This window comes from Coffea arabica, chromosome 3e (assembly GCF_036785885.1).
Source record: "Coffea arabica cultivar ET-39 chromosome 3e, Coffea Arabica ET-39 HiFi, whole genome shotgun sequence".
NCBI classification, from domain to species: Eukaryota; Viridiplantae; Streptophyta; class Magnoliopsida; order Gentianales; family Rubiaceae; genus Coffea; species Coffea arabica.
The window spans coordinates 4193631-4254578 of NC_092315.1; the positions used below are offsets into that span (position 1 = coordinate 4193631).

General features: G+C 35.2%; 8 protein-coding genes and 2 long non-coding RNA genes across 18 annotated transcripts in view; 7 read left to right on the forward strand and 3 right to left on the reverse strand.

The window, feature by feature from the left end:
• LOC140003817 (protein WVD2-like 3) overlaps window positions 1–1868 on the reverse strand; it is a 4199-nt gene extending 2331 nt beyond the window's left edge. Inside the window, exons 1-2 of one of the 4 annotated variants that reach the window (XM_072084456.1) lie at window positions 1743–1868; window positions 1–516 (exon numbers count right to left, since the gene is read on the reverse strand). The exon at window positions 1–516 is cut by the window's left edge and continues 53 nt beyond it. In XM_072084456.1, the coding sequence (XP_071940557.1) occupies window positions 1–496 (496 nt within the window). In that variant the 5' untranslated portion in view covers window positions 497–516; window positions 1743–1868. The other 3 variants (XM_072084457.1, XM_072084454.1, XM_072084455.1) reach the window with 3 other exon arrangements.
• A 6043-nt stretch (window positions 1869–7911) lies between these two features.
• On the forward strand, window positions 7912–12314 carry LOC140003818 (calcium-transporting ATPase 12, plasma membrane-type-like). Of its 2 annotated transcripts, XM_072084459.1 has the most exons (3): window positions 7912–8012; window positions 8763–9989; window positions 10460–12314. In XM_072084459.1, exons 2-3 carry the CDS (start codon window positions 8778–8780, stop codon window positions 12179–12181), a joined length of 2934 nt encoding a protein of 977 aa, XP_071940560.1. In that variant the 5' UTR covers window positions 7912–8012; window positions 8763–8777; the 3' UTR covers window positions 12182–12314. The 2 variants fall into 2 exon arrangements, with proteins under 2 accessions (XP_071940560.1, XP_071940559.1); XM_072084458.1 differs by lacking the exon at window positions 7912–8012 and having other exon boundaries at window positions 8057–9989.
• Window positions 12315–13631: 1317 nt separating this feature from the next.
• On the forward strand, window positions 13632–14372 carry LOC113734889 (uncharacterized). The gene is made up of 3 exons (XR_011842183.1): window positions 13632–13873; window positions 14146–14208; window positions 14311–14372. It is a non-coding gene; the product is annotated as an uncharacterized lncRNA (long non-coding RNA).
• Window positions 14373–14981: 609 nt separating this feature from the next.
• LOC140038888 (ureidoglycolate hydrolase-like) lies at window positions 14982–21188 on the reverse strand. Of its 2 annotated transcripts, XM_072084460.1 has the most exons (12): window positions 20826–21188; window positions 19978–20063; window positions 19567–19641; window positions 18523–18651; window positions 17348–17434; window positions 17050–17249; window positions 16851–16953; window positions 16276–16367; window positions 15943–16005; window positions 15517–15757; window positions 15275–15315; window positions 14982–15184 (listed from the first exon to the last, which is right to left on the reverse strand). In XM_072084460.1, the coding sequence occupies exons 1-12, from the start codon at window positions 21036–21038 to the stop codon at window positions 15087–15089; spliced, it is 1428 nt and encodes a 475-aa protein (XP_071940561.1). In that variant the 5' UTR covers window positions 21039–21188; the 3' UTR covers window positions 14982–15086. The 2 variants fall into 2 exon arrangements, with proteins under 2 accessions (XP_071940561.1, XP_071940562.1); XM_072084461.1 differs by lacking the exon at window positions 19567–19641 and having other exon boundaries at window positions 20826–21178.
• A 2822-nt stretch (window positions 21189–24010) lies between these two features.
• On the forward strand, window positions 24011–26511 carry LOC113734229 (DNA repair protein XRCC4). The gene is made up of 5 exons (XM_027260640.2): window positions 24011–24274; window positions 24378–24520; window positions 24974–25102; window positions 25241–25363; window positions 26085–26511. The coding sequence occupies exons 1-5, from the start codon at window positions 24109–24111 to the stop codon at window positions 26322–26324; spliced, it is 801 nt and encodes a 266-aa protein (XP_027116441.2). The 5' UTR covers window positions 24011–24108; the 3' UTR covers window positions 26325–26511.
• Window positions 26512–27687: 1176 nt separating this feature from the next.
• Window positions 27688–34754, forward strand: LOC140038889 (uncharacterized). 2 transcript variants are annotated; one of them, XM_072084462.1, is made up of 11 exons: window positions 27688–27829; window positions 28018–28103; window positions 28218–28686; window positions 29108–29259; window positions 30009–30209; window positions 30281–30538; window positions 30642–30998; window positions 31890–31969; window positions 32066–32438; window positions 33215–33427; window positions 34175–34754. In XM_072084462.1, exons 2-11 carry the CDS (start codon window positions 28056–28058, stop codon window positions 34502–34504), a joined length of 2481 nt encoding a protein of 826 aa, XP_071940563.1. In that variant the 5' UTR covers window positions 27688–27829; window positions 28018–28055; the 3' UTR covers window positions 34505–34754. The 2 variants fall into 2 exon arrangements, with proteins under 2 accessions (XP_071940563.1, XP_071940564.1); XM_072084463.1 differs by having other exon boundaries at window positions 30281–30448.
• Window positions 34755–35187: 433 nt separating this feature from the next.
• LOC140038890 (uncharacterized) lies at window positions 35188–35710 on the reverse strand. Its single transcript, XR_011842396.1, has 2 exons — window positions 35576–35710; window positions 35188–35422 (listed from the first exon to the last, which is right to left on the reverse strand). It is a non-coding gene; the product is annotated as an uncharacterized lncRNA (long non-coding RNA).
• A 1111-nt stretch (window positions 35711–36821) lies between these two features.
• On the forward strand, window positions 36822–39680 carry LOC140038891 (pentatricopeptide repeat-containing protein At4g21190-like). 3 transcript variants are annotated; one of them, XM_072084465.1, is made up of 3 exons: window positions 36822–37127; window positions 37248–37288; window positions 38713–39680. In XM_072084465.1, the coding sequence occupies exon 3, from the start codon at window positions 38724–38726 to the stop codon at window positions 39582–39584; it is 861 nt and encodes a 286-aa protein (XP_071940566.1). In that variant the 5' UTR covers window positions 36822–37127; window positions 37248–37288; window positions 38713–38723; the 3' UTR covers window positions 39585–39680. The 3 variants fall into 3 exon arrangements, with proteins under 3 accessions (XP_071940566.1, XP_071940565.1, XP_071940567.1); XM_072084464.1 differs by lacking the exon at window positions 37248–37288; XM_072084466.1 differs by lacking the exons at window positions 36822–37127; window positions 37248–37288 and adding an exon at window positions 37295–37462.
• A 3643-nt stretch (window positions 39681–43323) lies between these two features.
• On the forward strand, window positions 43324–45589 carry LOC113734807 (uncharacterized). Its single transcript, XM_027261521.2, has one exon. It carries the CDS (start codon window positions 43508–43510, stop codon window positions 45350–45352), a length of 1845 nt encoding a protein of 614 aa, XP_027117322.1. The 5' UTR covers window positions 43324–43507; the 3' UTR covers window positions 45353–45589.
• A 4078-nt stretch (window positions 45590–49667) lies between these two features.
• On the forward strand, window positions 49668–51520 carry LOC140038892 (syntaxin-related protein KNOLLE-like). Its single transcript, XM_072084467.1, has 2 exons — window positions 49668–50422; window positions 50884–51520. Exons 1-2 carry the CDS (start codon window positions 49817–49819, stop codon window positions 51211–51213), a joined length of 936 nt encoding a protein of 311 aa, XP_071940568.1. The 5' UTR covers window positions 49668–49816; the 3' UTR covers window positions 51214–51520.
• Window positions 51521–60948: the final 9428 nt, after the last annotated feature.

Sequence of the window (60948 nt, forward strand, 5' to 3'; positions counted from 1 at the left end):
TAGTAGCAACACCATTGTCAGTTTCAGTTCCAACCGGACGAGCTCCAAATGAAGCACGCTTTGCAGTCGCCAATGCAAATGGCTGTGGAATAGTGCATTTGGTTTTACAGTTTCCAGAAGGAGACTTTGTCTTAGATTTCGCTGGAACTTTTGTCTTCTTACTATCATCTTTTACTTCAGGGCTTTCGGATTTCAGCTCCTCAGGTTCCCCAGTCTCACATTTTGGGACTAGTACAGCTTGCTCAACATTCTTAATGTGACAGACTGTAGATACAACTGACTTTTCACTGGTGCATTCCTTCACGTCATACTCATTCACTTCAGCTTTCTCTTCTATAACATTGGACTGAACATCCCCATTGACAAGTCCACATGCCTCCATAACATGATGAGGGTTGGTGGTCACATCATTTTCCTCGGTGGGAGTACCACTTGAGTATGTCACCACAGAATCTGGTTCCTTGTCCATACAGATCTCAGTAACTTCCATGCCCATTGGACTGCTTAAACAGACCACTTCCATTGGAAGATTAATCAAATGCTTCGTCAAATGCTATTTGTAAGACTAAGACAAACAAGTTGTTGACTGGCGAACCTATTAGACGTGTGTACCATTATTTTAAGGAGCTAATGCAGGTATAACATCAAACTTGAAGTTGACAATTGGATTTTTATTTTTTTAAATGATTCTAATCTACCCTTCACTTATATGATTAAGAAAGTAAAAAAATACCAGATTCAACTCATGTGGAGATTACCCATTATATTACAGGTGAGCCCCAAGAAAAAGCACAAAAGCTTTCTGAACAATTTTATAGTTTTTTATCATGCAAACACCATAATTTGAATTCCAAGATCAGTTTAAATAAGAGTAAGACAAGAAAATTGAAATTTTTACGACATTTTAAGTACATGAGAAAAATCTTAAATAAACGGAGGCAAACTAATTAACCAGATTACTCTAGTGGAACATAAATTACACAAGGATCCACAACAAAAGAGATACGTACTCAGACTTCATGTTTTTGATAGTTGCAAAGCTCAATTAACCTTTATGTTTATGGCCATTCTCACCATCTACCAATGTACTCAAACTAATGCGTACTCAGAATTAGAATGAGTGACTTAAAACAAAAGAAAATGGACTCAAGATGCATAATGAGGGCTGAAAATTGAGCTTATACTATACCAACTATTGCTGGCACCAAGGACTACATTGGACGGTAGAAATCAAACATCAAAGTATTTACATCAGTAAAAATTTAAAGTTTTTGCTCCAATGCCAAGAGACTATCAGAAAAAAGAAAAGAAAAATCAAAATCCAGTGCAATAACACAGATTCATAAACAATTACTACTAAATCCGTCAACTTAACTGAAATTCTCAATCAAAGTACCTACTAAAATGCTAATTCTTCCTGCATTATCTTCTGAAAATTACAAGCTTCATCTTTTTCTTCTTTTTTTTCCCATACATATTCAGATAAAAAAAGATGACACCTGTAAACTCTAAAAATCAAACCCACAATATTTTATCACCAAAAAAAAAAAAGATACCCGTCAAAGGTTAAGGTCAAGAATATGCCTTTCAAGCAAATTTTGATTTAAATCTTGAAATTAAAAGAAAGTAAACCTGGACTGGACTAAACAGACAAAGTACACCGATCCCATTTCAAGATTTTCTTAAAAAGATCAATGTAGAGATATTCATAAACAGAGACGACACTGAGGTTGCATTCTGACCTGGGAGAAGAAACTCTGTCTCAAATGGCTTCCCCTGTCTGTGTGTTTTTCTGTGTGATGAGTGTGTGTGTTTTTGTACTTTGTCTCTGTTTTCTGGAATTTATACTGGTAACTGTACAGAGCGTGAGTTAACGGCGTTAGTTGACGGCTGATCAGTAATTTGAAATGACAAGGGAGGCATAAGTTGGAGGGTAGTATGGACTTTGAGTGTAAAGGAGGTTAAATGACTTAAATGCCCTCATTAGGTTGAAGATTTTAAAATTGCTGCATCATAAGAAATTGAATGCAAGTACCATATATAATCCTTGCATTGGTGGTTGAGTGGACCTCAATCTTTTTGTTTCTGTTTCCTGTCCCATAATTGTGTATTGATTCATGATTTGTCTACACTTTTTTTGCACATAGGAATGAGATGAAATTGATGTATTATGCTACATGCACTTTTAAGGATATTTTAATTGATCCCATGGAAAGGAAGATGATCTTTCCTAGTTTAGGTAAGTTAGTGGATTTGAGAATATATAGAAAGTAGAGTTGTTTCTATCTATTTGCTGAAGTCCTAATTGTTCCAATGATTAAAGCTTGGCTGTGATAATTTAACAAGAGGCAAAAGGTTGTGGTTGGGTTCTTGAAATTCTAAACCACACCAACCAGTTTAAGAATGAATTTAAGGTTTTAATTGACTTAATACCAAGATAAAGTAGAAGTCAGCAATTTTTTTATAAAACTGCTTGATATGGTGCCTCATCTATGGTGGATTTTAGTTTTAGGGCCTTAAACTAAACCACCACAAACTTCTTGAAATGAAATATATGATAAAAATAATAATTTTTTTCTATCCCGAGAGGCAAAGGGCAAAATGGAAATATACATATGGCCACGAAATGGAAGACTTTTACTTCTCCTCTCAATTCAATAGGATATTATTGTGATCCAAAGCAATCTTTGCCTTGTTTGGTAGACATGATTCCTTTTCTAGGCAAATAGTGAAGAAGTCATGAAAATTTGAATGCCATGCATTTAATTCCAATTGAGTTAAATGCATGTCAAGACTTTATTGTACTGTATCTGAGCTCTGAAGAAAATGCAATCCAAACGGGGCCACCGGTGTTTACCCATTTCTAAGTTTGGATTGTAATTTTTTAAATAAAAATTGCTACGTTTTTCATGGACACATTTTTCAATCATCTTTTTATCTCACATATATCAAATCGCTATAATAATTTTTTTACAAAAAGTCCAGAAAAATACAATCCAAACAAAGCCTTAATTTGCAGATTTGAAGTCGTTCTGGGATTTTTAGTTAGGTATGAAATTTATTATGTAAACAAATCAAGAGTTAGGAAGGGTTGTTAATGCACCAAATGTTAATCATGGTTTTTCAAAATGGAAGTGCATAGGACGATAGGCAATGGAAGATGAGGAAAATGGTCATAGAGTAATGGTCGGTGGAGAAGATCATTCAACATATTTACTTGTAAATATATCACCGAAAGTATTTAACAGCAATGGCAACATGATTGCTATGGTGATACTAACTACTAACTACTACAACATATAATCAAACCTTTCATGTATAAAATTTTAGCTGTAAACTTATTTTCTTATTTTCTTGAATGATGGTTAGGAGAACTTTATCTTTTTTTTTTTTCTTTGTTTCTCTGTGAGTGCTGAGTAGTTTAGATGTATAACACAGGTCTTTAAGTTTCCAACATGCAATTTTTATTCTTTCGAAGAAAGAACTCCTATGTTTTCTTGCCGGTCGGTTGATCAACTGTTTATTCTCATGGATAATGCCAATAGCTTCCAATAAATACTTTTTTTTTCTTTTCTAAAAATGAAAGAGTCTTTTTACCAAACAAGCATAAAAATGAAAATAGTTTTGTCTTTCCCTAATTCGACTCTTACAAGCCCTCTCCATTGCATTTGTAAGACTTGGAGTCTCCCTTAAAAAAGTTAAAAAAAAAAAAAAAAAAAAAACTTGAGATATTTTTCCTTCGTAGCTCTTTCGTTTAGAACGTTGAAATTTTGTTAAAACTTGAGATATTTTTTGAATGATGGATGCTCAATATATATGATTACCCTCTCTAATTGGAGAGGCTTTAGGTTAGGAAGAACTATCACTCATTTATGGATCGATATCCCAAATCTTCTCTAAAATATGTATTTTTCGATGAGCAAATTCAAACAATTATTGCACCAAATATTAGAGCACAAGTAATGGATGTGGTACGTAATCAGTCTGGTACTAGCATCTCAACCTAACACAGGATCTTTAGGTCTACGAAGATTTTTCTTGGGTTCAAAATATTTGATGGAAACATAAAAAGAGAACGTGTATAATCTTTTTTGTTTCCTTATTTTTGCATGCAATATATGGTAGGAGTAGAAGCAGTTTACTTTAATGTTCTGCAATTACAGCAAAATGACGTTTAAGTCCCAACTGAAACATGATTAGAGACAAAGAAAGCTGCACCAATTATAGCTTAGGCCCCATCTTTGATTAATAGTGTTTAACCTTTTGATAATGTCTTAACACCCTCTAATACAATTTTACATTCAACCTATTTTTATTCCTATACCCTATTTGCCCTGTTAACTTAAGCCAACAACAAGTATGCAATCCATTTTATCAAAGAAGTTGTGACTAATTTGGACCCTCCAACCTCCTTGCTGGTCCCAATCTTGAATCATAAATTTCTGAGAACTTGACTGTCCATGTTTGCATGTTTAAGATATCCAGAATCTCACTTTCTCATGTAACTAAGTTATGGATAAACCTATTTTTTGCTATTTATCTTTGGGATGATCTTGAGAACAAACAAAGGTGTAGCATAGCAAGGTTTTATATGCAAACATAATTAGCTGGTTTTCTCGTTTGCAAGCTGGTTTTCTCGTTTGCAACTAGGACTGCAAATGAATAGAACAGTTCGAGTCCGAGTTCGATTTGAGCTCGGTCAACATCGAAGTCGAGGTAAACTCAAGCTGACTAAGTCGAATTCGAATTCAAAAATATTAAATTCATTAACTCGTGAGCTAGCTCGAACTCAATTATATATATATATATATATATTTATTTTAATAGTAAAATCACATATATATCTCTAATATTTTATTATTTGTTAAGAAAAATTATTATTTTATTCCTTTTTTAAAAATAAAATTATGTTGAGTCTCGACTCGATTAGATCGAAACTTGACTCGACTCGACTTGTTTGCACCCCTATTCGTAACATAGAACATCGCCCTAGGTTGCTGCATGATGGCCCAAATTATGGACTAACTGAATTTATGCAGCTTAGACAGAACTAACTGATACAATTCTTTATGGATTAATTTTTCTTACACTAACTAATACAATTTTTATGAATTAATTTTCTTACAATGACAATTATTATATACCGTTGGGCTTGGATTTTATCCCACGAGTCATTTATTGGGATAAAACCCAAGCCCAATATATACTAGATGGTTTGGACATAGAATAATTAACTTCAATTTGTATTTAAATTTAAAATCTAGCACAATGTATACATTGTCGGTATAAATTAGATTAATCTATTTTTTTTGAGGAATTAATCTATTATTTGTTCACCTAACAAAAGGAAACCAAGGCCATACAAATTAAGCCGCAACAAATACAAGAGCTGGGTGCAGTGAACAAGTAAATATGGCATGCAGTCATGTCATTATTAATTAACAAGGTTACTCTTGTAATTACGAATTAATTGAAGGGTAACTAACATTCTATGTCTCTTAATTAGTTTTTGAAGAATGATTTATGGGCAGACCAAAAAGGTTGCTTTGAGCCCATCAATGGATATGTGTGCTTTGATAAGGTGAGGAATGGTTAATGGAAGTGTTAAACAAGCAAGAATGCACCTTAAACAAAAACCAATTTCATTAATTATTGGGAGATATGCTTATACCAACCCTTCCACATTCTTTATATCACGCATCAGATAATCAACCTTATCTCCGAAGGATACATATAGATCCTTCTTCCCATGTCCCACTCTCAAGATTCTCCATGCGTGTTGCGTGTTGAACATGGAGGCAACTTTCGGACCTTGGCACAAGAATATATTAGGTGAATCCTCTAAAATAGAGTAAACTTACTTGAAGAAAATTAAGAAAAAAAATAAAGAAAGATATAATCAATATATATATATATATAGTAAGGAATTAATAGATTGAAATTTGTTACAAATAAAGAAGTATACAATGAAAAAAATATATAATTTTTGTCCATATTTCAGTAATGGTAATAAATAATCAATGTAACCCTATATAAAGTAGGGAATTAATGAATTGAAATTTACTATAAATAAGGAATTATAGGATAATAGGAAAAAATGAAAGATTCCAAATCTTAGTAATTAATGGTTGATTGGCAAAAAATAAAGAGGGTACAATTAATAGAAATTTGTATAAGATAGGTCATTAGTAGATTTATTGAAATTGACTATAAATAAGATACCATGCTGTAAATAAAGAAGTAAAAGAGGAAGGGAATTAATTGTTACAAAAATAGAAAAAAGAAAAAAAAAACAATAAAGACATTGACGTGGCGAAAAGATAAATAGTCCACTTGACAGAAAGTTAGAGTAGCCAACTCAACAATCTCCCAAAACTAGAACTGAACATTATTTTATTATATATATATATATATATGCGTGTGCGTGTGCGCGATTAGCATATCATTAAAATGTAAGTTGTCGATAATTTGAATTATGAATCACCGAACTTTGGTTCAGTGGCCACCAAAAAGGGATTAAGTCATTCTTTGACCTGTAGGTCGGGGGTTTGAACCTCTTTTGTCTAGTCGGATTCGTAAACCTGCTAGTCCATTATATAGGCTCTTTAGCCTCTCTTTTCATGTGGAATAAAATAGATTAGATTATACAAAAGTTATAGTCGCAGAAAAAAAAATTGAATTATGAAGTTTGCAGACATTAGGTTAATGAAAGAATAAAGACAAAAGTAGGGAAGGAAATACTCAACTAAAAGAAGAGCCCAAAAGTGGAGGCTTCAGATTCAAGGTCTTACAGTCTTACTGATGAGCCCGTAATATTATGCATGGCTCAAGCCTGGTGCATGTTTTTGGACCCCATGTTTAGGCCCAGGCAAACCAATTATGGGTCCAAGCGAGCACCATTCTAGAAATTGTAGAAAACTTTTAAAGAAATCTTATTTACATTTTTATTTTTTGTGAATCGCACTTCCATTATCATTATAAAAATCATATAATTATTATTTATTAGATTATATGATAAAATAAATAATAATAGTGTAAATAACAAAAGAATAGAGTGCAAATAACATTTTTCAAACTTTTTTTTTTAAATTGCTCATAATACACTTTTCATGGACATCATGAAGTTTGTGGTGTAGATCTTTAAGTCAAGAATCTTGTGGATTAATAGTTGATAAACCAATATAAAATGTTAAAACGACTGGGCAAAGGTTTCGTTCCCTATCTCACATACAAATGAGTTTTTTTTTTTCTTTTGAAATGATAGATCTCAAATCAGAACCACTTACCTACAATCCCCTTTCTCTTTACCCACCGTAATCCAACCTTCATCCATACAAAAATGCTAATAATATAAGGGTTTTGACTTCTAGTGGAGGAGTACATATTTTGAACATTTATTATTCACTAATGAGTAGCTGTAATCTATTTGGTCAGAGCCTTAGAGGTTAATCCACATATTATCCAATTCCAAATGATATGCCACTCGAAAAGAATGATACTACTTGTCACTCATCTGACACCACAAGCTTATGTTCTTTGCTTCATGCTCTGTGGCATTCAAATCCAGAATGTAAATTACGACTCTATGTTTCTGAATGATAAAAGTCAAATGTATGTCTCTTTCATGTCCTATGGCGTTTTAATCCAGGGTGTTAGATGATGTAAATTATGTATGATCTTTGAGATTTATTTTTTCCTCGTGTCTTGAGAGTCAAGTCACATAAAATATGCTATATAATCTAGATGACTAAGTTTACACATTCAAACCGCCCAAAGTCACAAAGTCTTCTTATGTTACTTAAGAAAAATATAAAATGCCAAAGAGGAGATTTAAAAAAGAAAAAAAAGACGACTTCAAACATTGACATGACAAAAAACTAAGTAGCATGACCACTACTCTTTTGGGCATCCAATCCCTATAAAAATCTATCCACTTTCCTTCTCATATTATTGATTAATTGCTAATTCTCATGTTCTCCTAGCTTGCTGGTTGCCAGCAATCTTTGATCAAGGTACACATCATATTCTTTTCCTTCCACTAATATTGGAATCGTTTTTTTCCCACTTAAATACTAATAGTTAAACTTCTTGTTTGGAAAAGTCGCTCAAATGATTTGCTTTGTTTTGAATCTTTTGATGCATGTGTAAGCAATATCCTGAGAAAGTTTCCCCCACCATTATATCAATCTCCTTCAAGATGTAACAAACCTTTTCTCTCAATCTCTCAAAACTGGGTGCATATCCATATTTTTACCCCCCTTAGAAATATGCAGAAAGCCTCTTTCCAAAAGATATAGTAAGTGTTTCGAAGGGTTGTATCGGATATTAAAACCATTTGTAAGGTGGTTTTAATTACCACTAATCACAACTCTTCAAAATGAAATTATCCATTTAACAACATTTGGAGATGTCCGAAGCATGTCTACGTAGCAATTATTTATTCTGCCCAAAGTGCGACATCTAGGACTTGACTCCTCTCTTCTTCAATGAATTCTCTCTCCATTTTTAGTAGTGCGAATCTAGATGTACTTCATTTATTAACAAGAATTCATGAGGGAGAGGAGCCAAATCCCACATCCAAAGTATGTTCTGGCTATGGTTCGGACAGTCAAACATCTAGTTGACTTCCTGGCAAAATATATTTGCAAGCTACTTTAAACAATATTTGATTGATGTCGAGAAGAATGAACGAAGAAAGAAGTGTAACAAATAAAAAGTGATAATAATTTGATTAGTTCCATACGATAAACCGTGTGATGCAGGTTTTGCTAGAAACAATGTCAGGAAATTCTGATGAGTCCACAATTTCCACGGTTATGGATATCGAACCGGCTCGTTTTGCTAATTTTGACCCATCAAGCATCACTACACTGGTTAGAACAAGAAACAGGAGGTTGCTACAAGATCTTGGAGGGTTAGATGCAATAATTAGAGCCCTGGAAACAGATACAGAAAATGGTATTCGTGGCGACAGCAGAGATATTGATGCCCGAAGAAATATCTTCAGCTCCAATTCGAATCAGCTTCAGGAAAGAAATCTTGTCAAGTGCTTCTGTGTTTGTGCAGTAAAAGCAATCAAAGACCCCTTGATCATCATCGTAGTAGTTTTTACGGTCCTTTCTCTTGGTTTTGGCATAAAAAAAGATGGTCTAGAATGGATATGGCCAGAAGGGGTGATCAAACTCCTGGCTATTTTCACAGTTGTGATTGTCTCAGCTGGAACTAATTTCTGGCCTATTACTCAATGCCACGATTCCTCAGGGACCAGCAGCTATACCCCTCAGGTAGATGTTGTGAGAGCCGGTGAATGGACCAAAATCCCAATATCAAGCGTTGTGGTGGGAGATATTGTTTTCCTGAAACCTGGGGATCAAGTTCCAGGTGATGCATTGTTCATAGATGGGAGCTCATTACACCTGGAGAACTTAATCAATGTTAATGGAAGATCAGAGTGCGTGGAAGTTGGACATGAGAACAAGAATCCCTTTTTGTTCTCGGGTAGTATGGTAGTTGATGGCTATGCTAGGATTGTTGTTACGGCAGATGGGAAAAACAAAAGAAACCATCAACAAGTGATATGGATGGAGGGAAAGCATGCAGACGAGTTATTGAACCTTACCACTGTAGTTGGTAAGTTAGGTCAAGCAGTTGCCTTCGCAACATTTTTCTTGTTTTTGTGTCGTTTCTTTGCTGGAAATGTTTACCATGATGACAAGAAGGGAAATAAGGCCTTATTAGGTGACGAAAAGGTGGAGATTTGGGATCATTTGCTTGCTTTTGTGGGAATCCTAGCAGCTCCTGCTTTGATTGCTCTGACATCAGGGCTGGAAGGTTTGGTTTTGGCTGTAAAAATCACTCTAGCATATTCCCTGAGGAAGTTGATGCATGCCAAAGTTCTAGTTAGAAAGCCTTCTCTGTGTCATTCAGTTGCTTCAGTTGACACCATCTGTTTAAATAAAACTGGAACATTGACGGCATACTTCGCAGAGGTAACGTGGTTTCTCATTCATTATCCATCATGACTTTGTACAATAATTGATGATAGGGCTAGTTTCGCTTTGCAGCTCTACTTTGTATCTAAAACTTCTATTTTTAGACACTTCTGCTACCTAGTCTCCCTGATTTGTCTTACTCTTACTTAAGTCCTATTGATAATAACTTGAGCAAGTTAGCAGAATAGAGAAGATCGTGCAGACAATTTCACTAATGCTATTGTTTTTTGGGTGGAAGTGGTTCCTTTCTGGGGGAGGGGTGCTCAATGTTTCTCATATATTAGTAGCTTGACTTAAAAAGTAGCCATAAATAGATTATGGAGATCGTTTTCTGGAATACTTCACAAATCTTATGTGTAACTTCACAAATCTTAAGAGTAAATATTTTGTCTGTTTTCGTTTGAATCCTTGCAATATTCCAGCAACAAGTCAAAGACTAATATAATTTTTTCGTTTTCCAAAACTAGGTGAAAAAGTTCTGGCTGGGTCTAAGTTCCATTGAAGAAGCACCTCACAATCTGATTGCACCAAACGTTCTTGAATTACTGCATCAAGCCATCGGTTTAAACACAATTCAGCCTCGTTCTGCAAATTCTACATTTGCACCTCCAATATGTTCAACTGAAGCGGCGATTTCTGACTGGGCTGTTCGGCATTTCGGTATGGACAAAGAAAATCTGAGGCAAAGCTGCACAATTCTTGTCATTGAACCCTTCAACTCAACCAACAAAAGGAGTGGAGTCTTGATCAGCAAAAACAATGACAACACGATTCATGTGCACAGAAAAGGGGCAGCTGATGTGATTTTGCCAATGTGTTCTCATTACTATGAGACCACTGGCATTGTGAATGTGATTAATAAAACTACAAGAGCATTATTGGAGCAAATACTCGAAGGAATGACAAAAAATGGCTTTAGATGCATTGCGTTTGCCCACCGGAAGACATCGATAGAAGAGTACTTCAACTTCTCTAAGCAACAATTAACGTTATTAGGCCTTGTTGGGCTTAAAAATCCATTAAGGAATGGGGTTAAAAGAGTTGTAAAAGATTGTCAGCGAGCCGGGATAAACTTAAAATTGCTCACAGGAGACAACATTCTGACAGCAACAGTCGTAGCTTCTCGAAGTGGCATACTTGAGCCTGATAACCAGCCTGGAGAAATAATTGAAGGAGAAGAGTTTCGAAACTACACTTCAGAAGAAAGAATCGAGAAACTGGATACTATTCGTGTTGTGGCAGGAGCTACTCCTTTTGATAAGTTCCTTATGGTTCAATCCTTGAAAAAGAAAGGCAATGTGGTTGCATATCTAGGCCGAGGATTGGGGGATGTTCAAGCATTAAGAGAAGCAGATGTTGGACTGTGTTTTGGAACTCAGGGTGGCACAGAAATCCTCAAGGCATGCTCAAATATTGTAATCCAGAAGAAAGATTTGTCCATTGTTTTTGACATTTTGAGATGGGGAAGGGGATTCTATGTTAGCATCCAAATATATACTCAATTCCTCATCACAGCAACTCTTGTTGATCTGGTGGTGGACTTTGTGATGTCCATTTTTCCTAGTGATCCCCCGGATTTTGATGCTATGGCAGTCATTTCTTCAGGTAAAATACCATATCCAGTTTTTCAACTTCTGTGGGTCAAGCTAATTCTGGGATTCTTTGCTGCTATTTCTCTGATAATTAAACAGCCCTCTGAAGAGCTCATGTCCAAGCCACCGAGGGATCGGGACGAACCATTGATGAATGATGTTATGCAAAGAAGCATAAGTGCACAGGCGATATATCAGATTGCAGTATTGCTGGCCATCCATTTTAAAGGCCAATCAATTCTGAAAGTTAATGTGAATGAGAAGAATACTCTGATCTTCACGACCTATGTTCTGTGCCAAGTTTCCACAGTGGTCAATGCCAGGCTTTTTGAAGAGAAGAAAATTTTTCAGGAGATGCACAACAAGAAATGCTTCTGGGGAATCATAGGCTTCATCGTTCTCCTCCATGGAATGTTGGTAGAAGTTTTGAAGAACCTTGCAGGTACTGCTCGGTTGGATTCTAGGCAATGGGGCATATGTTTCTTGATTGCCGCTGCATCTACTCCAATCAGCGGGCTGCTTAAGTATGCAACTGCCATGAGGATACCATTTCTGACCAATGTCAGAGGAACAAATCCGAAGGCCAAAATCGATTAGTCGTATGGCTGAAGTTTGATTGAAGCTGGTTAGTTGTACAAATGTAGGTTCTGTACATGTGTTTATAAGCTCTGATTGTCTTTTTGATAATTGATAAATCTGCGTCATTCAAAAAATGAGCATAATTCCTCTACTTTGCATCTTCTACTTTCCTTTCTTGGGCTGTACAAATTGTTGCATGTGATCTAGTATACCTCAATGCAAGGAGCTTAATGATGAACAAAATTTAGTTGTCATGTCAATTGCTTAGATGAACATAATACGTCAAATTCATAAGAAATTTAACAAAAGAAGCAAACTAAAACAAACAGCACGAAACAGCAGTTTCCTTCAATTATTCAATGGACAACACACAAATCATACTGAAAATTTCAATGGGCTCAAGTGTTGAAACAGAGATGGTTTTATACCCATATTTATGTAATTTAAGATTGGAATGTTGATAAATCCTGCTGCTGATCATATATTAGTCATCTAGCTAGCACAAAAGAAAGCTCAGGGATGAAATGTAGAATATTTCAAGTTGTACCTTTATTTATTTTTTTGGGGCAAATTTTCAAGTTGTGCTACTAATTACTTGAAATTTTGCAAAGGAAACAACTGCATGAAATGATGCCGTTTGGAAATTCAACTGCCAATTGAAATGACCCAATGATGATCATCCACGAGTCAAGTTTGTAGTCCAAGACAACCCCTTTGTTTCCGGGCTATTTATGTGCAGGCATGCTTTCCTTTTTGGGTCTGATAATCTTACATAAAAGATATACACAGAGAGTAAGCAAAGACAGAGGGATCCGGAGTGTGTAAGGAAGAGAGGAAAATTGTGGACAATTTCTTGCCATTTTTTCGCCAATGACTGACACCACCAAAAACATCTCCACAACAATGGAGAATAATACTGCTACCAAATCTAATGAGAATAACAGTACTAAGGATCAGAATCAGAAGAAGAACAGGATTCAAGTGTCCAATACCAAGAGGCCCCTCTTCTTCTACCTTAATCTCGCCAAGGTTTTTTTTTTGTTGCTTTCCCTTTCATTGAAATATTCTTTTCTATGTTGTTTTCACCATTGTGTTCTATTTGCATGCATGAACGCAACACCATGTACCATTTTTTTCGTATCTTGGTTCTCTCAGTTCTATTAATTGGGACAAAGATCTTTGTTTCGTGAATGTATAATGTGAGTTGTTTACCATCATTGATGTGATCTTGCTTTCTTGGTCCATTTTTTCGTTTACTATATATTTCTTGATATTATGAAATCCTTTTTCTGTGTCATGAGTAATCGTTTTCTATGTGATACTTGTATGCTTTTCTGAGTCTAAAATTGGTGATCTTCCTTTCGTTTTGAAGGGCTTTCGAGTAAAAGAAGAAACATAAGCCCATTCCCTTTCATTTCTCTTCCTCTTGTTACAGATATTAATTGCTCTGCAATCCCACTAAAGGTGTTTGATAAACTTTTTTAAGCAATCCCACAAAAGATTTTAATCCTTGATGCAGCCATTGTTTTCCGTTTAATCTTATTGGGCAAACGCTCATTTTCCCATTACACTGGATGTATTATTAATGAAGAACATTAGCATTGCTTTCGTTGAAAAGAAATTCTACAAATTCATACATTTGTTGATTCAAATTTTTGCAGAGATACCTGAAGCAGCATGATGAGGTTGAGCTTTCTGCCTTGGGAATGGGTATGTATTATCTATCTACTTCCCTTTTACTTAAATCTTCAGTTAATTTACATCATCAATCAGAAAAAACATGCTTTTATTAAGAACATAAACTCAAAAATAAGGAATCACTACACTACACGGTTTCATTTGGTTTTGGTGTCTCAGATGAAAATTTAATTATCAGGAAATAAATTTCCAGAGTTAGATTAATACTGTATCCTATGCACCATACTAATATTAGACAGGAATAATTGCGAAACCCTGTGTTTATCTGTACATGGCTACTGCAGCAATCCCCACTGTTGTCATAATTGCTGAGATTTTGAAGAGAAACGGATTAGCTACCAACCAAAGTACGTAAGAGGCTCTGTCCCAACTCTGTGCAGTAGATGATGATCTGATCTTTTTAGTCGTATGTAATCTTTGATCTTCTGTGTCTTATCATTGTAAAACAGAGGTTATGATATCTACGGTGGGCAGCAATGCTGAATCAAATGGTCGCTTTGTTAGAAAGGCCAGGGTTAGTATGTCTCTTCATAGCAGACAATAGAGTGAATTTTTTTTGGAAAAAATGTTTTTTTTTTGTTTGCCAATGATGACATATCTCTTTTCATGTGCTGACAGATTGAAATAGTATTGGAGAAGGCCAAGAATGCAGAAACCTAAGACTGCTGTTGACGACAAATTTCTAAAAGAAAAGGATGAAAAAAAACAAGTCCTTTGCTATTGTAGCGTAGGATATTTAATCTTAGGTTGTAGATTGGTAGGTAGCTTATTTAAGTCCAACTGCTGTTTAATTGCTCAATCTGTATGGAAGGGGAAGTTATTTGTTGGAAGCATATCCCAATTGGATGGATAGACTTAGAATTATATCCCCAACCCCTCAACCCATTGTTCACATCAAACTTAATCCAGTGGCTTACTTGTCCTATAATTTTACTTTCTCTACATCAAGTTTCCATTCTGAGATCTCTAGCTATTGATTTAGAAGCTTGAAGCTCAAAAGCCTGGAAATGGAAGTAGAAAAAGAAAATGCTTTGCTGCTACTGCCTTGATGTCTTAAATCATCATGTGCCAGTTTTGACTGATTAATGTGTCTTGATGGAAGTTGAAAAAGGAAATGATATGCACAAGAAATATTACATTATTCCAAGATTTCAAGTATTAGATGCCATATATACTTCAGATACACTTTAATTGATGCCAGAAGACGAAACTACAGCTGAAGACATCAAGAGAGGGACAATTTGGCTAGCGTTAGTGCTAAAACTTTGACCCCATCAGCAATGTGGTCGATGGTTGCAAATTCTTCAGGCTTGTGACTATAGCCTGCAAAGAAATAAAGAGGAGAGAGATGATATTGGACAGGATGCAAAGGAATACTGCGGTATCAGCTACTGACAGGAAGAAAAGGCCTACCTTTATAACATGGTATAAATATCATTCCCATTGGACTTACTCTGCAAGAGTAACATTTATGTTAACTAATGCTTGCAGCAATCAACAAAAGTGAAATTTTCAACTTCAGTTTTGGCACGACAGCAAGATATTGAAGTAAAGATGACTAAATCAGTCTATAATCCAGTCAATCTTTTGCATTTGTAACTACGAATCAAATCTAATTTTTGTAACTTTGATGCTTGCTAAGGTTTTGCGGTTACCTCCCCATGAACAGTGAATCATGATATGCTCTACTAATCATCTTCTTGTATGTCAACTTCAGCTCTTGGCTTGCTGATTCTGCTGCCTTAATTATTAACTCATCAGAAAGGGCAGGGGGATCTTGATTCACAATTTTGTATTCTGACAGCTTCACACCGCGCCTTTTAGATATATTTAAAGCAGATTCATAAATTTTATCAATGACAGAATTTCTCCGTTCTTCATCAATGTCACGTGTATCTGCAAAACCAGTTATTTAAGTAAATAGAGCTATTCATCTTTCATTTTCTTTTCCATTATTTCCTATACATTTAGGAGGAATCGTGCTAGTCAGCAACAGCATCCAGAAATACTAATATCCAGAAAAAGCAAATAATAGTTTATGGCCTGAAACTGGCTCCCATTACTTTCATCAAGGAGCTTACCTATTTCCAGGTGTGATTTGCTTGGAATGCTGTTAATTGCTCCAGGATGAAGCTCCAGAATACCTTTTGAAACATAAGCAATGTAGTAAGAATTTAAATTGACACGTAGAACCAAAGACCTTTTTGGTTTTCTAAGAGGAAGATTTAGTATACATGGGATTTCTATGCGTTGATTGCAGTAAGAAACGGAAGGAGCCAACTGCTCTATTTCAATTAGGCTAAATTTACAAAAAGTTTCTCATGCTTGCTGATGAAAATTCTTGGCTGTCAAAACAAGAAATAGCACAGAGGACCTTCCCTCTTGCTGACCAAAAAAATAAAATACAGGCTTACCAACTGTCCCAACAGTATCAATAGAGCCAGACTCCAAGACATGTTTCTCCACAGCAAGTGCCAGCTCTGCAGCAGCCAGTCCTGCATCATTCCTGCTCCAAATAGTTCGTAGAAGGAACCATGAGGAAAATAAAGGAACAAGAGAATGTAATAGCAAACATGCGAAAGAAAAGGGAAAGCATGAATTGCACTAAAACCTTCGACCAGAAAAAGCTTCTCTTGTCGATGCTACATGTAAAATCTCAAAGACAGACAACAATCTTACCATTCACTTCAAGAAATGGCAGTTGGAAATTACTAAGACCAGTAAAGCAAAGTGACACTAACTTAAATTCTTTCTGAGATTGAAAGAGGACAATAAAATGACTACCCTCACAGGTCAAGTCGATGCAATCTAATTCGTAAATCTCATCTCCAGGATGAGCCAAGTTTCACTTCCCATTCACTTCTTGTCCACAATGTTATCCAATAATTTTTGTACAGCTATACTACATAGCACAAGGATGTTTATTTAAGAGAAACATGCCAGGTACCAGAATGGAAAACCCAGGCCACTTTGGGTCAAGTCTATATACCTTTTTGGCATCAGAACAGCTCCTGCATGCCCCCCAGTGCCCTCAAAGTCCACTTTGATACTTGCAGGAGCAGCAATAGCAGTCACAATACCAATAGATGTTGCTAAAATCATCATGAAACAGACAAAGAGATCAGGAAGATATTTCTCCTTCATTCAAGTTAATAGTATGAGAAAGAAGAATATGTGAACCAGGTTACCTTCTTCTTCAAGAATAGGACCTTGCTCTATATGCAATTCTACAAAAGCAGAATAGCTTCCCTTCACCAGAAAGACAGTGGATAACTTCTCCACATTCATGTAACCTGCAGATTTTGCTGCATCAAAGAAGGAAACATTTTGACCATCAACTGTCTTTTCAAGCTGTTGTGCAAGTTCCTTGCTTCGTGCCAATAAACGGCTGCAAATTTTAGATATATTAGAAACCCTAAGCTAGGAGCTTCATAACACTTCAAGGTTTGCAAAATCTGTAGCGTTGGAACTGAATTCTGTTCTAACCTTCCTAAACAGCCGATTCCAAATCTTGTAGGCTCTTCTGAAGTAAACATAATCACGTCCAACGACCTTTTAGGTTTAAAGCTAGAGCTGTAAAAGCCAACCAATAAACAGCAAAACTTAGACAAAAGCAGCCAATGGACATTGGATCAGCAGAAAACACAAATAGATTTCCAACAGCCAAAAGCAGTAAAGGTAAAGATGTGACATCTTTTCACAAGAATGCCAGCAAGATACGTGTTCTTAGCATAATATATGTGGCCATATGGTCTTACTACAAACCAACACCCAAATTTTGGCACTCCAAAGCAGTTACATGATCTAAAACTTCCATATACCATGACCTCGTTCTGTTATCACAACATCTATTGCAAACTTCGTAAGGTACTCCCCTGCAACCAACTCAGGTATACTACTTTGCAATCAGCTAACAGTTTTGACCTTATTAAACTCGGTCCTATTCAATAATACATGATCAGCTGAACCAATCCTGGGAAAATCTTGGAACTCATGCAACAAGAATTCTGCATTCAAGCATGAACATTCCATTTAGATAAGTTTCTAGTAAAGCCATTGCTGTTTTTCTGGTTCCTCTGTTCTTTTGTCATTAACAGAGACAATGAAAGTTCCCCAAAGCAGACATACATACAACAAATCTTTATTATGATATGGCCAATGCTTATAATTCATGTTCCTCAAAAAATTCGCATAAAAGCTAAGACCACGTCAGAAAACTTAAAAATCCAGCATTCTGGGAGATTTCATGATTTAAGCTTTACTTAGGAGATACTATTTTGTGCATTTGCACCGTTTTCTAAATTTTCATAATAGAGGTTGGATCCATTTTTGATTTTTTTGAAATTATTTTCAGCAGCGGATGGGTGGGACTTAAGAAGAGGGGGGGGGGGCAGAGGGGATTTGAACCCAGGACCTCCAATGCCTAGGACCTCAACCTATAAAGGATGGATCCTTGGCAATGCTTTAATTGAAGAAAAGAATACAAAGGACTTGACATTTCCTTACACATAACTTTTAGCCAACACCTGCCAATAAATCAAAAGCAAGCCAAAGATGTACTGATACAGCCAAGTATAGAGATCTTGAAATTTGGGCCATGTTACAGTTTAAGAACACAAGAGAGCTAACAAGAGTCAGTCAAGCCAATTTAGTCTGCATACCGCTTTAGAACATTGATGGCTTCTATTGCACCCAACACGCCAACCACCCCATCATATTTCCCAGAATATGGTATTGCATCAGTATGAGAACCTGTTGAAACTGGAGCAAGCTCAGGTTCGGAACCAGTCCTAAAAAAATCAAATGCCAATTTGGGTAAAGTACATACATAACAAGCAGAAGAGAATGAACAAGGGATTATTACAAAAGCAATTTTCAATCAGGTTAAAATTTTTTTACATTAACAACCAACGTCATTCTGCAAAATTGAGAATTCTTCTTCTTAAATCATCACTTCACCCTATAAATATGAAGTTTGGAGTTGATGATGCTTAAAGTTCAAATTTTGGAACTTAACATCACCAATATAATTTCAATTATACAATTTTTGAAGTGATTTCATCTTTTATTGTTTTAAATATTGTCAGTGCCAACTATTCTTTCTTATGGACCATAATTCACCAAATACTCACAGATAATCTTTTTAAATAGTTCAAAAGTTATTCAATCACTTTTTGAATTTTCAGTACCTTCTCTTAAAAAAAAAAGTTACAAAAAGAGATCAATTGGAAACAAATGTCTCTTTCAACATTACAAATGGTAAAAGGGATTCCAGAAGTTTGCTTTTCGCATCGATAATACCATTTTATCCTACAGCTCAGAATGAGGAAAAAGTGGAAGAAATGTATGGCTGTAGTTGTACAAGGATTTACTTCAACTTTGGATTTGCCTAAAAGGCGTACAAAAGTAAACATCAATGCACAGGAAAGACAATGATGAAAGATGATGACAAAAGAATTGAGACCTGTAATGTCTAATATCTAAAAGCATTTCCCACAAAGTGAGATATGTATTGTCTGACTTTTCTATAAACTAATGAAACTAACCCATGCGTTGGCTATGCAATAAAGCAAGATTTTGAAAAGACAAGGTATTAGCTCTACACTTCACAATCATCCAATTGAGTCCTCATGCATAACATTGGTCTATTGACTGAGATGTTCTCCTGTAAATGGGATTACCAGGAGAACAAAGTTGTAACTCACCACCGACCAAAGATGTTCCCAATAGCATCCTCCCTGACAGAAAGACCTGAGGCTTCCATAAGGTTTTTAATATACCTGCATGGCCAAATAACTATGTTATATTCTGGCAGTCAACCACCTTTTCTATGAATGGCAAGAGGCAGACAAGAGAGGTAGACAAGACAATTCTAGAGACTCGTTCCGCTATACTCTACAATCTCAGTTTTACCTTACATGAAAGGAGGTCACAGAAAAATATACGTCGACAGACAAACAGGTTCGTGAGAGAGTAAGACAAGGCATTGGAAAATACACTTATCAAACAATCAATCATTTAAGAAGCAATAGATGTTCAATTAAGGAGATCACCTCAAGCTGTAGTGTTTAACTGTTAATTGCAATCAAAATGGCCAGATAAGCTTCTGATTTTACCTTCTTGATAATACATCCTTCTCACTGTACAGGATCCTAGTAACCGATGGTGCAGGTGAATCCGAGAAACTTGAAAGCTCATCAATCTAAAAAAAAAAAAAACAGAAGTGTATTGTAAATTCTATTTCTCTCAGAAACAACCAAGCACATGTGCACGGCTATGCTTGCATTACGAATCTAACATAGGGAAGTCAGGATACTGATGACAATAGGCAATTACCAATTCCTTGGTTTTTGCAAGAAATAGCAGAAAGAATCAAAATTCAAACATTTACAGATGATCCACATAACTCAAGCTAAGAAAAACTCCATCTTTCACTTTTCATATAACATCCATCAGAACCGCTTGATTCCAAATTGAGTGCCACCACTAAAACATCTACTGCACATAGTCAGACATACACGTGAATGCACTAGCACCTAAGATTACAGATACATCGCTTTTGGTTTGCAAAAATGAAGCAAAGCATCTTACATCCTTCAAAATTCAATCTTTATCCTACATAAGCAGTCAAACAAGTATCGCCTTTATCATACATAAAACAGCAGTTCAAAAGAAAAAAAAAATTTCTAGCGTATTACTTACTGTACACTTTCAGAAACAGATTTTGCATAAAAGCTAAATAAGAAAATAAGAATATAACTTTACCCGGATTGAGAATCCTTTGTGGATATCAAAGGGACTCCAGTTTTAGCATTAAAAAAAAAAAACAGAATCCAGTCGGATATCATTGATGAACTAAAGTTTACAAAAAACCCACAAGTCAAATACAATCTTTGCAAAACTTAGAACAACTCAGAAGACAAAAAATGATTGAAATTTCGTATCTGGGATTTCTTGTACATACCTGCTTCTGCAGAGTTTCAGCGTCCACTGAGAGTGAAGATAGGGAGTTTAAGAAGTGGGATTCGTGAATTGGGTAGCCAGAGAACTCCTCCATGGTCTTGATTGTAGGGTCATCTTCATTTCTGTGAGCTAAATTTACAGGGCAATTTGAGATGAAATATACTGAAAGAACAAGAAGAGTGTAGATAGAGAATCTCATAGCCATGATTTTCATGGTATGTTTGTTATCCGTGGATTCCTAGACTGCTGTGTATAGTGTCATCTGGCTTGGACGTATTTATCATGCTTGATACATAGTGGAGTGCTTTTAGGATTTGTATTTTAGCGTGCAGTTTGAGCTGCTCTGCAACGAAAAAAGGAAACACAAATGTTCAGATTGTGGAGTAACACGTCAGAAGCCACATGAACGGCATAGTGTCTTTTCCCCGCAAACGGATCTTCTATCTCACACCCTGTGCCACTCTGTGCCACTTTTTATTATATTGTTATTTCTCTTTCATAAACATTATGTTTTAATTCTTTTTTGTTTCTTTAAGATCCAATAACTATTAATTAAGTAAAAAATAAATACAACAGCTTCAAAAAAGTAATATATAATAGAAAAATAAAAAATACGGCAGAAAATGCATAAAAAATGAGATTTTTTATGCATTTTGATTTTTTTGAGTTTGTTAAATTTTGTGTATTACTCAATTAATAGTTATTAGATCTTAAGAAAACAAAAAAGTATTAAAACATGATGTTTATGAAGGAGAAATAGCAATATAATAAAAAATGGGACAGAGAATGACACAAGATGTGGGACAGAAGATCCGTTGCTGCGCTTTTCCCCCTTACAAAAAAGAAAAGATAAAATGAGTAGGTGCTTGCTGGGAGAGTGGACACGGGGCCGACCGAGTGTCAGAAAATCGGGTGGATTTTGTGTAAAATACATAAGATGTAATTTTATATGTATATGATATAATTTATTTTTAACAATATGTAATTATAAAATAAAATTTTATGAGTCACACGCATAATGCAAAAAGCAATGTATAAGATGCGCTCTCAATCTTATATATATATATTAGTAATCAAATCGTGACAATGAATCTTCAAGAACGATTGCTTTCTGCGATCGTTTCTGTCCTCCTTCCCGATAGAGGGACAAGTAAGGTTAGGTTCTAGTATTTGAACTTGTAGTTTCCTTGTGGATAGAGCTGTTAATCGAACCGGGCAGCTCGCGAGCCGAGCTCGACCCGGCTCGATAAGGGCTCGACTCGGCTCGTTTATTGAGAGAAACGAGCCGAGCTCGAGTTTAACTTGATGCTTGTTTAATAGACGAGCCGAGCTATGCTCGGCTCGTTTAAGCTCGATAGGCTCGAATAGTAGGGGTATTAGTGTCATTTCATTATGTATTTGATACTCTACAAGCTCGATAGGCTCGAGTTCGAACTCGAAATTGCTTGAATAGTAAGGGTATTAGCGTCATTTTAATTGTGTATTTGATATTCTACAGGCTCGACAAGCTCGAGTTCGAGCTCGATAAGCTCGACTCGATTTTGAACTCGAGTTCGAGCTCGAGCTCGAGTTTTCTACCGAGCACATCGAGTCGATCTCGAATAGTTTGTGAAGCTCGAATTACTAATCGAGCGAGCTCGAGTTGGCTCGATTAGGGGTTCGAGTCGAGCTCGATTATCACATGCTCGAGCTCGACTCGGCTCGTTAACAGCACTACTTGTGGACCGATTAGAAAACAACACTAACTAGGTGGTAACAAGGCCTTGTTAGCATGTATGGTAAGACTACTGTACAGAGCCATCAATCAATCCCATAAATTAAAAGTCTAGGCCAAAAAATGTCGTTATCTATAAGAGTCATTATTATTATCAAGTTCATTATCCTATGCCCTTTGCAATTAACTATGAATTTTTTTTCTAATGAGTAGTATTCGTTGGACAATCATTACGACATTGAAATCACATCTAATAAACCGTGTGTAAGTGTACATATTGATAATTATTATTATCTTATCTTGTGTTTATATACTTTTTTCTATTTAACTTTATATTTTTTTTAAAAAATATCAACACGTGAATTCCATCTTAACAACGGTAAATCCACTAACTATTTATTACCAGTTTCATTATTATATTGGGGTTTAACATATACATGATGACTTTGTTGGATGAATTTTGTGACATAGAAGTCTCAAGCAACAACATTCATGATGCAAGTGTAAAGTGTAAATGTAGAAGTGATGAATTACTGTTGGGGAATCCTAAGCAAAATTTGAGATTTGAAAGCCGGCACCGGTCCTGGGTTCCGCGTTCTTAGCACCGGTATTTGGTTTCGATTCCGAAGCTGGACAGCCTGGGGTATCTTCCTGAAGATCGGTGGGGCCCGCTCTCCTCAGGGTTAGGGAACTAATCGGGTGTAAGCCCGAATACCCCTAACTGAAAAAAAAAAAAAAAAAGCCGGCACCACCTACCCCGCCTGCTGCTTTACTACTCTTTATATTCCTAGATAGATAAAGTAGGAGTGGCAATAATTCACTACTAATTTGTAAACAACTAACAAAAATGGGAATAGGAGTTGGCGGCTGAACGGGCGACGGTCGGCATCAGGGACAAGAACTCGCTTTCATCTGTCCAGCAAGGAACAAAAAATTTAAACATGTATAACGGCTGAATAAAATCTCATCAAATACAATTGTATGAAATTTTTGTCCTTGTGGACTTACTCAATTCAGAGCGATAGCGTTAAGGTAAACTCATATTGAATCTTTTTTCTAATAAACATTTCTTGTTGAAAAATCGTTAGAGAGGACCAATTTCTTGCCTTTCCTTCGTTTCAAGCTAGAGTGTACTTTTTTTTTTTTTTTTGTCAACACAAGGGTGTCCGGATCAATTCTTACGAGACCCGATTAATCTCCTGTGATCCGGAAGAGGAGGCCCCACTCCACACCGAACACGTTAACAGCGGGACTCGAAACCTGGACAAGTCAGGATGACCGCCATACCCTAAAGAGGGGGAGCGGACCGTTCGAGCTATCCCGTAGAGGTGATGACCACTGGACCAAATTTGTAGAGTCTACATCCTTTCAAAAATTGTAAAATTATAATTTGACTCCATTTCTATTCCTTGACTAGAGTACTAAAAAAATATAAATAGAAAAGTACTATATCTTAAAGTCAAAATTCCTTTTTTTTTTCTTTTACGCAAATTGCAAACGGTTTATAATAAGGCGGGAAGTCCTTCTTTGCTCCGAGAAAGCTTCACCGAGACACTTCCCTCAAGTTCCAATGGATGACTCCCCCAGACACACTTGCCTGAAGCTAGAAATCCCAACCCGAAGCAATGATTCGGAGCCCCGAGAGGCCTCCGAATCCATCTTCGTCAAAGGCACATGGTACTCCGCCCGCTTCTACCTCGCCATCACCGACGGCCGCGACGCCTGGATTTGCATCGGTAATTAGTATGAAAATGATCAATTAGTCCTGCAATATCAAGTTTAATTTATCATTAATTGCAGCGATTTTTTTTTGTTTTGGTTTTCGTTGAATGATTAAAGCATCGGAGGAGGAGGTGAAAGAGAGGGCGTCTCAGTGGGACCAACCGGTGTCGGAGTACATTGATTTAGCTGAGAAATACTTGGGGCTTCAACATCCCGGCTCCGTTTATGGCTTCTCGGACGCTGGTAGCGGGTTCAAAAGGGTCCGTTTTTATTCGTTTAGTTAAAATTACTATCTGAGATTACAAGTCTATTAACTTATATAAGGCCCTTTGCTCAATGATGTGAAATTGTTTGTGAAAATTGAGAGTTTTGTACTTGAAACTTAAACTTGGGGAGGACTTTAATTGGGGGTTTTTTTTAATGCATTTTAACTGAAAGTTGAAATTTTTATCATTGCAAAAAAAAAAAAAGTGAAATCCCTTGTTAGATGATAATTAGTTGAAAATTCAGGGAAATTGTATGTATGGGATTAAAAGCTGGAATTTTTGTCCTGTTAGAATAACTTGCATAATCTGAAAAATGATACTCTAATGGTTTTTAATGAGAAAGACTAAAAATCTTTTGCTACTGCTGTCCTTTCTATTGTGTAGTATATAAATTTCTGCTAGTATTGAATTTTCGATGTTTATTTGTGTTTGTGATGTACTATGTAGTTAACATGGACATTTGAGAAGGAAGGGACGAAGCTGGAGTGGCGATGGAAGTGTCAACCATCACCAAATAGTCAGAAAACCACAGCAGATATCTTGGATTTTCTGATGGATGCAAATATACGGCTGAGTGTAAGATTCTTGTTATAGCCTAGTTGTCTTAACCAAGCTTACGACTTCTTGCTTTGTGGATAAAGCTGTGCGAAGGGTACCCCTTTGTAATTTTTTTCTGTTCCACTAACTATATGGTTCATGATCTTTTTGTAATAGGAGGAAGTTGTCAGGAAAACTGACTTATTTGAAAGGATAAAATTGGAAGCTGAAAAATGTTTAGCTCAAAGTGAGAAACTCAGTCTTGAGAAGGCAGAATTTGAAAATGAAATCTACGCAAAGGTTTGTTTCTAATCTAACCACCTTCGCTTTGTCCTTCCAGTTTTAAATTGGTGCTTGGTGCATGGATACTTGTGTGGTTATTCTTTTGCCTGTCATATCTGATAAGTTGCACCACACACGTTCCCCTTCATTCATTCTTGCCTTGAGAGTAACAATTATGAACAGATGACCTTCCTGCTGCCTTGCGTTCAGTATGGTAATAAATTTTTTTTCCCTTAGGAAGTTTATGCAAAGCAAATACTTGAGAAATAGTCAGAGAATGCTTATTTTAAGAAGGTAAAATCTGAAATGGTTTAAGAATAAACAAACAACGGTATTAATCGAAACTCTTTCTACATGTCCATTAACCAAAAGAGAATACTTATTCTAGATGCCATGTTCCCAGATGGCATTTGAATAGATACAGTTCACTTGTTTCCGTTGTCTATAGCAAACACAATCTGTGGGAGTCTGTATATTCTTCCACAAAAGCCATCCTTTTCATGTGACTGAGCAAAAATGAGGCCTGAAGCGATCCTGACCTCCTATAAATAGCTCATCCCAATTGTGTTAGGCTTTATTGGCAGTTACAAAGGAATGCAACATAGTTTGATTTCTTTCATTTTGCTGATTATGATTTGTGTATGATTACAAAAAGAAAAAAGCGCATGCATTTCTGTGTGATATGATCAGATGTTCCTAAAAAATGTTGGTGATGCTATAGCCTCTTTCTGTGTCACAGTTTCTGGGAGTTCTGAACTCAAAGAAAGGGAAACTCAGAGAGCTTCGTGATCGGCTCTCAAAACAGAAGATGGCTGAACCAGAAGAAGAGGAGGAACAATCGACTGACAAAACTGAGAGTTTTGATGAAAGAAGTGATGAAGACAAATCAGAGGAAGAGGCTGGGACTTCTAAGGATGCTCCCGCCAGTAAATCAGTCGCTGCTCCAGCCAGCAGGTCTCTTGGTAGAAAGAGGAAGTAGATGTGTATGTGACAAAATTCAGCATCCACCGCAAGTCTCCCTTTTCCCCCCTTCTCTTTTACGTGAGATATGTTTATCAGGAGACTGAAGCTCCTGTTGTAAATATTGCTCGAGGCATTTTCCAAGATTCAGTTGGTAAACCTCACAGTGATGACTTCATAACCAATTTTTCTACGTTAGTCTCTCATTGAATTGCGTTTGATCTTTACTATGCTATCAGCTGGAAAAAATCATTGCAAATTAGAGGATTTCCCGTCAAATATTGGATGTTGTAATCTTTCTTGCCGAGTAAATTACTGAGAACATGTTTTTGAACAGTCTAATGGGCCTCAATTCATGGAAACTGAAAATTTTACGGACTACGCTTATTTGGAAATTAGGTAAATTTGATCAATAGAATCATTATTGATTTTTCAAGATTCACTAGTTATGATCCATGAGGATTATAAAATCAATTGCACATAAGAATGACTTCATCTAGAGTCTGATCATTGAACATTTTAGAGCTTTCTAAAATATCTTCTTATATTAGTCTAACAACTCGTGCATGATTAAAATAAACATTTTTTGAACATTAAGAAATAAAAACAGTATCTGTGAGAATATAAATTTATAACAAATGTTTGGTATAATTCGCCACAATTTAATATATTAAACACCAAGTAATTTCCAATAGCAGTCAAAAAGTATTACTTAATAAATTTTTTTCGAGATATATTAAACTACGTGTTTTACAATTTATTCATATTTACACGGTAGACCAGTTGATGCACGTGGTTGCTCGGGTTTGGTAATAAGATGTGTTTTCCGAACTATAAATTATGAATGTAATGAGTTTAGGAAAAATCGTTCAAAATATTTATCACGTTTCATCGAAATTAATTTTTTCATCTTTTACTCTTAAAATAGTAATTTTATGTTTTAACAAAATTTTGTCCAAATTAAATTTTGTCCTTCACTTTTTGAAATATCCGATCGCTATCCCTAACTCCGCTGCACTTTTGGATTGCTTCATATTTCCTCAATTTTATTTGCTTACATCATCTTTACAATTTCCAATACACCTTTTTATCTTCCCAATATCTTTTTATCTCACATACATCACATCACAAAAAGTGCTACAGTAAAAATATCCCAAATAACTTACAATCCAAACAGACCCGACTCATTTTATTAGGAATTTAGGATTAGGATTAGTATTTAGCCCGTTTAAAAGATAGGATAGCCTTTTCCGCAAGAGCGCGTCTCCGAAAAGAAGGCAAAAACGCAGTCGTTTTACGTAGGGTCGGATCTAAGTTCGACCCAAACAACTCAGCTCAGCCGCCCAAATGACGTTTTCTGTATCCTCCCAATTCTATACATCTCCATAATCCCTCTATAGTCTCACAATCAAGCTGTAAGATTTTGTGCTCCATCTTCCCAGTCCTTCCACCAACTGTTTGAAGTCCTGAAATTTTGTTGTAGCGATAAAAGGAAAACGAAGCTGGTACTTTCTTCATTTACAGGTAACGTGATTATGTTGGAGTTGCGGATTAATGGATTTACTGAAAAGCCCGCAATCATTGTTTTAGTTCAGCTGATTGTTGTTCTTGTTTGAGAAATTACAATCTAACTACAAAGTTTTCTATTCGTTTCTGAATGTTATTGATGGTATATTGATGTTCGTGAATGTTATTGGTGGTATATTTTGCAGTTTATTGGAGAGTCTTGGGACATTTATAGGATAAAATTATGCTTTCGGGATTAAAATTCATCCCTCGAGACAAGATAGAAGTAAAGGTAAAGTTTTGTGATAGACATGTGATTGGGTTAGCTTGTATAAATGTTTATTCTTTTAGTTGAAAATGATAATAATGTATATTTTTGCAATTTTTCTGCAATATTGTTATTCAGGGATTGGACGAGGATACGGATGGTTGTAGGAAAGAGAGAAAGAAGTCTAGAACTAGGAAAGAGATAGATAGGCGTAAAAAGAAGAAGGGTTCCCATTATAGTAGTAGTTCAGACGATGAAGATTTTGGAAGGATAAAGTCAGGGTTTGAAAAGAAAAAGAAATGGTACGCCTCAGATGACGGCTTGTCTTCTTACTCAGACAGGAGTGGCAGTGAAAGTGAGTCTGATCACAATGAAAAGAAAGGTAGGAGTGGGAAAAGGAAAGAGAAGAGAAGACGGAAGGATAGATTAGAAGATGAAGGAGTAGGCAGTACAATAAAGAAGAAGAAAAGTCGGAGAAAAGATTCTGATGATGATGATGATTACTCTTCGAATGATTATGGAAATGAAGATTCTGATAATGAGAGCCACCGTAAGAAAGGAAAGAGAAGATGGAAAAAGGATAAAAGAGGAGAGCTTGAGGATGATGGTATGCTTTTCTCTGCTATTCAAAATTTAATTTAATGACATATTAAACCCTACAGATTTTGCATGTTATTACTCTCAAATAAGCAATAAATAATCCGACTTAGGGTCAAACTTAACTTCTGCGCTGCCCTATCAACTAGCGTAACACCTAGCTGGGTACTGATTGTATCTCTTGATTAGATGTTGACTTTCTTTTCTGTTGCTGTTTATTGTATCCATAATTAAGTTGTGAACTTCAGTTAAAGTTTTCATTTTATACTATATCTTAGGTTTGTTACTATAACAGGCTGTAGTTTTTCAGATTTAAGGTTATCTCCTGGTAAAATAGACAATTTTCAGGTGGTCTAGATATTATTAGCCCATAAATTTGATGAAATTATTTGACTCCTCCAAACTGTCTATTCTTTTGCTTGATTGGTCAGATGATGGTGGAGGATCTGAATCCCAGAATTTGAGAGACATTTCAAGGAAAGAAATGGGTTTAGACTGGATGCTGCGACCGAAGGATACCATGGAAAAGACTCCAGGTACAGCTTTGGACAATCAACAGGAGGTTCAGGTTGAAGCTGAAGAGGTAAGCTTTCAATGTATTTAATACTTTTTTATGTAAAACCTGCAAAGACACAAATTTAATGTTTGTTCATTACCATTGAACATTCTGTAGTGGCAACTTTTTAGTTTAAGTAGGTAAAAGTTCTGGTGATGGAGAAACCTTGGGATCAACAGTTGTGAAAGCAACTTTTATGTTCTTTGGTTCCAAAAAATAGCTGCCACAGACTTTTTGGCTTTGATTGTTTGCCCCAGTTCCCTTTTTGACTGTCAAGCAAAGAGGAAAATGATTGGGGACTGCTTTTTGGTAATTGGAGTTTGAGGAACTTTGTGGTTAATGGAAAATAGATAGAACTAACATTTAGGATCTATAAAACATGAAATGGAGAGGAGAGTAGAGACACTTGGAGAGGCTTTAATGGCTTTCTTGGAGTAATTGGATTAAGGACATGGTTCTTTTTCTAGTACATTCTCTGGACTATTAGCTTAGTAGCAATGATAACATTTTAATCCTGGGTACCTTGAAGGAGAAAATCTGAAGCATTGCCATATGGCTTTTGTTGAGTTGAGTTGTACTGTCAGTTAATTTGTAATATGATTGGTTTGACTGATATGCGATTACATGTGTTTTTCTTATGAACGTTGAGATTCTTTTTCTTGCCTGTTGTAGATTGTTCTTTGGGCTGATTTTCTCTGTAGATGCACATGCCCTCATCATGCATTTTCAGATACAGTTTGGTTATTCTAGATTGCATGCTATCTTTGTTGGTTCAGATTAAGAAGGAGAATCCCAGGGAGCTGAATCCATACTTGAAGGATAATGGTAGTGGGTATCCAGAAGATTCAGATGCTAATGCTCGTCGGAACCAACTTTTTTCCTCTTCACTTGTGGGTGATGGAGGTGCAAGCTGGAGGTTGAAAGCATTGAAACGAGCACAGGAGCAAGCAGCCCGTGAAGGACGGAAGCTTCAGGAGGTATGTGGAGGTTTCTTATGAGAAGATTCTTCTTTCAAGTTAGTAGTGCATAATGAACTAACTTTGCACAGGTAGTTGAAGATCGGTGGGGCTCTCTTGGAGAGGTGGCAGTTTCTGCGGCATCTCATAGAGTAGCACCAAATCATGCTCATCTTCATGCGATAAAAAGTAGGAGGAGAGGGCTAAAGGATGAAGGACAGACAGACACAGATGGAGACAAGGGAATATTTACTGAGAAAGTATGCTTTCTCCAGATTGTATTGTTCCTGAAGGGTGTTGGCTTAATGAAGCAATATTTTCCAATATTAAAAGAAATAAGTATATTTTTGGTAATTTTTCAAAATTTTCCATTATTTTCCTGGTTAAATTCTTTTTAATGGTTTTCTTCCTTTTCTTGATAAGTTTTAGAATCCTAACAGTAACTTTTTGCAGGATGGATCTTCCCGACATACAAAAATGAGAGTACCGAAAGTTCAGGATTCTTTATCCTGGGGAAAGCGTAAGATGCCTGCTCAGGATATCAACCTCTCTGCTGCAGTGAATAGCTTAAATAAGTTTTCCAATGATGGAAGCTTTATGTGTGACTTTATGCAAAAGAACAATGATAGTTTAAATGATCCTGTCAGTTCATCAAATACAAAAAATGACAGACTAGTGGAATCCAATTTGGTTGAAAGACATGGTGAAGATGGTCCAACTGTGAAGCCAGCATTGACGGCAAATCAGTTGGCTGCTAAAGTCATGCAGCTTCGCATGAAAGGGAAGCACGAAGAGGCTCAAAAGCTCTTGGTAGGGAACCATTTCAGTTTTAGTTTTTATCTGGTTTTATATACAAAATTACATATATTATGGCATGTGTATAAGCTTATCTTTCTCTCATTTTAATCTCCATAAAGTGATCTTCCACCGCATATGAGGAATCCAATTTTAGATTTTCCCTGCACCAAATGAGTTTGATCATTTTCAGTTTGTAGAAATGTATGTGCAATCACATTAAGAGCATGGAGCTTAGCATGTATAATATTATGATCCATGTTTAGAATTTTCAGTTGACACTGGCCTAGTAGATGCCAACAGGAAGGAATGATTATTCTTTCTTTCTTTTTACAATCAAAATTTGTTAGGGTAGAAAAATCAGTACAACTAGAGCAATTTAATTAGTTAGCCTTAGCTATTTTTGGGTAGGAATTCTTTCTTTCCTTTGACATTTTTGGTTGACGGAAATCTTCTGGTACTGCTTTCCGTGGTTATTTCATCACATAGATGCCACATTTCAGTTGGAGCGTTGACCAGCCCCCCCCCCCCTCCCCCCCCCACACACACACACACCAACCACACAAAAAAAAAAAAAAAATCCAACTTCTTTAGTCCTGGCTCTCTACTGTTTTTTTTCCCTGTTAGTTACTCCATATATGTTTTTAGTCTTTTTAACATCAGTATTACTTACCAAAAGGTTCCATTGGAATATTAGAGAGGAAGACATGAATGTTGTGTTGCATCTTGTTTTAGAAACTCAAGGGGATTGTGTAGTGTTCCCACTGATCATAAGTGGAAGATCTGAATGTCGGGTTGCCTTTGTTTGTAGAAATTCAAGGAAACTATCACATTAGCTTAGAATTTAAATTACATTTTAGAACCTAAGTTGCCCATGATTAACAAATTTTTCTCTTACCTGTTCAGGAGGAGGCAGAAAGCACAAAGGTGAAGCCAGATGCTGAGGAGGAGTCTCACAGACCACGGATTGATGGGAGCACAAGCAGGTAGACTTGAACCACCATCTGATATCACTTTATTTTAGTTGTAGTTCATTGCAGAATTCTCAAACTCTTTGAGTTTTATCAACAATCTTTTATCAGATATATCATGCATGACGTATCTGCTCGACAAAAGATGAAAGAGGAGGATGCTGACTTGCATCTGGCTCAAAAGATAATGCGAAACCAACAGTATAAGGTATCTGGTCAGGCAGATGATGAGTATGATTATGAAGATGGTCCAAGGAAAAAGACTCGGCATAAAGGAAGGGGTACAGACCAAAAATCAAATGAGATAAGTCAGGCAACTAGGATTGCAAATCGCCTCTTGACACAGAAAGAGAGGTGTCAATTTTGTTTCGAGAATCCAGCAAGACCAAAGCATCTTGTTGTTGCCATTGCAAATTTCACGTACCTATCATTACCCCACCGGCAGCCTGTTGTACCTGGTCATTGCTGCATTGTAACTATGCAGGTGAAATTACACAAACGCTCTCTCTCTCTCTCTTCATATTCACATTTGATACCTAGATGGGAGCAGGGTTTCCCCCTTACATACAAAATGTTAATAATCTCTCTCTCTCTCTCTCTCTCTCTCCATATTCACATTTTATACCTAGACCTGAGCAGGGTTTCTCCACTGTAATTCTAGAGCTTGAGTGTCTATGACGAAGTGGCCTTCCTCCTTTCTAGTCTGTTTGTAGGATAAGCTGCATGTCCCTCATTCTTTAGATATATCTCAGCATTCTGATTCACAAACTTAGACTGGTAGGAATTGCTTTCTCCTTTCTTTTAGTGATATTCTGTATACAAGTTTGACTCTTACCTAAAGTGGTTGGGTTTGCATTTTTGGTTAAAAACGAACTAAGAGAACCTGGATGGATACGCATTACTGATGTATCATGATGTGTTTTAGCTACTTGTAGTGTCCTAGTGAAGGTTGAGCATTTGCATCCTTAAAAACAGAGTGGGGCTGAGTGTATTTTCTTATCTGTGTTGTGGTTAATCCATAGGGCGGCAAAAGGTAATATACATCAGATTAACATTTCATTAGATGTTGAAGATGTAAAATCTTGGAAAACTAGATTACCGTTTCTGCTTACTATGGTGAACTTTTATGAAGGACATTTAAGTTTTACGCACTAACATTGTTGATAAAGAAATGAAAAAAAGTTTACTTACCTGCTGAATTGTTCTTGGAATTATTTTCATCATCTCACTAGTGGTAACAATGGTTTTTGACCTGTGCAGCATGAGTCTTCAACAAGAACTGTGGACAACAATGTATGGGACGAAATCCGGAATTTCAAGAAGTGCCTGATAATGATGTTTGCTAAGCAGGATAAGGAGGTTGTATTCCTTGAAACAGTGATGGGCTTGGCACAGCAACGCCGTCATTGTTTGCTGGAGTGCATTCCTCTGCCCCAAGAAGTTGCAAAACAGGCACCTTTGTATTTCAAGAAGGTTAGTTTTCTGCATTTTCTTCTGTTTTTGCATCACTTGGATGGTTAATCTTAAAGATGATCTGAACTCTGGAGGTTTTCTTTCCTTTTTTTTTTTAAATTCTTTTTCAATTTTGACCGGTCAGTACTTGTTGAATAGAGAAAAATAGGAATTGGAGTTCATGGGCTCCTTTTTGACCAAAATTGTGTGGTTTTTGGTTTGGTATGATAAAATGTTTGCCATGAGGAGATTGCTGCGTAGGTACAGGCACAGAGGGTCGTGCACACTTTTCATTTTGAAAATTGACAGTGTTAGTAGTTATGAAGTTTTATAATAGCCTTTCCAACTTTATCTGAATCAAGTGTGAAAGTAGTCTTTTTGAGTGTTTGACGAATCTGATGATTGATCAAGACGTGTGAAGCAAAGGTAAAATTGATTGATTTGCATGCAGAGCAATGATCATTATAAATTGCTGGGTCATTGCATCAGAAAATTACCTTAAAACTAATTTTTCATAATATCTGGTATATGAGTTCTATCCAACTTTGGTAGTTACGATCTAGCTAGAAAGGAGAAATATCTGTATACTTGTATCTATATTACTGAAAACTGAAGAGAGTAAACTCCTACTGTTTGTTGTTTATAGATCATTCAGTCGATGATGAATCAGATCTTTTGATTGATTATTTTGGTTAATATGTTGATGGCTTGAAAGCAAAAAACTGCTAGAGTCTCATGCTTGGATACTTTGGCTACCTGTAATCACAGGCAATTGATGAGGCAGAGGAGGAGTGGAGTCAACATAATGCTAAGAAGCTGATTGATACCAGTCAGAAGGGCCTCCGTGCTTCAATTCCAAAGAACTTCCCGTACTTTCATGTTGAATTTGGCCTGGACAAGGGATTCGTTCACGTGATTGATGATGAAAAGCAGTTTAAGAGCAACTTTGGCTTTAATGTAATAAGAGGTATGCTGCGCTTGCCTGCTGAAGACATGCATCGTCGACAGAAGCACGAATCGTTGGAGATGCAAAAACAAGCTGTAGTTGGTTTTGCTCGAGATTGGGAACCATTTGACTGGACGAAACAACTTGATTAGCAATATTGAGCACAAATGTTCTACAGGATGCTGGCTAGATATACTGTAATGGCTTTGTTTTGTATTATAGAGCTTTCAGGAGAACTGGTGAAAGTTGGCATCCCTGCATTCCAGGTGCAACTATTGACTATTGTAAACCTGAACGTCAAGAAGCAAATGCTTTGAGATATATTGGTCGGGGCATGTTGGGATGTTCAATCTTCTTTTGAGTGCTTGGGTTGTTTTGTAAATGCAAGGTCATTTTGGTTAAGCAGAGCATGTCATAAGCTGTGTCAATAATTGGAGAACAGTTGCGAACTGAAAAATTGCTAATAGATCATATTTTCGAGTTGTGGGCTGATGAGGGAAAATTGCTGGACTTTTTAAGACACCATTGCTAGAGCTTTTAAAGGTTAGAGTGGGCAAAATAATTGTTTACCCATTCCCCCATCCTGCGATCTGCATCCACTTACAGTTGATCTTGATAAATTAGGCATGCCATCTCTGGCTGTTTTTTGTTTTCTGAAAAACAAATTTGTCTATATATTTTTTATGGGTAAGAAAAAAAAAAAAAATTTTTGGTATTGTTACAGGTAAAAGTCTGGACGATGGGAACATATTTGTATTGTGATAAGCCCTTCTTTTTATAATTTCAAAAACAAATCCAAAAGTTTTATGTAAAGATAAAAAAAGTTGCTCCACAGTAAAGCCTGCAAAAGCTACGCATTCATACCATCAGCTACATACATTGCAATGAATCTTTCATACAATACAATGTGTGCAAGCAATAAATTTTTCGTGCCTGCATCCGCTACATATTTTTTGATAGATCATTTTGGTGTAAAACTGACTTATCACATCACATGCAATTCCTTCATTTCCTCCCTCTCCCGATAGCAGAACAAGCCAAGCCAAAATTACAACCTGCCATTCTATAACCTGAGCCAATAAAAATCGCAGATGTTAAAATATTCTCAGTCCCACTAAGAAGAAAGCAAGAAAAATACTGATGAATATTCAAAATACCACTAACAAAAAAGCAAAAGAAAATACTGATAAAAGTGCAGAGTGAAAAAAAAAAAGTATTCAAACCCCAAGCTTTGCAAGCCCTCAGAAATTCACTAGAATACATCTCTTTTATACAACAAAGACTTGTAATTGTTTAATGAGTTATCATGACCAATACATCTCTTTATACAAAGAAACGCGGTTGATGAAACAAAAGGGATAAAAACTAAAAAGATAATCAATCAGATAGAAGATGATCTCAAAATCGCATCTTCACAACCGCGGTTTCTCTGTATAAAAAAATGGAATGAGTCATTCCTGCTACGTAGCTGCCATGAACAGACAGCAGAGAAAGATAGAAGGCTGCTAGGGTTTTAGGCACCCTTTTGGACTGCGCCCAAATATGTGTGGTAGTTTTTATAGGGGACAGAACAGAACAAAGTCGGCGACAGAAAGCAGGGGTCAAAGTGACCAAATCTAGTAGTATAGTAGGGCTAGGGGGGATATTCGAGCTCATTTGGGCTGCTGTCTGGGCTGAGGAATTAAGACCCTAAAAAAGTTCAACTTTGGTTTGTGCTTAAAGTAGATAGAGTTGGTTTACGAGGCTCTCTCATTGTACAATTTTTGGCTTTTTGGCGATAACCAACAAAAAAAAGTTATTTTTAAAAAAATCTTTTTCAAACATCTTTTTTTTTTTTATAATAATTTTTTCAAACATCTTTTTGTCTTATATATTAGATCACAAAAAATATCATAATGTACATGCATTGAAATGTTGGGTCGACGATTAGGTTGAAAAATTAGGACCTTAACAATGCACCGTTATTGAAATTTTGGATCGACGACTAAATTAAAAATTAAGATCTTAACAATACAACGTTGTTGAAATTTTGAGTCGACGACTAAATTGAAAAATTAGAATCTTAACAATGCATCGTTGTTTTCGATTGCTTGTCAATAAGTAATTATCGTAATTTAACACTCTTTAAATCTTGTTTGGATTGCCGTTTTTCGCCAAAAAATTACGTTATTTTCCATGATCACATTTCCCTATGAACGTTTTCTCTCACATACATCAAATCGCTACAGTAATTTTTCCATGAAAAATGCAATCCAAACGTAACTTATTCTTGTCTTTATCATTTTCCTTTTTATAAGGTACTAAAACCTGAACCAAAAATAAATGCCTTTTTCATTTTTTTAATTACCTTTGTATCTTATAAATACCATATCAGAAAAAACTTAAAAATATAAAATATAAAATATTTTTCCAAATAACGTTCAATATAAGCTTGCATTTTTCAATATAAGCGTACATGGGCGTACAAATTCCAAAAGGTAAAGTGGCTAGGTGTCGAGAATTTTGTGTTCTCTTGCTTTCTTACATTTTAGGCTACAAAACGAAATTAGAAAAGGAAAAACCTCTGTAGGGGTTTTATACGAGGGAAGTGAAGTTTCTTCTTAATCAGATGCTCTGGAGTCTGTATACTCTGTTCTCAAAGCTCTTGTGCTTAGATCTTAAATTTTAGTACCCATTGGAATCCAAAAGGAGAACGGGACACTATCCTTCAAGAGGTGTAGCGCCCGTTTTCTTGTGTCTCACCCGAAGAAAAAAAAGCTACAGGTTGGAATTGAGGTAAAAAATGAGCAAGTTCTGCGCCTCAAATACCTGTTCTCTTCTTTAAATTCAATGGTTTGAGACCCTTTCTTCTTTTGTTTCAGCGTTTTAAGACCCCTTTATGTATCTTATTGACAGGGGCATAATTATCGAGAGGTTACATCGTGGGAGAATATAATGTGCATAACTTTTTTTTTTTTTTCTAATTTTATGAGATGGGTTCTGGGTTAACAGGTGTAAATTTGGAGTTAGCTGTTTAAAACAATATGTTAACTACGGGTGTTATTGAATCAGTCAGTAGAAAGATGTGTGCATGGTAGATGCTTGATAAAATGCTTCGATTAGCTTGAAAGGTAAAGTTTAAGATTTATGTGTATGAAATTCTTGATTTAGAACACGGGCTTTCAAGCACTGAAAATAGTTTAGAAGCGCTGCCAGGCCTTCAAGATTGCAATAGATTCACCAAAATGGTTAATGGTTGTGAGTTTGTGTATGGTTGATCAACAAGAAGTCTTCTTTGCCTTGATAGCTCTCTTGGTAACAAATGTCAATGCCATTAGTTTTCCTTCAACTCATACAGGCAGCATAAAGAAGATGCAGAACAAATTTGTATTGTTTCTGGAATTGTACGAATATTGAATGGACGTGTATGCTGGAATTGTAGATTTCAGCAGTTCAGTTCCTTAATGTTACATTGAAAAATCACCCCGGAGGTGCATGATTCCACAGATGAAAGTTAATAGCATAAAATAAGTTTGCCCAAATTTTTGATGCTTTATATATATTAATAAGATATAGTTGTGTTTTACTAGTTTCCCAAGGGAAATTGGGATAGCATCAATAAGAAAAGATCAGAGAAGAAAGGAAGTCTGATGACTTCCATACTTAAGACGAACCATTTCATTGGCTTACCGTGAATGGATCCTAAAATTTCTTGCAAATTTTGTTGCTAATAGCAAATAGCAATTACTTTGATATAATTTACCAAAGCAAAAAGTAAAATTACGGTGATATGACATTAGTGGTGACGATTAAATTCAAGCTTAACTAAGTGTAAGAAACAGTTCATTAGATTAACAACATTAGTTTCCTATCAGTTTACATGTATTCCACATTCTAATGAGAGTTTCCCTTTGGATCAGTTTGTAAAAATTGATGAAACACTAAGTTCATCTCCAGAAATTCTGGTTGTGATATTCATCTTTTTTCCTCTGGGACTTTCTAATGAGTGAAAGAAACTTTTATCTCTAACCATGCAAAACAGCAAGAAAAAGTTATCTTCAGCTAGTTTGGGAAAATGGAATTAGGAGAGTGTTGAACTATCCTTAGTGGAAATCTAATGCCACTAAACTTAATTTACCTATGACACTGTAGCCACTGGAAAGATGTGTCACTTTTTTGCATGTTGGATTAGTACCTGCATCATAACTGAAAGTGTTGAAAGTTGAAGAATTATGGTATCATGCAAGGTTAGTTGTTTGGGATATTTAGCTTTGCATACATGACCAACTCACTCTCTCTCTCTCTCTCACATTTCTAAGATTTATTAGTCCGAGATACTTGCTTTTGTTTATATACTGCTGATATATTGCTTTCTTGATAGCGTTAAGAGTGATGTCAGGAGCAACATCTCTTGGAAAGCTTGCCAGACAGTTCAGTCAAATCAGACTATATGCTACCCATCTCAATGTGGATGCTCGATATCCAGTTCGCAGCCTGAGAAGTGCAAGTTCAGTTTTAGACAGCCAATCCAGCAGTGATAGAGTGCCTCAGTTCCCCGATGAAGATGCTGGAGCTTTGTCCAGGATCCGAATAGGGGAAAATATCTCAAGGAAGGATAAGGCCAAGTTTCTTGTCAGTACACTCGAACTCAATGATAGCAAAGAAGCTGTGTATGGTGCACTTGATGCCTGGGTTGCATGGGAAAGGAATTTTCCTATAGGGCAACTGAAGAATGTGCTGATTAACCTTGAGAAAGAGCAACAGTGGCATAGGATTATCCAGGTTATAAAATGGATGCTAAGCAAGGGGCAAGGAAACACAATGGGTACATATAAGCAATTAATTCAGGCGCTAGATATGGACCACAGGGCACAAGAAGCGCATGAATTTTGGAGGAGGAAAATTGGCTCTGACTTGCATTCAGTTTCTTGGGAACTATGTAAAGTAATGATTTCTGTTTATTACCGAAATAACATGTTACAGGATCTTGTAAAACTATTTAAGGGGTTGGAAGCCTTTGATCGTAAACCGCCAGAGAAATCTATCGTGCGGAAAGTGGCTGATGCATATGAGATGTTAGGTTTACTTGAAGAGAAGGAACGAGTATTGGTTAAGTACGAGGAGCTATTCAAGGATAACATGAAGGGGCCTTTTGCAAATAGAAAGAGGCAACTTAAGAAGAAGACTTCAGGGAAGCACAAGGATGGTCCAGAAATTGAGAGTCATAATGATGTTTCCCTGAGTGGGCTATAGATTGTTTGTCCATGCTCAATATGTACAAAATGCAGCATTGCCTTTAGTTTCTCTTCTGAAATGGAGTATAAGAAAAGCCTTTTCCTGTTCCATTTATTATACTGCTGAGGATCTTCTGATTGTTATTTCGTAGTTAAACATCCTGCAGGCTTGCATGTGTTTGGTTGATTAAATCTTTGGAGGTCCAAAATTCCTAGAATTCTTCTCGCCAGGACTCTGGTTGAGCTTCTTGTCGGGACTCGAAATGTTTAAGAATGTTTAGGCCATAAGCGTCATGTCGTTGAGTACTTTGGAATAGGGGTGGAGCTGATTCAAGCTACTCGACTCGAGCTCGATATGTACTCGATCAGAAGCTCGAGCTCGATCTCGCTTCATCGAGCTCGAGCTCGATCTCGAGCTGCTCGTTAGAGCTATCGAGTCGAGCTCGAGCTCAAAAATTTGATACTCGAGAGCTCGACGAGCTCTATCGAGTATCACATAAAAAATTAAAAAAAATTATATATAAAATTACTAATATAGGTAAATAAATTCTGAGAAATTACCGGTGAGTACCCTTATCGAGTCGAGCTCGAGCTCGAGTATAATTATATTATAGCCGAGTCGAGCTCGAGTATAGCGGTACTCGAGCTCGACTCGGCTTGAATACACCCCTACTTTGGAACACACGCGAAGCTCGAATTGCAGCTCCTCATCATGAGATCCAGGCTGCTTGAATGGTTTGGCCCGTGGACCTTAAGAATATTACAACCAAAACCCTCAAATTTTCTTTTTGCCCTTTCTTGTACAAAATAATCTGCATTGAAAATCAGGTCATTGAAGGAAAATAATCTGAATTAGGGGTCTGTTTGATTGGAAGTAAAATTTTCCGTGGAAGTAATTTTCCATGAAAATAATTTCCCTTTCATCATTTTCAGGTGTTTGGTTAGCTTGTTGAAAATATTTTCTTACTTCATTTTTCTGGTGTTTGTTTAACTTTTGAAATATTTTCACTTTTATCTCTATCTTTACTTTCTACATATTATAACTACATACTTCTTCCCATACAAAATAATAAAATTTATCTCATTGTTTAACTTTAAAAAATCTTGGAGAAATGTATATATGAATAAAAAATATCTCCTTAAGCAATAAACAAATTGCTGGTCATTTAGTGTCAAATATCAATCACATGCAATACTTATTGTGACATATATCTTGCACTCTCACTGCTGAAAGTTTCTCTAGAAAAGAATGTCCCTATCATACATAATTAATTACTAGCATAGGATGAGCAGGATGAGATTTTTTTTTTTATTTTGAATATACTAAGGGGAGGGTTGGGTTGGGTTGGGTGGTACGCAGGAGGGAGTGTAAGGAAGAGGTCTTGGGTTCGAGTCCTCCTGTTTACACTAAAAAAAAAAAAGAACATACTACAAGATGTTTTCAGTAAGTTTGGAACATACTACAGGCGGGATGCATGCATTTCGGAAAACAACTTCAGTAAGTTTGGAAGGGAAGTTGTTTTCCATAAGATGAGTGAAAATATTTTACATAGGAAAATGTTTTCAGCAACTTTTGTGCAACCAAACACGGGAAATTAGGAAAATATTTTCCTGGAAAACATTTTCACCCGAAACAAACGGACCCTAGGTTGCACTCGTTAAAAGTGTGATATAATTTAGTTGTATCAAAAAGTGTCCACTATTTAGCGATTAGAAAATTCCTAAAAACAAAGCAAGTTTTGCAATTAAGTTTTACAGAATTATAATGGCAATTTCAATTAATTCTTTACATCTAAAAAGAGTTGTGCAATTTAGTTTTATAGCATTATAAGGGCAATTTCAATTCATTCTTTACATCTATAAAAATTTATTCTGTTGGTTGAATAAGGAAAAATACTCTGCATTGAACATCGGGCTTAAAAAAAATAATTTTTTGCAATTAAACGTTACAAGTGTAAGGAAACAACTGAAATTCACATAGAAAAGATAAAGATAAAAAAAAATAAAATAGCCGGACTATTATGGGCCTGTTTGGAACCTGAGTTTTTTGGGAGTTTGTCTAAAACTTTACTGTAGTGCACTGTAGAAGTTTTTGAAAAAATTTTGTAGAAGTTTTTGTAAGGTGAAAAACTTTTTTGTAGAAGTTTTTGAAATGTTACTGTAGACGTTTTTTGGATTATTTTTAGAGGTATTTTTAAAACATATTTTTGAGTATTTTATAATTTATAATTTTTATATTTTTAAACATTTATGCATTTATAATACATTTATAAATATTTAGAAATAAATATATTTATATATTTATTTAAAAATATATAAATGTATTATATTATATGTAATACGTAATATACATATATTTATAAATGTATAATTAATATAAATGTATAAATTATAAATGAATATTATATAAATGTATAAATTATAAATTATAAATGTATATGATGATTATGTATAAATGTATTAATATAATTAATATAAATGTATAAATGTATTAATATTATGTATAAATGTATAATTAATATTGTTTATAATTTATAATTTTTATTGTTTAAATATTTATATGCATTTATGCATTTATAATACATTTATAAATATTTATTAATAAATATATTTATATATTTATATAAAAAATATAAATGTATTATATTATATATAATACATAATATACATATATTTATAAATGTATATATGTATAATTAATTTAAATGTATATATTATAAATAAATATTATATAAATTTATAAATTGTAACTTATAAATATATATATGATAATTATGTATAACTGTATTAATATAATTAATATAAATGTATAAATGTATTAATATTATGTATAAATGTATAATTTATATTGTTTATAATTTATAATTTTTATTGTTTAAATATTTATATATATTTATGCATTTATAATACATTTATAAATAAATATATTTATATAGGTATATAAAAATATATAAATGTATTATATTACATATAATACATAATATAAATATATTTACAAATGTAATAATTGTATATTATTATAAATGAATATTATATAAATATATAAATTAATATATTATAAATATATAAATATATAATATTATGTATTAATATAATTAATATAAATGTATAAATGTATTAGTATTATGTATAAATGTATAATTAATATTGTGTGTTAATATTATGTATAAATGTATTATATTATACATAATACATAATATAATTGTATATAAATATACATAAATATATATACATAAATGTGTAATATATATAATATGTATTATATATATTAAATATATAATATATAATATTTATATAAATGTATAATTACATATTTATATTAATATTAATTTATATGGTATATAATATTTATATAAATATATAAAAATATATTTTAAATAAAATAAAATATTTATAATATGTTTAAATAAATATATAAATATATAATATATATAATAAATTTTTGAGGGTGAGGGACTCAAAAATTCAAAATATTTTTTTGAGGTTACCGGCGGCGCCGGAATAAGTGACCGGCGCCGGGAGAGGTGGTGGAGGCGGTGTCTGGTGTGGTGGGTTGGGTGAAGGAGGAAGAAAAGTTTTTGAGAAATTTTTTGTGTATAGATTTTTGAAGTGTGTAGGTAAAAAACTTTGAAAAGTTTTTTGGGATTCCTGTAGCAAAAGTTGTTAAAAAACTAGTAGCTAAAAAACTTGGTAAAAAACTAGGGTGCCAAACAGGCCCATTATTTTTGTTTTCGAATCTCAGGCCCTCTTCCAAGCCAAGAATTGCTTCTAATTTTTTGGGCTATGGATGCTTCTAATTTTATATATTTCAGAAGTGCAAATTGATTCAGAACAGCAAATATTAACACACAAAAACCCTTGAAAAACACTCCATTATTACAGTCTCAACAAACAAGATGTGATGTTTTTTTTTTCACCCAATTCTTCTAGGTTGGATGAGAGATGATGATGATCATGAATAGAATTCAGAGACGCCCTTCCCCCAATACATCATTTGCGTTGTTTCGTTATTCTACCTCAAATGCCACAACTACTATCCAAAACCCACCTGAAAAATCACCATTCTTGAAGAAGATTGTTCGAAACCAAGTACGGAAAATGTTGTCAGTGAAAAGCAAAACAGGATTCCGGGATTTGAATGAGGCACTTCGTCTGTTTGATGAAATGACCCGAGTGCTGCCGCCTCCTTCAGTCGTAAGTTTCTGCCAACTTCTAGTGGCTGTTGTTAAGATGAAGCATTATGCCCCTGCTGTTTCTCTTTTCAAAAGAATGTGCACTTTGGATATGCCCATTGATGCTTATACCGTGTCAATAGTGATCAACTGCTATTGCCATTTGAATAGGGTGGATTTGAGTTTTGCAATCTTAGGCTGGTTACTGAAGAGTGGTTATGAACCTGATGTTACCATCTTCACTAATCTGATAAAGGGTTTCTTTTTTGGGAACAATGTTGTGGAGGCGGAGGAATTATTCAACAAGTTGGTCAGAGAAAAAATCTGTGAGGTCAATGAAGTAATGTATGGGACCATGATAAATGGGCTGTGCAAATCTGGTAATACACAGAGGGCGATTGGAATGTTGAGAATGATGGAGGGAGGAAATTGCAAGCCTAATTCCGTAGTGTACAACACTGTTATTAGTGGTCTGTGCAAGGATAGGATGATTGATGATGCTCTCCAACTTCTTTCAGAAATGATTGAGAAGGGGATTCAACCTGATGTTATCACATGTAGTTCGTTAATTGAAGGCCTTTGCAATTGTGGCAGATTGAAGGGGGCTAAAAAGTTAGTTTCTGACATGGTGGAATTAGATGTGTATCCAGATGTTATTACCTTGAATAAATTGGTTCATGCTTTTAGCAAAAAAGGGCTAGTTAAAGAGGCAGAGGGGATAGTTCAGATCATGGTTCGAAGTGGTGAAGGTCCTAATGCATTCACCTACTCTGCGCTAATGGATGGATATTGTTTGCGAGGGGACATGAACAAAGCAGCAAAAGTCTTAGAGATCATGATGGCTAGAGGATGTGCACCAGACATTTATTGCTACAGTGTCCTGATAAAGGGATATTGCAAGAAAGGGAACATAGATGATGCTTTAACCTTGTTTCATGAGATTCCTCAGAAAGGACTGAAGCCAACAGTCATCACCTACAACACTGTGTTACAGGGATTATTTGATATAGGCAGATCTGCCGATGCTATTGAGCTTTTCAAGGAGATGCAAGCTCAAGGAGTGAGTCCAACTTTATCCACTCATAATATCTTGATAACTGGCGTGTGCAAGAATGGATTTGTTGCAGAAGCTCTTTCATTATTGCGGCGGATGGAAAATAGTCACTTAAATCTTGACATAATAACGTATAATGCTGTCATTGATGGGCTATGTAGGGATGGGAAGTTTGATGCTGCCAAAGATTTGTTTGACAAACTTCCATCTAGAGGATTGCAGCCTGATGTCATAACATATACTAGTTTGATAAATGGCCTTTGTCGAGAAGGGCTACTGAGTGAGGCCAAAGAGTGGCTTAAAAAAATGGACAAGGATGGTTGTCCACCCAACAGTGTGACCTACAACACTATTGTTCGGGAGTTCCTTAAAAGGAGTGAGCATCACGAGGCGAAGCTACTTCTGGAGGAAATGAGGAGGCTTGATTTCTCCCCTGATCAATATACTCGTTCTTTGGCACTAGATCAGCATCTATCTGAAGGGCAAGAGCCTGTTATCCTTGATGAGATGATCAGTCCCTTGCCGCCAGATAATAAGTTGAAGTCTTCAAATGCAAATTGAAGGTTATTCAATTGTTTTGTGACTGCATAAAGATGAAATTAAGGTAGTTCTATGCCCCATTAAAATTTTGACCAACAAAATCAACTTGGGAGTTGTGAAGGAAACTATTTTTTGTTATATATGTCGAATTACTGAAAGCTGCACCAGTGGCAGCAAATACATTAAGGATCCTTCAAATCTGAAGATATTAACTTGGAGTTGTCAAGGAAATTATATAGGAGGTATGATTTAACTCAAGATTAACTATTTAGGTGGTGGAGAAACCTCTCCTGAGCTTTCTAACACTTGCACTCACCTCCCTTGTGGTTTGAGAAATAGCACTGATCCCCTTGAAGTTATTGATTCTTTGCATATTCAATTCAGGAGATTAAAATATTGTTTTAGGGAGTGAAATGAGAAATTTGTGTCAAATTTGCCCTTTGTGCTACATATCAAACAGTGTTAGCAAAGAATTACAAAGTACTACAAATCAATTAACAATTAATAAATTTTAAGGGGTGTAGTTTATAAGCAAATAAACATTACCTATTCAAAGTACCAGTTCTTTTCGGACATTTTACTCTCAAACATTTAATTTATGATAAATAAACTTGTAGGCTATATATTTAATATAAATTAAATATTTTTAAAAAAAGAAATGGTCCATAAAGTATTAATTTTTTATGGCTTTCCTTCATTACATGAATAAAGTATTGAGTCTTTATGAGCATTTTATTCTGAATTATTTAATTTATGTTAAATACAAAAATGTTTGTAACTAAAATTGAAAAAGTGTTACACTAATATTTTTACGAAAAGGAAACTGGCAGGTTTTGTATTTAACAAAAATTAAATATGTGAAAGTAAATACAAATTTAAATAGAGGTTTCAGATTTTGAGGTCATATCACATGAATAGAGGTAAAATACAAATCTTTTTTAAATTTAAATTGCCTGATAGAGGTATCAAATTTAAATTTGTATTTACTTTCACATATTTAATTTTGGTTAAATACAAAACCTACCAGTTTCCCTTTCATAAAAATATTAGTGTAACATTTTTTCAATTTTAGTTACAAATATTTATGTATTTAACATAAATTAAATGATTCAAAATAAAATGCCTATAAAGAGCCGATACTTTGTTCATGTAATGAAGGAAAGCCATAAAGAATTAATACTTTATGGGCCATTTCTTTTTTTAAAAATATTTAATTTATATTAAATATATAACCTACAAGTTTATTTATCATAAATTAAATGTTTGAGAGTAAAATGTCCGAAAAGAACTGGTACTTTGAATAGGTAATGTTTATTTGCAGATTCAATTAATTGTTCCTCAAAGCATACAAACACACAAAAAGAAAGTGTAAATTTAGAATCTTCAGTTGCTTTTCGTTAAAATCATATTCAAGTTGACCATTTTAAAATTTTCGTCAAAAAACATTTAAATTTTATACTATTACTACCTAGTATCTACTTAACCCAAAAGCTAGCTCTAAGATGCATGGGACTCAGGACAAACCAATTTACTGAAAATGACCGCTTTGTTTGGATACATTGGCTCTGTTTGGATTAGTTGTTTTTGGAAGTGTTTTTTAAAAACTTTACTATAGTTGTGCATATAAAAAACTTTTACTTTAGATGTTTTTTGGATTGTTTTTAGAGATATTTTTAAAATATATTTTTGAGTATTTTTATAATTTACAATTTTTTTGGAATACTTTTTTTAAAATTTTACACGACCCATCACTATCCCTTCCCTTTTCCTCCCCCTCTCTCCTTTCTCTTCCTCTCCTTCCCTCCTCCTCTCTCTTTCTCTCCCTTCTCCTTTCTCCCCCCTCCCCCCAACCCCAAACCCCTCTCTCGCTCGCGGGTGGTGATTACGACTTTAGTTACCACTCTAACCACGACCGTCTTGGTCACGACTTCTGGTCGCGATCAGATTTGATCGTGACTAGAAAGGTTGCGGTCAGTCGAAGGGAAGGAAATTGGGGGGCGGGGAAAGGGAAAGAAGAAAGGAGGAAGGAGAAAGAGAGAGAGGAGGAGAAAAAATGGAGCAGGAGGAGGAGAGAGAGAGGAAAGATGGGCGAAGAGAGAGAGGAGAGAGGGTCGTGGGTGTGGGGGTGGTAGCAGTAAGGTGGTGGCCGTGGTGGTGGAGAATGATGGGTAGTTGTGTATTTTTTTGTATATTTGAAATTGTTTTTGATATATTGTATAGATATGGTGTTTTTGGAGTTATTTTTTGTTTGTGTGTTACTGTACCATTGTAGATGAAAAAATTATTTTTCAAAAAAGTCTGAATCCAAACAGAGCCATTATTTTTTCAAATAATATTTCGTTTACGTCATAAACATATTTTTCAATTCACTTTTTTATATTTTCAACCACCTTTTTATGTTACATACATCACATCATAAAAAAATGCTACAACAATTTTTTCAAATAATCCTAAGAATTTTAGGGCTTTTTTAATTCATTGGGATTTGGAAACTGATTTTGGATGATTTGATCCCGTTGGTTTGAAATCCTAATGCCTAACGTTTAATGGCTCAACAGATTTGTCATAATTAAATATGCAGTGACTAATAAGAGACAAAAGTGAAAGCTAACAGTTGAATTTCTTGCAATTACAAAAATTACAAGTTCTTACTGCATCACTACGAACCAACTGTCAACTTCTTACCATATTGTAATTATAAAAGTTTACTCTTCATTGGATGGCTCATTATCTCATGTGCCTAGATCTACTACTGTCTCAAAGATCTACAACTACTCAAATAGTTTTTTCTTTCTCAAACAAATTGGAAAGTTTAACTGCAATAACATTCTTGAAAATTACTTTTACCTGTATTTTTAAATTTTTTGTTTTCTTGAGGAAGCTCTACTTTTGATTTCGACTAAATTCCCAACTTACGGTCTCTACCATGAAGAAGCTTATTAGTACACGAAGGATAAAAAAACAAAAACAGAAACAAGTAATGGACCTGAAAGTGTTCAAACGTTGGACGACAAAGGGATAATTTCAGAAACCTCCCTTGAGATTTTCGACAATTTCATTCGGTTCCTTGGGGGTTTACATAATTACAGAGACCTCCCTTGTTATGATAAAAAGACAATAATGTCCTTTATTAATTGTCAACTTATTAAAAAACTCTATCAAATATTAAAATTCTCTCATCCATTATTAACCAATAATTCAAATCACAGTTTTTTCTATTTAACTATCTATTCTCTTACTCATATATCTATTTTTCTTTCAAACTCATTTGTTTATTATTATCAATCAAATGTGTACTGTCACTACTAATAAAATCATCATACACATTAAACCACCAATACTTATATATCTTGGTATTTATTCCCAATTCTCAGTTTTTCATTATTAGTAAATAGTTTCCTTGCGCCCAGTTTTGTTTCCAATTTTTGATAGGTATTAGCAAATTGAAATTGTCAAATGACAAATTGAGTGTTAATTTCATTATCAAATTAGATGGAGATGAAGATAGTGACAGTGATAAAAAAATAAAAATTAAGGATAAGAAGTGAAATAGGAACTAAATATAGGTTATATTGTTATGGTTATTATGAAAAAAAGTGTTCTTGGTATATATCTATAACTGCATTGTGTTTCTATTTTTTATTTATAATTATTGATATTATTCCTATAGAGAGAATTTGATTGATTTTGAACTTTGTGCCAATGGAATATATTGGATATTGATATTAGTAGTGATGGTTTAGATTATTTTGTATTAAAAAGGTGGTAACCATAGAATTGAAATTTTGGGATATTGATGAATATTGTAGTATATTAAGTAAAATCTGATATTGTTATGAAATTATAGGTAAGTTTTTGGGTATATGATGTAGCATTTATAGTTTATATAATGGTCTGCATCAGAAATTTTTAGGTAAAAGAGGAACATTAGAACAAAGATAAGTTTTTATTTAGTAGTGATTTGGATGTTAATAAGTAGGTAATAGTGGTAGGAAATAAATATAAATGAAATAGAGACTGTAAACCATTTTTTTCCTTTACATTTTTGTTATGAATTATAACTCAAGGGCATTATAGGAATTTTGAAAAAAGTATAACCTTTTGGGTCTAGAATATTACTTAAATAGTGAAAATAGGGAAGGTAAGTGTAATTTTTAGAAATTGAGGGGAGTTTTCTGCAATTGATAAAAACCTCAGGGGAGGTATGTGAGATTAACCCGACGATAAAACACTATCCATCCTGAAATATAGCCGTTGGGAAACACTAACGGCTATATCTCTAATCAATGCCCAAATCCCATCAGCTACTCTTATATTGCTTCTTCCTTTAACCCCAAAATCTCAATCTGATTCTCCCTCACTTGCCATCTGAAATTCAGCATCCGCTCCAATTTCTTGCTACCTGAAAAAAAATTGTGTTTCCATTTTCGTCTGCCTTTTCTTTCTCTATTTTTAGCACCCAACCAGGAAAAAAAAAAAGTCAAGATGAATGATTTGATGACGAAATCCTTCACAAGCTATGTCGATCTAAAGAAAGAAGCAATGAAAGATCTCGAAGCCGGTCCAGATCTAGAAATGGGGATGACCCATATGGACCAAAACCTCAGTTCATTCCTGGAAGAAGCAGAGCTGGTCAAGAAAGAAATGAATTCAATCAGAGAAATCTTGGTTCGTTTGCAAGAAGCCAATGAAGAGGGGAAGGCTCTGCACAAGCCCGAGGCCTTAAAATCTCTTCGAACACGCATAAATGCCGATATTCTGGCAGTGCTGAAGAGGGCTAAGAGTATTAGGTCTCAGCTGGAGGAAATGGACAGGGCTAATGCAGTGAGTCGGCGACTTTCCGGGTGCAAACAGGGGACCCCAGTTGATCGGACCAGGTCTGCGGTGACTAATGGGCTTAGGAAGAAGCTGAAGGAGCTAATGATGGAGTTTCAGGGGTTGAGGCAGAAGATGATGACTGAATATAAGGAAACTGTAGGTAGAAGGTACTTTACTGTGACGGGGGAGTACCCCGATGAGGAGGTGATTGAGAAGATTATTTCTAGTGGAAATGGACAGGGTGGTGAGGAATTCATGTCCAGGGCCATTCAGGTTTGAAGAATTAAAACTTTTAGTATACTTCATATTCTATTCATTCATTTTTTTAAAAATTTTTCTCATTTCTGAAATTTATCTTAACTTTTGGATTTATATTGGTTCTTGGTTTGAGATTTTAATTAGTTTCCCTTTTTCAATTTCGATTTTAAAATGGGCCTTTTTGCTATAATTTTTTTTTTAGTGGGTGAGGAGGAAAGGGTACTTCAAATTCTAATGATCTGATAGTTCAGATTCTTAACTAAGAAGTGCCAATTTTAGAATTCTCTAGTATAATTCATCTTGCCTGGCATTTGGGAGCTTTTGTTCCATAACCTATAATCGAACAAAGTTCCTTCATTTGATATTTTACTTAGTTCTTTATCTTCTTCAAAGTTGTATGCATCTCAAATCACCCTTTCTATATGATCTATCTAATTGGCCCGTTCTATATATGATAACTCTCTTTTTGTCGCCAGGAACATGGGAGCGGAATGGTGCTGGAAACAGTGGTGGAAATACAGGACAGGTATGATGCAGCAAAGGAAATAGAGAAGAGTTTGCTAGAGCTGCATCAAATATTCTTGGACATGGCTGTGATGGTGGAGGCACAAGGGGAGCAACTGGATGACATTCAGCACCATGTGATGAATGCTGCTCAGTATGTGAGTGATGGAACCAAAAATCTCAAGACTGCAAAAGACTACCAGAGGAGCAGCAGAAAGTGCATGTGCATTGGGATCATCCTTCTCCTTGTGATCATTCTTCTTGTCATAATCCCAATTGCTACCAGTTTTAGCAAATCATGAATTTCACATCTTAGTAAACAATTCTTGTATTCTTTAATTGATTACAACTTTACATGAGATAGTGGTTTGCAAGACTCTGTTGGTCCTTTTGTCTTAGGACTGACTGACTATTGTTCATTTGAGGGGTGTTACATTGGTTACTGCTGTAGCCTTAGTGGCTCAAGCAAAGGCAACTTAAGGAACATATATATATATATATATATATATATATATATATATATATAGTCATTTGCTTCATTTCTTTATGTCTTCTGTTTTCATCATATTCTAATGATTCATCTACAATCCTTCAAAGTTTTTCTTCGTATTTTCTCTGGAGACGTTCTTGACTTCTCATCAAAGCAATTTCTATTTGAACTACAGACTTACAGGAATTTTGCTGGCTTTTCTTGGCCCCCCCCCCTCCCGCCTCCCAAAAAAAAATTACCAGATCCCAATTTCATGACAACCAGGAGAGCAAAATATGTTGAACACTAATCACACGGAACAGAAAAGAATGTTCTTGGATTTGAAAGTGAAACGTTGGATGATTTCAAGCCGAGAAACTCTCACTCCTCCAACCCAAAATACCCCTTTTTCCCATTGAGATCAATTCAATTTTCAGACTAAAGTTGTTATACGTATTATTCTCAAACAAAGAGAATCCTTTTTGTAATTTCCCAAAATATATGAAAACCTGTTATGATTATATGATGAGGAAATTCTCTATAGAATGAAAAGTACCCCAATATTATGAAACACATTTCTGACGCTGCCACCATCAAATCCTGATTAAGCTTCTTGCATGCCTCCCAGCCAACTTAAATCTTATAAAATTACGTGTGTTATTTGTCGTAGCACTACCATATATAACGCATCAAAATGCAAGGAAATAATAACAAAATCATGAGGAAATGCAAGAACAAAGAGAGAAAAATGGCAACAAAATTCAAAGGTAATTGCAAATGTTTTGGTACTTTAATTTACATCTGAGATTGTAGGAATTCTTATGTTAGTCCCTCTGCACTATAGTTGACAAGATTCAATTCTTGTAGCAAGAAAAATTATTCATGGCCTTGTCAAATTATCATTGTTATTATAGGTAGGGATTCTTGGCCAGAGCTCGTGCCTGGTGGGAACCGATGGTGCAGCAGCTGCAGCAACAATTAAGAGGGAAAACCCTTTAGCAATCACTGCAATAATTTTAGGGGAAGGACCAGCAGTAACTGATGATCTTCGTTGTAGTAGAGTTTGGGTTCGGGTTGACACCAACAGGATTGTCAAAAGAATTCCTTCTATTAGTTAGAGTGCTGAAGAACCCAAAAACCTGATTGATACTCATGCACGTATCACAAATGGACCATGTACAAAATAATGCACCAGACAAATTTATTAAGTTTGTCTTTGCTGTCATATGTATATTTATGTGACTATGAACTTGCAATTAATGAAAGTGGCTTTACTAATTATCCTGTTCTTTTGGTTGAGAAAGCATCAAAGCATCTTGAAGCACTTTAGAAAACGAAAATAAACCTTTAATTGTTCTAAAGGAAAAAAGATTTAATACTAATGTGGTAAGGCGTGTATTAAACAAGAATTAACTTAGGTATTCGTATCATCTTTCAAAAAAAAAAAAGTATTCGTATCAGCTAACAAAGGATGTTGTATCAACTTCACAAGTCCAAAGAATTTTGGATTTGGACCCAAATACAGGTTTTTTGATCGATGGAGTGAATCCTGTGAGAACTTCTTGGAGTGAGCCAAACCCATATGACATTTCTAGACTCAGAATGAACTGGTCTGAAAAAAGTAGTCCTATACCTAACATGCATAAAGCTTTAAAATAATAATAATAAAACGAGGAAAAGAGATTTTTGAGAAAATTAAAAAAGAAGAGTAAGTGACTTTATAAAATGATCTTCGAGAAATGAATCATATTCTGACTGACAGGCGATAAGGATGAGAAAATTATTTGTAGATTGAAAAGTAAACATTCCGTGCACCAACAGTCATTTCAGACGTAGCCACCATGGAATGGATGATTAAGCATTCTTGTATGCTGGACCTGAAATTTCATGCATATTCAAAGTGGCTGTATCAGCTTAGTCAAAATCGTACCAAACCTGCATTTCTTTCTTTTATGCAAGTGGAAGCTTAAATCTTATAAAATTGCACGTATCTTTGTTGCAGCACTACCATAAATACGCATAGTTCACCATTGAATAATCACAAACTGAGATCACTGGCAAATACAAGAAGAAAGTAGAGAAAAATGGCAACAATATGCAAAGGTAATTGCAAATGTTATATTGCTTTGATTTGCATTTGAGATTGCAGGACTTTTTACTTGTGTTAGTTCCTATGTACTGAAGTCGATAGGATTCTATTTTTGTATCAAGAAAAATTTTGCATGGCAAAATCAAATTATAGTGGTATTTTTGGTCTTGTTATAGGTAAGGATTCATGGCCTGAGCTCCTGGGAACGGATGGTGCAGTAGCTGCAGCAACAATTGAGAGGGAAAACCCTTTAGTCACTGCTATAATAGTTCTGGAAGGAACGGGAGTACCTGAAGATTTTCGTTGTACTAGAGTTTGGGTTTGGATTGACACCAACAACATTGTCACAAGTGTTCCTACTATTGGTTAGAGAGTGCCCAAGAATCCAACCAGCTGCAGATCCATTGACACTAAGTATCACACATGCTAGCAACTAGCTAGTAGTATACTATTTACGCCATGAACAAAAATAATTGCCTCGGATAAATAAAATTGGATTTCTCTTCGTTGTCAAATTTATCCAATGTAACTTCTGGTTTCCAATAAAAGCGGCTCGGTCTAATTTCCTGTGTATTAATTTGTTTTCATCTTATTTTGTGTTCTTTTGGTCGAGAAAGCATAAAAGCACCTTGAAGTATATTAACAAATGAGAACATAAACCTATAAATGCATGACTGGACACTAATATTTTTCTCTGATTTTCGAGTTTTAATGGAGAAACGTTTAAATACTAATGTGTTAAGGCGTGTATTACACAAGAATTAAGTTAAGTACCCCTTGAACTGGGGTAATCACTCTTTGCCCACTGAGCGGAAAGAACTCGTAAAGCCTTGCCAAGGAAAGAAAAGAAGCATAGACAACCTTGAGACTCATCAGGGGTAGAAATGCATGCGATCCAAAGCCTGGCAAAACTTAATTACATTTGTTGCATATATATCCCAACCAAAAAAGTTTTCGTGCCATTGAAAAATAAATATTTCTTTAGTCCCAATTGTATAATATGCTATGTGATGATGACCAAAAAATACTTCTTTATTATTACTATTATTATTATAAGAAGGGGGGGGGGGGGTTGTGTGGTGGGGTGGGTTTTTTAAAGAAACCAGAGAAATCTAGAGAACCCATCATTTGCATTTCGTATTTCTGCAAACTTGGCAGGACCAGAAAAGGTACCATCAAGGAGTTCAGTGGAAGAAAAAGGTACCATCATTTTAGTTGAGATCACGAAAGGAATAAATCAGTGATGTTATGGCAGAATCCAGTTTCATAAACGCAACAAAGCTGTGGGATCGATTTTGAGGTTGTCTAAAAAGTGTGATGTATGAATTACTTGATGCACGAACAACCTGAAACAACAAGCTTCGGATGATTGAGCATTGGTCTCTTAGCCAGCCAACAGTAGTGGCCTCAAGTATTACACAAGCATCAGCTTACGATCCATCTGTTGCAAATGTCCTCCCGAATTTTGATGTTCCAAAACCATATCTAATGAAAGTTAGTATTGATCAGCTTATTGTAAAAAAATAACGGAATTTAGCATTTAAAATGCTAGACTATTATTTTCGTTTTAGATTGTCAACTGTATAAAATAGGATTAACAGACTAAATATTCTTCTTCTTTTTTTTTATGTGTGGTTGAAGGTAAGGCTTCATGGCCTGAACTGCTGGGATTGGATATTTATAGACACCATCTAAGACATGACTAAGTAAAGAAGTAGTTGTGTTAGTATTAATTGCGTATATGCTGCATGACAAGCTAATGTGTGCTATGCGATCAGGCATGTTGCCGTCAAAATAAGACAATATATTTCTGTCAAGTCGGTTGTATTAATTTTAGGCGAAATCTTATATATATTGATAGTATATACATTATCATCATTATATTCATTATCATCATTATATTCATGACATATGTGTAAAAGTTAAAATTCAAATTCGAATTTTTCATAATTGTCATTCATCTAACGCTGATAGTGCATATACTATCAGTGTAAGAAAGATTAATCACTAATTTTAACTTTTGATTCGACTATGGAAAAAACACAAAAGTGATGCTGTAAATAGTGTGGCTTAATTGGGATTCGATAGTAATATTTACAAGTGAATTATGGAAGGAGAAATTTTAGTGCGTAAACTTTGAAAAAATTCACTGAATTAATTGACATGGCCATAGTCAAAGGAGCCAGCATCTCAAACTTTTGGAATTGATATAAATAGTAAAATCAAAAATCAACTTGCCCGAGATGTAGGCAAACAAGTTCTAGAGCTATTATGGTCCACAATGGAATGCATACAACACGTCTACAGCGAGTGATCACAAGAAAGTATCTTCAAGTTCAAGAGAGTACAAGAAGAAAAGCATAGAGAAAAATGGCTGAATGCCAAGGTAATTTGAACCATTTATTAGCAGCTAACCACGTTTCAATTTTTTTCTAGTCTAGTTTAAACCCTATTAGAGATTAAACTATGGTTTTTTAATGGCAACATTAATGCTTTTTCTTGTTGGTTTAATCTATAATTTCTTAGGTAAGCGTTCATGGCCTGAACTCCTAGGATTGGAAGGTGAAGTAGCTCAAGCAATAATCAAGAGGGAAAATCCTTCCCTAGATGTTGTGATTGTTCTTGAAAATTCATCTGTCACAAAAGAAATCCGCTTTGATAGGGTTCGGGTTTGGATTAACAAGGCCGGGTAATGTAATATTAACTCCTTCAATTGGTTAGAATACAATAGAATTACCATCTCGGCAACTCTTTTACTGCAATATTACCTTATTCTCCATGTACTCGTTTGTGTGTCATGCTCATGATCTCACTTTACATTTTGAATTATTGTGCATGAAACATCAAAAACTGATAATTGGATTATTGTCTTCTCTATCAATCATGTTCACCATTTTCCTATTTTATTGCTTGCATTGCACTTTCAATTTACAAATTTGGTGCACTCTGTTTCAATCATTTTTTACCCTGAATTCAACATCTAATGGAGGTCAACTGGTTGAAAATTTGGGCCATCTTGTTCCAAGATCTAGTTATATGGGCTTAGACAAAAGTTGGAGCTTCATATTGGTGGATTGGGACCCGGATTGAGGTTGTCCATGGACTGAATCTGGTGCAAGCTGAATACCACTGGACTCGAAGAAACCCATTTAATTTCTCTAGGCCCACATTCAACCAGTCTGAAAAAGAAGACCCCAACCAACAGCCTTTGGGCTGTTGGCTACCACCGAGTCTTTAAGGTTTGGTGAAGTGGAAGAATGTCAACTGTTCAACCCTTATCTCCCATCAATTGTTATAATATACGGTTTTTCTGAAAAAAAATCTATACAGGTGCGTAGTACACCCGTCTAGTCCGATGTTGATTTAGTCCCCACAAGTTCTTCTTAGACTCAGTTGGACCTCCCTCTTAGATTAGGATATAGTAGGATAGTATGAAAAAAAAAAAAAAAAAAGAAGACCCCTAATCTAATCTCTTGACAATTTCTTTAAAAAAAGAAGAAGAATGTTCTGGATGCAGTATGGTAATAAGGACTGCACGTTGAGAAATTATTCAAAAGTTAAACTGTACAATCTGGACTGTACATTTTTTCTTTGTTCCCATTTCATTTTTGCCAAATCATGACCTTTAGCATTTAGGATGGATGTTTCTAACAGTCAGCATTTCCAATACTATCAGGACAAATCTATTATTCCGGCTGAGTGCGTGACTAGACGTAGTCCGGATCCTCAAAGCCAGAATAAGTTATAGGATAATCTGACTGCAATCCAATTTGTCATGCCCATAGGAAGATGCAAACACAAATTTTCAACCAAAAAACTCTTGCGTGTTATAAGTTATTTTAGTGGTTACAATTGGACAAGGACTCAGTACAATTGTGTTTGGTGCAATTCCATCCCGTCGTTGTATATGTTTAAATTTTTGGTGTACAAATACATCATAATATTGTAATGAATAAATATATCAAATATTTTATCATGTATATCACTTTTATCCCGACTATAATAATATAATGTAATTGTAGATCAAATAATATAAAAAGTATAACAATGGGATCGAATCGTACCGGACTCCAACAGCATTGGCTCCTCTCCTATGACAATTTACAAATGCAATTTGATTCTCAAACGATTTTTTTTTTCAGTCAATTGTCACGTATCTATGACTACTCATGATCTATGAGGATGGGAACAAATCCAACTAGATCATCGAAAATCCAAAAGAGAATAAACCACCCTTCATCTCCAACCACAAAACCACTTTAACTAATAAGACTTGCACCCTTCATCTCCCACCACAAAACCACTTTAACTCCCTTGTGGTGGCAAAGTTCACCTACCTTAGTGGTGACCAAGTTCACCTAGGTGACTTGGTTGTTTTTCGACGATCGATTAAGCAGAGATATGATCTTTGAAAAGTTTTGCGCTGGTGCAGACTGCTAAGGATGAGAAATAATAGAGCACTACCTTCTTTTTTCTTTTCTTTTCTTTTTTTAAGATAATAGAGTACTACCTTATCTTATTTGGTAGCTTGAAAAGTACACATTACCAAGTTACGTGCACGGAAAATATTATGAAACAGCCCTTTGCTGATCTTTACCATGCACCTTTCCACAAACGTTTCAGCCTATGCTGATCTTTACCATGCACATTTCCGAGATAGCAAGCATCAGCCTTTTTTTTCAAAGTAACAGGCTAGATAAATCAAGCAAACTCAAACTGTCCGTACGAGCAAAAGTCAAAATGGAGCTAATTTTCAAGAAATCTTTTGTTAATAGCAAAACCTCATACTTCAAAACTAATTTGTTAATAGTCAAATGAAAACTAAATAGTAGGCTGTAGTTGAAATTTCCAGAATGTCGACTATCTATAAATAGAAAGCAATTCACCACCGAACCATTACAAGCAAAGATCAATCTACAGCGAGCACAAACAACAACAAAAAAAAAAGAGAGAGAGAAAAATGGCAACAGAATGCAAAGGTAATTCTGTAAACTTTTAATTTTTAGCAAAGAAAGGATTAGTATTATTTATAATCATGCATGTTTCGCTATTATGGCGATTTAATTTGTTACGATTAAGTATGGTATAATAATTCGTTAATGCATGGTCTAACCTATCTATGCATTCTTTCCTTCCCTTTTTTTTTTGGTTTTGCAGGTAAGAGTTCATGGCCTGAACTCCTTGGAGTGGATGGTGATTATGCAAAAGCAGTAATTGAGAAAGAAAACCCTCTGGTTACTGTTAGGATTGTCCCTGAAGGATCATCTGTGATCCAAGATTTTCGATGTGACAGGGTTTGGGTTTGGGTTAACAAGAACAACATTGTCACTGAAGTACCTCATATTGGTTAAAGTGCAAGAAGCTGCTGATGTTCTCATGTCATATGTACTACTATTATTGTCAATCAATAAGTGATTGTTTAAGGTTGTAATTTTTACGTATTCCACTGTATGGGCACTTGTAGACGTTGTATTTGTATTTCATATGGTTGTGATGAATAAATAAAAAAAAAAGTGAGATTTTCGTTGGTAAATTATGTTCACGACATGCAACTCTCTCTTTCTCCCTCTCTTTGTGTCGAATTGACTTAAATTGCAACAGAGGATGAACAAGAATTGCTATATTTCCTTATTCTTTTACTTTTTGAGAAGGGATGATTTCAAAAAACTCCCTTGAGATTTCTGACAATTTCACTCAACTCCCCCCAATTTTAGAAAATTACACTGACCTCCCTTGCTTTTACTGTTTAAGTAACAGTATAGACCCATCAAACTAGAATTATACCTAAGTATCCTACCTTTATGCTATATCATACATCAAAAGAAAGTGCAAAAAAAGTAACAAACGCTTTCATCCAAACTTACTATGCTTCCATGATAATTATAAATCCAAAACCTCGTCAATCTGTTCAAACAAACTCCAACTTAATCCCCAAATTCTATCAATTTTGGCATCACTAAAATCCCAAATTTTACCAAAATTGCACTTCAACTTAATCCCCAAATTCTATCAATTTCGGCATCATCAAAATTCCAAACTCTACCTGAATCACTTCCTCTACAAATCCACCATAGCCACCACCAACTAAAATACCCTCAAAAAGCTTCCTGCCCCAAATTAACACTATTGTTTGTCTATTGAATAATCTCACACCTCAAAGTATGAACCAACACCTATCGCCTATCACCTGCTTTGAACAGAAAATGACGTGACCAACCACTATTGATGCCTATGCCAAGAGCAACCCCATACTCCAATGGCGTTAGGAATAGAGAAACTAACTTTTGTGACAAACCACTACCAATACTTGTAAATCAAACGAAAATGAAACCAAATGAAGATATTATATTCTAGTGCGTAACATACATAATAGCATAACCTGAATTCGTCTCTTTTTCTCGTCCAACCATAGCCCATTAATTTCATTTTTCCCCTCTATCACAATGATCTTCATCATCTCTATCTAATTTGATCATGAAATTTTCATTTGCTCCCTCAATTTGTAAATTTGAAAATTTTGATTCTTTAATGTATGCAAATTATAATACAAGAAGAAATAAACAAGAGGAGCTGATAGTTAAGTACCGTGGAAAGAGAGAAATAGATAAGAAATAAAGACTTCGGGTAGGTTTACATGGTGGTGTAGTTGATGGGTGGAAAAGACTATGGGGTTAGAGGCAGGAAGGAGAGAATCATGAGAGATAGAAAAAAAAAGGGAGGGAAAGAGAGAAAAAACTGCTGTTAATTAAAGTAGAGTTAGAGATGATGACGAGTTGCTGTAGGTTTTTATTTTTTCTTTTACTTTTGGTTTGGCTTTTGTGTCCCACATATGTGGTAAATTATCTATTAAAAGAAGGACATTATAGTCATTTTATTGAACCGAGAGAGGTTAGTGTAATTTTTTAAATTTGGGGGGAGCCGAGTGAAATTGTCAGAAATCTCAAGGGAGGTTTCTGAAATCATCCCTTTTTTAGAAACACCAAATTCCCCAGGAGCTTATTAATGTAACTAAATGTTCTGCTTACCGCTTCGATGGCCGCATTTGGCCCAAGACAAAAGTTCCATCAATAAGTAATGGAGGTAAATGAATAACGTGATATCTGACTATACTAAAATGTTGTGAGAGCCAATAAAACGGTACATATTTGGTTTGATGCCTAAGGTCAATAAGACGTTGGCCATTTCTCCAACTAAGTGGGAAATAATTCCCTTTAATGTTTAGACTCAGATTAGCTTTATTTTCAGCGCTTCTTATAAAGTAGAAATACATGTGATCCAGCCTACAAAACCTATATTTGCTGCAAACATTAAACCAAGAAGTTTTATGCCCTCGAGAGGGAAAAAAACTTTTAAATCCCACAGTTATATACTATGTTTATCTGATGATGAACAAAAGTAACTTCTTTATTTTATCATTAAAAAAGTGAAGAATGTGGAATGAAGTTATCAGGAGCAAATCCTTGCATTGAATCTACTTGA

Excerpts from the sequence above, each read along its gene's own strand:
- LOC140038889 (XM_072084462.1), top strand. The coding sequence starts at position 28,056 with ATGCTTTCGGGATTAAAATTCATCCCTCGAGACAAGATAGAAGTAAAG. Across the intron at positions 30,210-30,280 it reads AAGGACGGAAGCTTCAGGAG|GTAGTTGAAGATCGGTGGGG; the intron begins GTATGTGGAGGT and ends AACTTTGCACAG. Across the intron at positions 30,999-31,889 it reads AAGAGGCTCAAAAGCTCTTG|GAGGAGGCAGAAAGCACAAA; the intron begins GTAGGGAACCAT and ends TTACCTGTTCAG.
- LOC113734807 (XM_027261521.2), top strand. The coding sequence starts at position 43,508 with ATGATGATGATCATGAATAGAATTCAGAGACGCCCTTCCCCCAATACA.
- LOC140038888 (XM_072084460.1), bottom strand. The coding sequence starts at position 21,038 with ATGAAAATCATGGCTATGAGATTCTCTATCTACACTCTTCTTGTTCTT. Across the intron at positions 17,250-17,347 it reads GGAATCGGCTGTTTAGGAAG|CCGTTTATTGGCACGAAGCA; the intron begins GTTAGAACAGAA and ends TAAAATTTGCAG. Across the intron at positions 16,368-16,850 it reads GCTGTTCTGATGCCAAAAAG|GAATGATGCAGGACTGGCTG; the intron begins GTATATAGACTT and ends TATTTGGAGCAG.
- LOC113734229 (XM_027260640.2), top strand. The coding sequence starts at position 24,109 with ATGGATGACTCCCCCAGACACACTTGCCTGAAGCTAGAAATCCCAACC. Across the intron at positions 25,103-25,240 it reads ATGCAAATATACGGCTGAGT|GAGGAAGTTGTCAGGAAAAC; the intron begins GTAAGATTCTTG and ends TTTTTGTAATAG. Across the intron at positions 25,364-26,084 it reads AAAATGAAATCTACGCAAAG|TTTCTGGGAGTTCTGAACTC; the intron begins GTTTGTTTCTAA and ends TCTGTGTCACAG.
- LOC140003818 (XM_072084458.1), top strand. The coding sequence starts at position 8,757 with ATGCAGGTTTTGCTAGAAACAATGTCAGGAAATTCTGATGAGTCCACA. Across the intron at positions 9,990-10,459 it reads TGACGGCATACTTCGCAGAG|GTGAAAAAGTTCTGGCTGGG; the intron begins GTAACGTGGTTT and ends TTCCAAAACTAG.
- LOC140038891 (XM_072084465.1), top strand. The coding sequence starts at position 38,724 with ATGTCAGGAGCAACATCTCTTGGAAAGCTTGCCAGACAGTTCAGTCAA.
- LOC140038892 (XM_072084467.1), top strand. The coding sequence starts at position 49,817 with ATGAATGATTTGATGACGAAATCCTTCACAAGCTATGTCGATCTAAAG. Across the intron at positions 50,423-50,883 it reads TCATGTCCAGGGCCATTCAG|GAACATGGGAGCGGAATGGT; the intron begins GTTTGAAGAATT and ends TTTTGTCGCCAG.